General features: G+C 42.5%; 2 protein-coding genes across 2 annotated transcripts in view; one reads left to right on the forward strand and one right to left on the reverse strand.

Annotated features, from left to right (window-relative positions):
- Positions 1-1427: 1427 nt before the first annotated feature.
- Positions 1428-29641, forward strand: VAPB (VAMP associated protein B and C). Its single transcript, XM_057378142.1, has 7 exons — positions 1428-1447; positions 3315-3424; positions 15048-15200; positions 22583-22686; positions 24894-24974; positions 26125-26301; positions 28432-29641. Exons 1-7 carry the CDS (start codon positions 1428-1430, stop codon positions 28588-28590), a joined length of 804 nt encoding a protein of 267 aa, XP_057234125.1. The 3' UTR covers positions 28591-29641.
- A 7666-nt stretch (positions 29642-37307) lies between these two features.
- The window catches only part of APCDD1L (APC down-regulated 1 like), a 16836-nt gene continuing 1144 nt past the window's right edge, over positions 37308-52999 (reverse strand). The window contains exons 2-4 of the mRNA XM_057378143.1: positions 43388-43499; positions 41833-42391; positions 37308-39440 (exon numbers count right to left, since the gene is read on the reverse strand). Of these exons, the coding sequence (XP_057234126.1) occupies positions 38676-39440; positions 41833-42391; positions 43388-43499 (1436 nt within the window). The 3' untranslated portion in view covers positions 37308-38675. The remainder of the gene's footprint in view (positions 39441-41832; positions 42392-43387; positions 43500-52999) is intronic.

Raw genomic sequence — 52999 nt, forward strand, 5'->3', positions numbered from 1 at the left:
GGATTGCTGACTGTGGTGCTGTTGAAGTGGTCTGCGTGGCTCTTCGGTGTTAAAATCTAGAGGGAGGAAGGATGTTGGGAATTAGATGAAGAATAAGGGTTTCTTCTATAACGTGTCCCAGGCACTGTGGGCTTGYAATGTCTTTGGCTAAAAATACGAGGCCCCTGGCCAGGTGCTGGGCAGGGCTTCCTGGCTTTTCCTGCTTATTATGATAATTTAGTAAAGCAATTAGTTGATTAAGTCACGAATGGTCTGCCCGTGCAAAAATCCATCCTTTAAATAAAAGTCTTGAATGGGTTTGGGCTTCCACTGGTGCTGAAATTCCTGTCTTGCAGCCTGACAGCACAGCTGTAATACAATATTCTGGCATTACAAATAAGCAATCAGCAAGTTTATTTATGCGACCAGAGTCAGGGGTGTTTTATAGCTTCGCTTGATTATCTGGCAAATGTACTTTTGCAAAAAGAAAAAAAAATACTAGCCGCTGATAAAATTAATACTCCTTTAAAAAAAAGCTATCATGTATGTTTTCAAATACAGGAGAGGTCTTTACCCGKTTTTATTAGTAAATGTATTTGAGCTAATAATATGGAGTGGGTTTTGTCAAACAGCCTGTTAATAAACACTGGGTGGAATGAATATATCTTTGTTGTAAGCTGAAGTTGTTATGGCAGCAGTATCAAACATGCTTGAGAAGGAAACTATTGTTGTTTTGACATTCTTTGTGTTAAGTATGATTAGATGAAAATCAGCTCTTGTTCTGGATAAAATTGCTTTCAGCAAACAAGCAAATCCAAGCTCAGGTGGGCAAAAAGTGGGGCCTTAATTGGCACTGATTTGCTAATGAGACAKAATTGTGGTTCAGGGTTTGTTTTTCTTTCTTCATTTCATCACAGGTAGATATAAACCTTGCCAGAGTCTGTTTTTYCTTGAAATAATTATGATTTGCCAGGCTGTCTCTTACTCAAATGAGGTTCTGAGCTAAATAAACCAATAGCCATCAAAGTTAAATCAACTAACCATAGCAATTTGGGTTGCCAGATCTTTAGCCAGCAGCGCATACTCCTTATAACATAAAATGCTACTTGACTAACTGCAGCTATTAAATGGCTTAGTTTCAAAGTACACTTAAATATTAATGTTCAAACAGACTTAACGCTGTGGGCAGCGTTCAAATGCTTTGGCAATGCTCTGCCTTACAGTCCTTTCTAGCAAGCAGTGCTGACCGCTGTCCTTCATTCAGGAAACACCAGTTTGAAGTATTCACAAAGGAAATTTCTGCTCTAAGCATTTCTTGCCCTACTGATCTTGTGATGACATACTGCCTGGTGATAGGGCTGAAATGATATTGTCACCTTTGTAAATAGTTGCATTTATTTCCAGAGTGTTCCTTGGTCCATACAAGTAGATCCAGACTGACAGAGGTCATGGATGGATCTSCTGCCTGGTACAGGCATCCTCATGRTGTGTGCTGAAAGACATGGTGCTTTATGTAGGAAAATGAGATTGGAGTGTAAACCAAACACTGGAAATGGTGAAGGGCTTAATCCAAATGCAGACAGGTAGAAAAAGCGGAAAATTGTTCACTCTGATGCTATTTAAAGGCTCTGCGTAGCTCTTCGTTATAAAATTTAGAGGGAGTTTGGATGTTGGGAATAATACATTGATTGAGGATTTCTTCTGTAATGTGTCCCAGTCACTTTGGGGTTGCAACTGTGGCTTGCACTTGCACTTCTAAAGGGTTGAAGACCATTTTAAAGGAGCTTTTGCAGCCCCTTGGTTTTGCAGTGAATCTCATAAATTCGTTTGGTGCTCTGTTTCAAAATACYGTGCTTGTGTCTCGTTTGAAAAAGATATCAAAGGAGTTTTTCATGCTGGAATTTTTTTTTCACAGCATGTGAACATGAGCAGGGGTTGTCTTTCCTCCCGCCTCGCATCTCCTACAGCAGAGCACACATGCTCCAAAATAGCATCAGCGTGTGCTGTGCTGAAATGCAGCTGTGAGTCGTGGGAGGCTGGACACCATTAGGTGGCTGAAGGTGCCCATTTCCTTGCCTTGGTCTTTGATGCCACGTGAAGTAGGAGCTTCAGTGTCTTGCCAGTGACTTCTTCCKCTTCTTGATTGTCATAGGCTTGCAAAAAAATTATCCTGCTAAAGGTTTACAGCCCAGCCTTTATTGGTAACAAATGGAGAAGAAGAGCATTGATGTTGTTACATGTGACAGCATTTATATTTATGTTCCCCTTTTTTTTTTTTTTTTTTTTTTTTTTTTTAAATCTGAGAGATTACATCAATCTGCCAAAAAWTTATTGTAATATTCAGGGCTCTGACTTTAGGATTTACTAGATTTAAGTGGGGACAAGGATGTGGAATTGTGCTGCAGGATGCCTCCTGCACCTCACAGGATCGCTACCCACCGAGGCTGATCTGTCTTTTCACCATATGTGCCCACCAGGAGTAGAGATCAGCTGTTTAATGTCAGCAAGTAAAATTTTGTTAAAATASAGCATATTTTAGAACTTGCCTGGGTAATGTTTGAGATGCTGCTGCATGTTTGCAGACATAGGGTGCTGGGGCAGTGCTGCTCAGGAGGAATCGCACAGATGGGAGGTGGCGGAGGCTGAGGGACATTTTGGTAGCRTTTCTGGAGATTTGTTCCAGGTTAGGCTGGACTTGTGACTCAGCACTCTGTCCATGCTCCCCAAGTGGCTCCCGGCAGTACTGCCAAACAGGGATTAGTGTCTTGCTAAACTCTGCAAGTCGTGCCAGTTGGAAATGCAGGTTGCTGTCCCCAATATGTGATTCTGTACCTATGCARTATGTCACTGTGTGGCTTTGCTTTCTGCAAAGGACTCAACCATAAACCAGAAGAGCCAATCCTCTGCAGTCCTAACAGAGCAGATTCAGCCCTGGCCTGGGGCTGTCACCTGTCCCTGGCTCAGGTACATCCCATGGGTACATCAGAGCTGCAGCCCAAAGGTCTTTCCTCAGCCTTTATCAATGTGCTCAGTCCAGCAGTGCATCCACAGCCCTGAAAGTGTTCAGTATTTAGTGTTCAGCCACAATCCTGTGCAGTTTGTGTAACCTGCATTTCCGTGGTTGGGTATCTGCCACTCCCCACTGAGTCGCTTTGAGTTGCTCCAGGTCAATATAAATAATATGAATAAACTCCRGGCAGATCTGTTCAGTGCAGTGCGGGTGTGCAAAGCCTCTGTGTCCGACAGGAATATCCCGTTCCTACCAGATACCAGGCTAAGGCTCTTCAGTCCAACAGTCCAGTAACATTTGGGATTGAGATTAGTGCTTGTTGAAGCTGCAGYTGCCAAGTTTCACAAGAGAGGTTAAGGGCATGTGGGTTATATGCTTACATCTCTGTCCCYGTCCTGATCCACTGGAAATGGTTGAATCACTCCTGCACTGAAGGTACTGGGAGGAATTTKTGCTCATTGTCTTCTGTATTGGATAAATAGGGATTTCTAGTCACAAGCTGTGTGTAAGAATGTAAAATAGTGACAATATTGTGAGAAGTTGCCTGTTTAGGATAATTAATATGCCTCTTTTAAGCTGAACGTTTATATGCTCTTTTCTTTAAACTCTTAGAGCCCTCCTGGTATTCACAGCAGAATGGCAGCCAGTACTAGGATTTCTTTACTCTTTGAAGGCTGCTGTGCCAATGGCTGTCTGCTTTTCTGCTGAAAAATGTAGCAGCCCTTGCTTCCCTTTGTCTGGCTTGATTCCAAGTCAAGTCATTGTTACTGCATTAAATAYGAGTAAACCTTTACATCTCTCTACATATTCTAATTTCATTATCAAATTAYAGGTTTTAAAAGAGGACGTAGTATTTAAACAACAGGCGGGCTTTCAAAATCTAAACAAATTTAGCCTAAAGTATATCCCAATTACCAAACAAAATCAGTCCTTTTCTGATACAGTTCATGTTACACTCACTTTTCTTGCAGCTTAGCTTAAATCAATAACTTATYCTATTAAGTGTTTGTTTAGGTGTGCAGACCTGCTGCATCTCAYTGAATTATTCTGATTTCACGTGCTCCATTGGTTTTATAATTAATTCATCACTTTGCGTAGTCTTTTCACTTTGAAAGAGAGGTGTTAGGAGGGAAAAAACTGGAGGTGAAAGAGAGTAGCAATGCATTGTGAATGTCTTACARCACATCTCATTTTTTTGAAAGGTAGAATAAGTTGAAGTGCTACTCCTGAGCTTCCTTAATCTGTTGGTGTCCTGTGCATTGGAGRCACAACACTCACAGCTCCACTGGGAAAGGAGAGAGGAATTGTACATGTAGGGACTCACAGAAATTTGAAACTCTGAATAGGATGGTTAGAGCACCAAAGAACAATTGAGATGTGTGAARCAGTCAGGGAGGTTTAACTGCATCTTCTGTTAAATTTAATTAATGTATTTAGGTCTCCCAAGACTATTTCCAAAAATACCACAATCTGCTTGAAGGCTTTGGCCAATGTGATTTATGGGTTAAGGACTTTTGAATAATTTTGTACTGCACAGATTTTAAGAATTCCAGTTGAAGTTATAAGCATTAATAGGATCAAAGTATTAGTATTTGAGGGAAAGACCTATTGCAGTGATAAAATTTGTTACTTGGCTATTGCTTCTCTTAGTGTTGTGGGATTTTGTGTTTTAAATGTGATCAGCTCCTTGCCTTTACTGTCCAGAATGGGAGACATGGATTCACAGCTTCCTGTTTCTTGGGAATCCCATGTTTGTCCATGGATTTTCAGCTCACTTTGAGCTATGGAACCATTGCAATGATACGTGAAWAAGTTTTTCAAGTTTGTTATTTAAAGCCCATCAGGATGGCAGCCTGCCACTCTGATTTGGTTGATGGGTTGTGACCTCTATTCATCACTTCAGAAGATATATCTGAAAACAGATTATATTGAAAATACAGATGGAAGGGGTGGCTCTCTCAAGTCCTAGGAGCACAGCTATCATGGCAAAATAAAGACACAGTTAATGTGTCAGAGTRGATGCAGGTTCACACTGGTGCTTAGCAGTAAATTGTATTTACCAGCTGCTGCCCTGCATGCCATGTGCAGTGTCCTGTCACCCGTGAAAAGAATATGGAGTAGAAATTTATACAGCAGTCCCTGATAGTGCCCTCTCATTGGAAAATAAATTATTACCTATTTTTCCTCACTGCACAGGTTTTATAAATTAAAAACTTATCACTAGTAATGTAATGCTTTGTTTCTTTTAAAATATRTTAGCTACTGTTAAATACAAGAGTGAATTCTGTTTAATTGGTCYCTAATTCAGAATTAGGATTGTAAAAATTCAAGTACAAACCTTTAAATAGATTGTCAGATCTGTTTTGAAACTCARCTGGAAAAAAGGCATCATCACCATAGCAAATGATCCAACTTCATGAGCTCAGGTCAGCTTACATCTATGAACAAATACCCAATTTTAAAAGCAGCCTTATTTGTTCTATGCAGCCAGTTCTGGAAGGTATCGATTGCATCAAATGAGTTTTGGATCAAATGAGCAACTTCTACATATGTTGCAATGCAATTTTTGTCGGAAACTGGGCGAGTGAGGGTTTGTCTTGTTTCTGAGTGGTCTGAGCAGAGCTTTCTGCCCAGCTGAGGCAGCGCAGGAATCAAATGACCCTTGCTAATTCTGCCCACATCTTGCAGTCACACTCATTTTCTACTATCTTGTTACCATATTGGTCTTATGTTTGCTGCCTGCTGGGAACAGCTAATAACTACTGAATGCATTTCATAGTTGGTACAATAACAGCCTCTTTGCTTTCCCTGTCAGTGTGGCTGCTTGGCTTTGAAAGCCTTATTGATGGCGTTTGCAACAGTTCTGTTTGTGGTGACAGCTGTTGTTTCAGACTTAAATTTCATCTTTGTATTTGTAAGGAACGTGATCTTTAACATTATCATCTTGCTGCTGCAATTGTTGTTTTGTTGGGTTTTTTTCTTCAAGTAAATCCTCACTGATTAGGTCAGGGACTTCCCAGTTAGAGCCCTCTCCTCTCTGGTGAGGGACTGGCACTGGTGTGATAATTCCTACCACAAGTAACATTTTGAAGGTCCTTTTGTCTTCCTGTGTGATTACCAGAGGCAGAAAGRAAGCCTATTTTACATACATACATGAATATTTAAGTACCAGTTTGTCTGAAGCTAGGGGTCACACTCATGCTAAGTCTCTTCCTCTGGCATTTGGCACAGATTTTTTTTCAATATATAAACCCTTTCAGACCAGCTTTGTAGGCAGAAATGTCTTTAGGGCCATATAGGATATTTTCTGAGATGCCTGGGATGTTGTTGAGTTTAAAACTTGGCCTGCTAGGCAACCTTTTGTGAAGAGGGATTTGTACCATGGGTCTGGAACAGCTGTCCCAGTCTTGCTGTCATTGGAAATGTATGCAAAGCAAATCACCATTGCCCTGCTTAATTCAGGGCAGGGTAGAGGTGCACACGGATCAAAGTGATTGTGTGTTCACACCAGCAAGACCAGCCAGATTGAAGGTTGAGTGAGTCTGTCCTTTCTGTATTACAGTTGTTCTGAAAATTGCTCAAATCAGCTGTAATTGTCGTGGCCTCAAAAACATTTGTACAGATTGGGTACTGCTGCTGCCTGCAGTACTTACCCCACGTTATTATAAATACTTCATGAAAATAATCTCTTTACTAAACTACTTTAGTGTCTAGTTCTCTGAGCTGTAAACGAAGTCCCTCATACCATGGTGCATGGATTAAAGATTTTATCATTCTAAATTTAATCCTGTTTTCTTGGTTGGTTTCCACGAGGGGATGAAAAATAGAGAAGGGGGGGCTTGCCTGGTGATCCAGTTACTTAGGATGCAGATTATAAAATCATGTAGGTGTGGGGATCACTATGGAGCCAAATCTTATGTTTTTGCAAGCAATTTTAAAGACAAATTAGTTGTGCTTGTACAAGGCATGTCAAATGACTTTGTAATTCTTTTAAGAAAAAAAATGCACTTCATTGTTTTTCCCAAGACTGCTCCTTTTTTCATCACACCAGTTACTTCATCCTTACTGGTGCTTCTGATGTTGCTCCCAGCAGTTCAGCCTCTCCCTTGTGCAATTTCATGTTTGTTGTCTGTTGATATTTGCAATTAGTGCTTCTTGTGGTGTGTGCATTAACAATACATCTGGCATGGTCTCAAAATATTTGCATTTCCTCTGGTTTGTGATGTCTCTCCTGGCCTTCCTACAGTTTTAGCTGACTGGGAGCAAAGATCTAAGACCAGTAACATTCTTTTTTTCTCCTTAATTTTAATATAGCTGGTTTTACACTGTACTTACTGTTGTCATACAATGGTGCAGATGATCACAGAAGCATRGAATTGTTTARGTTGGAAAAGACAGAAGTTTAGGCTTGAAGAACACAACTTGACATTTGTGTCTTGTTCTATGCCACACATATAAACTGTCAGATTTGTTTTTTCTGGTTAAGTTTTCTTACTGCTTTTGGATAAATTTCTGATTTTATTTTGTTTTTTTTTTCCCCTTTGGTCCTTAAAGTACATTTAATAGGCTGGTTTTCAAGTGGCTCTCCTGAAATATATTGTGCTAAACTCAGGATTCCTTATTTGTAGCCATAAATAGTATCCCACTGCCTATTTCGTGTGGCTTGAGTTTTTTTAAAACTTATTAGAAAAGCAGATATTCTTTGTACATCCCCAGAATCTCTAATTTTGTTTGTTTCTTCTGGTATTTTCAACTTATGCACAGTTTTGCACTTAAAATATTTGCTCATTTGCTATTTAAGTTGCACATCAAATTTCTCTATTTGAGGAGTATATGTGAGCATAAAATTAGAGTAGTTAAGTTGCTCCTTCCCTAACATTTTAATGTGCATTTGAAATGGAGATTAGTGATGAAATTAGACCAGGAAAAAATCACTTTACAAGAAAAAGTATAGCTTGGATTGGTGATTAAAATCAGGATGGTTCTTCCAGGGAAACGTTTTACATTGATTTCAGTCTTWAGCAGTGTTTTTGTGGGGGAGGTTTGCCCATCAAGGCTTCATTGCTGCATCCTCACCTCTCCTGGGAGCCTGTGCTTTGTTTATGTCCTTCCCCTATTCCATGGATGTGGCTCCAGGCCATGGGCAATGAGGATCTGTCTTTCTCTAAGTGGATATGGCTCCATCATGGTTATTGAAAGAGATGCAGCTGCTGTGCCACTGTTTTCTGAGCTGTTTTCATACCTGGAGAGAGTTGGTTCATGTGATATTTGTGTGCAGAAGGAGCAAAGTAATACAATATGTTTGGCACTCRGTTCTAAAAGGATCTGAAAGCACAGCTGAAATGGAGATACACCTCTGAAAGCTCACCATGGCTGCTCTCCATGTCTTGTTTATGCAATTGTGTGCRGAAATCTTGTTTTAACTTCATGATGCAGAGGAAATACTTCGTGTTGTGCAATTTTGTTGCTGAAGTTTGGTGTAGGTAATGTTTGGGTGTAAGAAAACTCTGAAGAGATYTGTTGGGAAAAAAACAAATGACACTGGTACCAAATTTATATGAAGGACATATTCTTGTATTTCTCTTGGCAAGCTTATGTGTGGCCTCTCAGTTCTTACGACTGTGAAGTCAGACTGTTAATGATCCTCTGAGGGATAAAAGGTAACAAAAATTACATAATTATAGATACTCTGAAAATAGTCTTCAGTCTCATATTTGTTTGGGTTTTCGGTATTTTTTCCCAATTAAGCACAAGGCACGCACTGAGAAAAATAGTTTATGCCAGAATAGGCCAGGGAAGGACACTGATTAATCCATCTAAATGGAATAACTTACTGCCAACCTCACTTCAGCTTTGGTGTCTGGATCATGTAGCTTTGTTTGGTTTTTCTACATTTATTTTTTTCTCTCTCTCTTAGGCCACTTTATTGATTGCATACTTCTTAAAAAAATTGCTCTACTGCATCAGCTATTGCATAGGGAGTGATGTGGATGTTGCTTCTATTTTTGTAATATTCTTTCATCCAGACATTCACTGCTTGACACAGCTGAAGTGGAAGGGACCACTCCCCTCCTGTCACTTTGCTTCAAGGGCTCTTTTGGGTGAGGAGGTGGGAGCTGGGTGTAAAGGTATTGATTCCACAGGGGTGGGGATTGTAGCTAATTCCCTTTAAAATCTGAGCTGAGGTCAAAAGGTTACAAGTGGTTTACAAAAGAATTTTTCTTTAATTACCAAATTTGGAGGGTTTGGATCCTCTGAGTGAGTTACTTGTGAAATCAGATATTTATGCAACACAGGCTCTTCTTGCTTCTGATTTTTTGACTTCTTTGATTKCAAAAGTTGCGGATGCTCACTTAATTATGAAAGTCTCCAGAGCCAGATGATGATGATGATTAAACCTTGGCACATGGTACTATTTAAAACACTAATCTTCACAAGATTCTGTGTAATTAGGTAAGTATTCTCCTTACTTGACAGAGAGGGAAACTATGAGGCTCCGAACCTGCTTCTGTTTTGGAGTTGCTGTCAACTCTTAAGGCTCTTAATAGCAGACGATCAAGCCCTTAAGTGATTTGTCTAAAGACAAGTAAGGTGGTGGGAGAGTTTGATTGGATCTTGGGTGTTCTTGATTCTCAGGCACCTGGCTGATAGCTCAAGATGTCTTGCTTGACATTTCAGCTCTTTTCATTTTAGTGTTTATCTTCAAAGGTCATCAGCTTTATATATGCCTTTAAAAAAAGCGTGCTGTAAGTCAARTTCTTCACCTGCTGTTGAGCCCTCTTGCACATCACTACTGGTTTTATTTTGCCTGTCGCTCTAATGCTGATAGACATCCACAAAAATAAAATTGAAGAGCCYATAGAAATAAAATGAAATCACTTGGTGCTGTCAGAAGTGGTAAAGGAACTGAGAAACCACTCAGATGTGAAGATGAAAAAAGTTGCAGGTAAAAAGACTGAAATAATCAGATGGAGAGGGGTGTGGTGAGTTTTTGATGGTGCTGACACSTCTGTCTAGAGCAGGGCAAGGGACATTCTCAGTTTGAAGGCTTGCAGAGGTGGGGGGAGGCACCTCATGCCATTGGAGCAGGAGCCAGAGTGGGATGTGGATCACATTCAGCCCCCATCCTCTCCCTTCACACACAGGGTCAGTGTGGCTCTTCCTCTGGATGAATTACTGCTCCATGTAGACATCTGCCAGYCCCATCTACCAGATCTGGGCTCTTGAGAATAGTCACAGAACAATTTAGGTTTCCCCTCTACTGCTTTCCACCATCTCCCTTTTTAAAGATTCTTTGGTTGCCTTTCTGTGGCTGATTAATSTGTCAGGTGATTAATGACTTTCATCTGACACATCAGTGGGATTAAACCATGGTGAAATACATCCTTCCCCTCCTATTATTGCATTCCACTGCTTTCCACAAAGGAAGTACAAGGGAGGTTATCTCATGAGAAGCTCTGCCTGTATTTCTGGCCGTTTCCAATTACCTTGCTGTTGGATACATGTCTGTGGTGAGCTGGAGTTGCAAAAGTTGTTTAGGGGAAGATGCTGAAAGTGCATCTAAAACACTCTGGGAATAACATGGGCATCTTGATGAGAATTTATTCTTAGTCTTRTGGATCARTGGTTGCCAGTTGARCWTGACTATGAYTGTATCAAGWATTCCTGCAGTGCTTTTCTTTGAAAAGTTCACTACATTTTTTAGGGGTGCCTAGCTTTTAGCAGATGATAATTTGCATTGAATTTAAGTACAGAAAAAAATGATGCATGTGCCTTAATTACTTTCAGCAGCTATGCCAACACTACAAATGTGACTGCAGCACATATGCCCAGATGTTGCAACTGTGAGACCTTAATTTGGCAGAATGCTGTGCAGGAAGGTGCAGTTTYCCTGATGCCAGGTCTGAGTGCTGCTTGATCTGGCTGAAAACTGATTCTCCTTTTTCTCTTTCYCACTGCCCCCTCCCTCTCTCCCTGCCTGGTATAAGTGTATTAATTTCCAGCCCTGGCAGTTCCTGGCTCTGCTCTTGGCCCATTGCAACTTGCACAGGCAGCTGGTGGAGATGAGAGACCATTCCAGCTCCCATTCCAGCAGTGAGATGGRCTCCTGCAGGAATTAAGCTACACTGTGGCCCACCTGATGTGTGTGGTTATTTATAAAGGTGTAGTGATAATTGCAGGTACAGATCTGCAGAGKGCTGTCCCTGCTGGGTTTGAATGTTGCTGCCCAAACCTACCCATGAAAGCTTTCCCTCTTCTGGTACTTGTGCCAACTCCTTTCACATGCCAAACAGCATAAGGACTGATTAYTTGCCATGCCAAAGCATTGAATTTTGGTTAAGATGAGAATGGTTGTATTAAGATACAGTACAAATGGTGTAGCTGTGTAATGTGGTTTCTTTGAGCAGTGAGTGGCAGGAAACTCACAGTGAGTACTGTGCTCATCAAAAAGTTATCAGCATGGATTTGCTGGTACAATTATAGGCAATTTTTATTGCAGTGAGAGTTATTTAAAATTTAAATAGAGTTGACATCATTTTCTTTTGACCTAATTCCCTGACTTTTGTATTATTACTAAAATGGTATGGGTTATTACAATGCCATACRCTGCAGAATGGCTCTCTTAGGAAAGATTGATACAGCACTGGTGTTTGAACAGGAAATGGAGTGTGGAAAATTTTGAGATAACATTGTGATCTTCAAATGTGAAGGGTTGGATGTGTAGTGCCTGGGTGAAAAGCYACAGTTCAGAAACAACCCTGGTGAAAAGCAGTCCATGAAAAAACTTAAAATTCGTTGTTCCATGAGTACAGGAGGTACTGTTTCCTTTTCTTTCAGTAATACTACTGGATTGTGTATCACCAGATGCCCACTTTACATTAACACAAGTTGACTTTGTTTTGGCAGGAGAAAGTCACCGAGCCCTTGTGGAATATTTCAGACTTGTAACACCAAATTCAATTTACTACATTCTTCCTTCTAGGCAGTKTGCTCCCATGACAACCCCATATCAGATGATGCATGTCCACACCCTGTTTCCCATAAYGTTGTCCTTGGGATGACAYGAGTGGCATTTTTTTCATGATCTTYAGAAAACATGTGAGATAAACAGTTGGGATGATTTTAAATTGCAAATTGTCGTTTGGAAAGCACCCTGCCTTAGTATGAGTTCCACTCATAGGAATACTATGAGCAGTTGAAAARACATTCAAAACAAAATAGTGTGATGAAGTAAGAGTTGTGGGTTTTAAGAGTCAGTCTCCACTTGCTGCTTTTWCCCAGGTACCATCCAGGTGCACCAGTCTGGCTGAACTGTGCTCTCAGCCCTCCTTGGGAGGACAAGCATTGTCCAGGTGTTGCATAAACTTGTATAAATAGTCCATCCATTTTTAATGAGGACAAAGTTAGCAGAAAGAGCTGCACAGTGTTTTCTCTTGCTGTATCTGGGTATGATTCTAGAAGTCCTAATGCCTTGCTTTGGAAAACAAAGCTCCAAGGTAGATGCATCTCATATGACTGTTAATACCCAGCCTTATCTGCAGTGCTCAGATCCAGTTGTTGCAAGCAAAGGTGTATCTCCAGTGCAGAATTAGCTTGTGTCTRTCCTGAGATAGATTCTCCCACGTACCCCAAACTCCCCAAAAACCTGTAACCTTGGCTATAATAATGCAACAACAGGCTACCAAGGTTTTGTTTCAGCAGGAGCTGGCAGTCCATGGGCCTTGCTCTTAAATGGCAGGTCAGCCAAGTGATAATATTTCACTGCCATGCCCCAATTACTCCTGAGTAATACCCTGTGGTCTGTTTATTTTTTTACACACTTCAGGCCACCTTAATGGCACGTTAATCCTGCATTTGTCTGCTGTGTTTTGCTTTGCTGTCGTGTTTAAACAGCAGTGCCATAAGGAGTGTGCCTGCACACAGGTTTGCTGGAAGCAGATGTCAACCTTCTAGTACAGTTGTGGTGGCTGTAAAACCTGTAATTTGGGGGAAATGTAGCTAAAGAAACTKTTAAAGGTTTAGTGGACAGAACAGAAGAGGAAACACCAAGCAGACAGAAATGAGTTCCGTCTGCCTAAAGGTTTTGCTGCCAAAAATTTTGGTATGATCTATGTTAGCAATAAGTAACTCCATTTGGAAATTATTTTCCACACAGAATTGTTGTCGTATTACAATTTCAAACAGCAGCTCTGTGCTGGGGCACACAAATCCTGCACACATTCATGGATCAGCCAAGTAAAAACATGGTATTTTCCCCAGGAAATCTATCCCAGCACGCAGACCAGTAAAGCACTACTGAGGATGCAGCTGCATATGTAGGGCTTTGTACAGCCAACCCTCCCTCTGTGCTGGAGCAGCTCAAGCTGTAATTTTTTAGTAAAGACACATTCTTTTTTGCTTAGGCATCCTATAATTTCTTCTGAAATGTTAGATTTTTCACAGTTAGGGCAATTTTGAAGATCTGCTACTGTCCTTACACACCTAAATGTTTGCTGGWTTTTTCTGATGGTTTGGTTTAACTTCTTTAACAACTTGAGGCTGCTTCTGCCCAGTTATTTTCCATCAGCTTAAAGTCTCTCCTTGCATGCAGAACGCAGAGAAAATTTGACAGCTGTATTTCATTCTCTTTCAAATCAGTGAAACCTTTACCATGGGATCTGAAAATTTCTTTGCTTCAATTTTTTTTTTGCTCCCATGTTGCACTGTAAAATGCAAAGCTGGTTTTCTCTAGGTGCAGACAGAAATGGTGCTACCTTGTTGTCTGGTTGGGGTTTTTATATGTGTGATTGTTTTGAGGCTTCTCCCCTTCTAATTACTTTAAACAAATTAGATCAAGGATAGAGGTTGCAGGACTGTAGTACTTTTACAGCTGGATTAAATATTGTCTTAGGAGACAAAKTTGCGTAGAAAAAGAAGCAAATTTAAATTATATCAAGCCATCCATGCTGTGAGAGGAGGATGTAGAATGCTGCCTGCCAGTATTTTTATTGTCATCATCATTCACCCTTTTTCAATTTTAGGGCTGCTGTTTCTGCAAGGAAAAGTTTGATGCTTTTTTTGACCAATTTGCTTTTACTCCTGAGGACAGATGAAGGTGTTTTATTCAGACATCAAATTAATCACTTCTATGGAGAAGACAGTTGATCAAAGTGTGGTTATATTTCTTTTAATTTTACTTCTTTACCATCTGTAAAGCACTGTAGTTGTGTGCTACCTGTCTGATTTATCAGTGTCTTGTAGGAAATCAGCGTTTCTTCTACCTGAGGGATTTGGGAATTTCAATTAGATAGTGAGCCTGGGAGAAATGGATTTGCCTGCACTTGGTGTTACAGAACTTGACAGTGGYTTGATTTTGGCTTTGCTAATACGGAAATCTTTGCCAGTGCTTTCAGTGTCTAAACATTTTTCAATTTCCACATGGTTATTTCCTGTCCTGGGTGGGGTGGGCTACTTTATTTCTTCTGTTTTATAATTTCTAGTTGCCAAGAGAGTTTATTTAAAAAAATAATAAACCTTGTAGATGAAAGGAGATGTAACCTGAATGCTTGTCTGGCTGGTTTGATTTTGGGTTTGGGTATGGCATTCCTGAATACCTGGTGGAATCCTGGTTCTGTGGAGGTCCAGCTTTATGTGCAGATGGACCTGTGGTAGTCCCTGGCTACCATTCCCTGCCTGGTTAACAAACTGTCCTGTATTTACTGCTTACCATCTCCAACACGGGTGTGTGTGGTGTCTCTGCTAGCCTGGGTTTGCTGGGATTTGGAGACGAGAATGGAGCAACTGTGACACAGCAGGGAGTTTGGCATCCTTTGAATGCCATGTTGTGGTGTTGGCACAGCGTGGAAATGATTTCCCCCTTTTGTTTTGCTGTTAATGATGAGCTCTTGGGCTGGGGCCTGGCTGCAGCCTCAGCTTTGCGTGCACGATTATCTGTATGTGCCRCAGATGGAAATTGAACATCTAATTACTTTATAAGATTTGTGAACAGAGATTTAGAGCCTGCTTAGCCTCTGCTGGAAAAGTGTGATTTCAAGTCTGCTTTTGTTCTCCTCCTCAGGTCCTTTCACAGATGTGGTCACTACAAACCTGAAGCTCGGCAACCCCACGGACAGAAATGTGTGCTTCAAAGTTAAGACCACAGCACCACGTAGATACTGTGTAAGGCCCAACAGTGGAATTATCGATGCAGGAACATCAATTAATGTTTCTGGTAAGCCATTCATGCAGTTCTTTGGTGATTGACAGTTTCTTCTTCTAATCAATTGTTTCTTGGAATGCCTTGCAGCCTTGAAAGTATTTTGGTGAATCCATGAGGTTGTGTTTTCATGGGGAAGCAGCCATTTAATATATCCTTGCTTCCTTTACTCCTGGTCTAGCAGGAATGGGTTTGGTCTTACATCTTGTTTTGGAGAGGAAGAGGGYGGAAATACATAAATGATTGATATGGTTCATTAACAGCCTCAACCAGCGTATCCAAACCAGTCCTGCRGCAGCCCTGCCCTCCCTGTGGGATTATTTTTGTACAGTTAGTTTTTTGCCAGCTTAACTTCCTGAACCAGCTCACCACGGGGTCAAACAAGTGCTTGGATGAGCACATCGAGGGAAGAATAAAACTGGGTGGATTGTGGCCACTGGTTTAGACTGGTGGGGGCTGATGCCAAACTGCCTTTGATTTAACCAGCAATGAAAACATTTACTTTCAAACCATCTTTGTTCTGAATCCTTGAAGATTCAGTATCCTTTGTTGTTAAAAACGTCAAATGACTAAATCCTTGCTGTTGCATAGGAAAAGYTAATTATTTTCTCTAATGAGTCAGTAGCTCTTGACTTGCCTAAGTTTGGTAATGGAAAAGCAAAGGAGTGGCTTACTTTGAAAGCATAAAGAGCTGAGTATTCCCACAAAATAGAATGTCTGTATATTATTAACTTGCTGATGATGTATCTTCTCAATGGCTTCTCTGATCCATGATCTTAAAAAAGAATTCTATCAGAGCATGTAGTAGTGGCATATTGGATGAATGAGGTCAGACTTTTTAGTTAAGAAAATGATTTCTCTAAACATGCAGATTTGCTATGTTATTTCTAAAAAAAAATTAATATTAGCATGATAATAAAAATTAGTGATAGGTTATACAGTTTTATATTAGTCTCTTAACAACCTTTTTTAGCCTGGAATAAGAAATTTGGGAAGGTAAAAAACCTAAAAAGCTAAAACCACTGCTTTTACTTGAAAAAGAATCAACATGTAAAAATCAAGAGTTCAGTTTCTAACTTAATAAAATGTAAAATATTTAAACACTCCCTATTGAAAAGCTTGCTTCAACAAAATGAAAAATTGATCCTAAAAACACTTTGCACTGTAAAATTAAGCAACTCTAATCTTGTATAAGTCTTCTTATACATGCCCATATTTGCACACTCATTGATCTGTTGCCTTTGGGATTTCTGTGGTGTCAAATTGAGTGTGCAAAGGGCTGCAGGATTGTGCCTCCCTTGCAGTTAATCCCAGGGGAATGTCACAGTGAGGAGGTRACCAGGGAACTGTGGGAGCTGCAGGTGGGGCAGGCAAAGCACTTCTGCTTCAGGAGAGGGCCAGCACGTACCCAGTGAGCTCTGAAATGACTGATATGTAAATGGAAAAGCTCTCTGGAGAGAAATGGAGATTTTTAAAAGTCGGGACAATTCCCAAGTAAAGCTGTCTGTCATCTATAGTAGCTGCAGGCAAGCATATCAAATGCATTGAAATCAATGAAATGATAATGAAAATTAGCATGGTTTCTAGCTACAAATTATCTTCATGCTATAAAGATGTGGATGCTTTTCATCTTGMAGATGAACTTTGAAAATTAAAAGCCTGCTTCCTTTGCAGGCTTTTTGAAATGTTGTCTTGATCTCAGTGTTGAGTGGTTTCTTAAAGTTCYGCTCACAAGTGCCCCTTTGCTCTGCCTTGAGCAAATACAGTGCAGGCAAATGTTGTAGGAACCTTCTCTTGTTCTGCTACCAGCAGCTCGTTTTTCCAGCCTGACTCTTCCCAGTGGCACGCCAGGTAGAGCATGGATCTCATCCAAGGCTTCAAGTATCCCCTTATGAGACTGCTGTGCTAACCCTGAGCTGTGCTTTGCTCCTGCTTACGTAGCTTTAAGCATTTCCCTTTCCTGATAACCTTGTTTGTAGTGATTTATGATTTGGTTAGTTTAGAAAATGGCTGTGGTGTATTTTATCACAGGCTCACGTGTGTGTTCTGATATTTTCATGCTGATAGTAGGAGTAGGAATAAATAATGATCTTAAGTTGCCAGTCCWTACATTAACTTTATATTTTAAAGTTCAAGTAGCACACTTTGGTTGTTCCTTAGGTAATATATTAAGCTCCTTTAAACCATGCATRGGACTTAATACTGGACTTGAGATGGCAGGGTCTTTGGTTCTGATCAGSAGATGGGATCCTTTGGATGGGAGGGATCAAAGAGCAGACTTCCACTAACTTGCAGAACAGAATTGTTTTCAGATTCACACAAAGATGTGTTTAACCTTTGCTTTGGAGTAATGTTGCTTGAGAACAGAGGACTGATTTTGGAGTTAATGAAGTGAAAAATAAATAGAATTTGTTTCTTTGCCTCTGAATCAGTTACCTTTTAAGTCATGTAATTTAAATCTTGCACAGGGCATAAAAATAGAACTTGAATTCTTCCGACCTCGTGAAAATTCTGTTGGTGAGAAATTATTAAAATACAGTTAATTTGGTAACTTCTGAACACTCAGACTAATTGGGCTGCATTTACCATATGCAATCTGTCCCTTTCACAATTGCTGACTGCTTTACTACAGCCACTGATAGCACTGCACTGGTGCTGCTCCTTGTCTCCAAAATATCAGTCTCAGAGAATGTTGCCTACTAAAGCTGAATTTGGGACAACCTCTTCCTTCTTGCTCTGTAGTAACCAGATGCCTTTGTTATACTCTTGTGAAACTGTGTCTGTGCTATTTTGCTGTAAGTATATGAGAAGATATTCTGCTTTAAGAGGCAGCAGTTCCACTTTATTTCACACTAATATGATGGCTCATTTWAAAATGTACAAAATGCTAGGAAAATAAAGCTTCCTTTAATCTAGTGGAGTCTCAAATGCTGCCTTCTTATGCCATRTCACAGCTTTTGCTAAATACCAGCATTTGAGGCCCTGTCAGCATGTGCTGCCTGCTGGGATGTCAGGTTTGGAGCCCGTGTTTTCACCTGTTATATAATGGCATGTAATTTTAACAGCTGAGTTTATGTAACTGTCGGGAAGCGTATGTGTGCACTGTCATCTGATTCCGTTGCACTGGGGCTGCAATCCTTGGGAAAGGAGTATTTGCACACATTCCACTGCTGTTAAGCACGTCTGATCTCAGCAAAGATAGCTGATTTTGTGGATTTGAAATCTAAATAAAAGGCATGAATGGATTACAGAGGAAAAGTGAAGGAATACCTAGCAGATGCTGGTGAGCCTGCAATAGGTGTGTAAGGGGAAGGGAGAAATTGCAGATGGTGCCATCTGTGCACATTGTCCCACTGAAGAGAGCAGTCTGAACATGCCTCCTAAAAATGGGGGGAAGCTGACGTTATCCTTGGGTTGCTCTCGAATATCCAGGGGGAGGAATTTTTAGTCTTTTGTGAGTTTGCTTGGCTTAGAAAAGGCAATGCCTGCTGCAGGGATGGAGCTCAGCCATGTKCTCTGCAGTCACAGTGGGTCTGCCCCATTCCCTGAGGCACTGATTGTGTCCCATCCASTGCTGCATTCCCAGACTTTCCTTGGCAGTGTCACTCCTATGTCCTGTTCCCATGGACCTCCCAGGACTCTGCAGAAGCTACCAAGTTTTGTGTTGTTCTTGCCCGCCTGCTTTAAAATTCTATCTTGGTCTTCACAGATTCAACACTTGCTAGTATTACTGAAATATTTATAGAAATTTTATGTGTGTTTATGTAAACACAAAACAGAGGTGGAATGGTGCAATGGATTCTGCCTCTTTCTGTAGATGTGAATGTCCTTTGCTTACCTCTGGCAGAGCTGAATGGAATTCCACAAGGATCTTGAGGCTTTCCCCTGTTTCTGGTTGGGGTATTTTATGGCAAGGTGACCCAAGTGTGGTAGATTTGATCCATCCAGGCCATGAAGAATTCCATTCAGCACCATTTGGAAAAATGATTGATAAAGCTAGAAAAGAAAAATAGATGCACAGTCTATTGAATGAGCTGCTTAAGAATGAGCAGTGATGTGGTAGATGGAAATGTGATAGAAGGGAGCTACTAGTGATGTTTCCTGAGAGTGATTCTTGGTACTAATCTTGTTTAGTGCTTGTACAAGTGATTCTGGATCAAAGAGTACATCAAAATCCTGATGATGTTGTAAAGTTGGGAGATTGAAGATATGCAGCAGAATTAKGTGTCTTTGAAGGCTACAGTAAGTGAAATAGAATGAGTTTCGCTGGAAAAACTGCAAAATTCTATATTTGGACAACAAAATATTCYTGCTATAATTGCAAACTTGTTAAATGAAGGGCCCTGATTGGGGTGAGCAAGATGCTGACATAATGTGACTGTGAATAAGGCAAATATAGCATCGTATATCTGGCTAAGGAAAGAGGTGAGAGGSTGTAAGTGCAAGTTCAAGGCACTAGTAAAGTTCCTGCATGTAAAATTAGAGGAGCTCAAACCCAAACAGGTGCAGAGGATGAATGGGGAGCCTGGCCCAGAGAGGACCCACCAAGTTTGGCTTCAGTTTGCCAGGAGGCCAAGAGTTGCTGTGATTGATGTCTTGGAGGGCACCASAAGTAAATGACTCTTCCCCTTCTCTGATATTTCAGCATAAGGGCAGTGTTGGTCCAGGACCAAGTAAACAGGCCATTAATAAATTTAGATGGAAATTAGAGGAAGGTTGCTGACTATCTGAGCTGGGAGACTTTTCTGTTCCTTCTGCTCTCAGAAAGKACAGCTAGATCCTAGCAGGTATTAAAGGTGCTCCCTGCTTCAGATTGCCTCTGTTCCTTGAGAAAGCTGGTTTATTCTAGGAAAACCAGATGAGTTTAATGCCTCTGTCATTGTACCTAATTTTGCCAGTAAACTGGAAAAGCAGGAGCATACTGGGTGGTCAGTGCCTCTCCTTGGCTCTCTAAAGAGATTAAATTGCTGGGGATGGTGCAGGAATGTATGAGAAAACCGATGTCCATTGATCTCTCAGTGACTCTGCAGTTTTGGCTTGTGGTGAAACAGTGCTGGTGCTTCAGCTGTGGGGTGAGCAGCTTAGGAAGTGKTTGAGATATTTCTCTGCTGCTGACAGTAAACTTGAATAACATRTTAATAATTTTGTTTCCTAAAACTCTGATTTCTGATGAAAGCTGAAACTTCRGACCAGATGGGACAACTGATATGATAAGGCATTTTGTAGGAACACACTTTTCACATAATTTTTGCATAAGGWTTGTGATTTCTGTTCAGAACAAAGRAGCCACATTCCCAGTAGCAATTTCTCCAGCAATTAGGGCAGTTTTATGGAACTGATCTTTCACAGAAACCCCAATYGTATGTGGATAAATATTAAAATGGTTTGGTTTCCTCTTGAAAAAAGTACATATTTTTGAGCTTCCCATCTGGCTTACAAGACATTTGCTGAATAATTTGTGTCAATGTGGCTTTCATGTATTGATCTAAAAATACAAGTGCTAACAACGTCTGTGCTGTCAAGCCCGCTCYGGCTCTTGTGGTTCAGTGAATGGAGCTCAGAGCAGCAATCATTTGGCATTCCAGGATGGGTTCAGCACTGTCCCTTGGGAAATGAGGATTTTCAAATGAGCTGRTAGTTGCACTCAGCAAAGCGAGCTGAAAAAGCCACAATCTGTAGAAATTCCGTAAATGGTGGATAGTTCTGACTGTCCAGTTGGATCTTACACATTATGTAGATTTGAAATTATTCAAGTGTCTACTACAGGGGAGAAAAAATGATGYTACTGCTTTTCAGTGATGTGCCAGGCGGTGTTGAAATAGATGTGCTTTCACAGTGCAGCCATTTCTGTTTGGAAAATAGTTTCAAAGGTAGCCTGTTAATTTGCAAACACTTATTTTGGAATTTTATCCGAGTACTGACAGGTGAGTACAGTAATTTTTGAAGCACCTCATCTGAGAGAATTTTTTGCCTTCCTTCTTCTTTGGGCTTTAAATGGCATGTGGTTGTTGATGGCCACAGATTGTGTGCACAATAAAGATGGCACAGCCATAACATACTCTGCTCATTAAGGGAGGCAAATTGGTTTCACTTGGCCTTCATTTGTAACAAATGGGATCTTTGGGTGTTGCTTTTGTATGACAAACCCCTGCAATTAGTGCATATGAATTTGGGCACATAATGTTGATAGCACCAGTACTTGAAAATGATCCTAATTCTTGAACTGCTTCTCTTCTTGATTGAATTGAGGGGCTGTAGTAAGACCCGCCAGAAAATGTGGGTTTTTAAACCTTGCACCATTTATTTCTRTTAGCAGTGATGACAGTATTTTCAAGCTTCATTTTCACTTTGAGGGAGTTGGGGCTTTTTGCAATGTCTAATAATATGTTTGTGTAAACTGTGTTGCTTAGTTTCACATGTTCTATCTCAAGAGGAAGCCAAACTTAAGTTTGTTAATGTCCCAATAGCTGAATTTCCAGGTGTTGTTTACAAATAGGGGGTTCCAAGTGCCCAGTGTGATTAAAGAATATTCCACTTAAATCAAATACTCAACTGTCCCTCTTCAGGTTGCTTTAACCCAAAAGCAGACATGGTAATTTCTAATATTGCATAAAAAAATAAATAAAAGCACACACACTCCCTAAACCCGCTGTTCCTTCTTCTCTGCCCCCTGAACGCAGTCATTTTCTGCATAAGTAAGTTTTGGAATGCTTTTAATTTTTGAATGACRAGAAATACATTCCTTGGATACCTTTCATAGGCAAAGTTTGTATCACATTTGCTATAAACTTGCAGCTATAAATTGGTAACAAACTTTCAGTAACTTATTTGTAGAAGCAAAATACTTGTACTTGATAAAACAAATATCGTGGGACTCCTAAACTTTGTAGAGGAAATTTCCATCCCAAGACTTGAACCTCAGGGTTTACAATGTTTGACTTTGCCTCTGTAGATTTTCTTGGGCACCATCAGCAGTACTGTGTGTACAGCTCATCAAAATGCTTGTTACTTCTGCCCCAAGGATGAAAGAAAACAAAAAGGTGCTGTCTTGGAAAATTTTTCTCTCTGTCCCAGAAGATATGTAAATTACTCTATTTACTATAAATTACTATTGTTATCTTGCCATAGCTGTGTGAAGAATATTGTAGAGCGATCAGCATTTCCAGAATTCTCAAACAAAAGTCTAGACAGACTGAGGAAATCTTTTTTTCCTACATCCTCTCAAAATTCTGATGTGAAGTGAGGTTCCTGATCTCAGTTGTTGCTTTAGTCGTAACAACAGACAACTTGAAACTATTTTAATGTTTGTTTTTCTGGAATCTGGTACTGTGTCATGAGTGCATGACTCTGCACCAGAGCAATGTTAATGTAATGTGTTCTGGGYTTTTTTCTTTCAGTGATGCTACAGCCTTTTGACTATGACCCTAATGAGAAAAGTAAACACAAGTTTATGGTCCAGTCTATGTTTGCTCCAGCTGATACTTCAGATATGGAAGCAGTAGTAAGTATTGAAATTAATTTAAATGGATTGCTTTCTAATTGTATAATTTTGTAAGKCCTTTTACTGAGTTGTTTAAGGGTTGTTGTCAAGCCATGCTGGAATGGTCCTTGAAAGCTTTTCCAGATTTCCATCTCTGCATGGCAGGGAGTTTTCTGTTRTTTTGAGCCCCAGGAATCTTACACTGAAGGTTGGTGTCTCTGGTTCCTTCTTTAGGAAGCTGCTGTCAGTAATGGGATGCCAAGCCATGAAACAAGTAGTTGTAGTTTTTTGCAATAAATCCTTCTTTAGAAAGGCCAGCTTGAACCATATATTCTAAGGATATACAGAATATATTCTGAGTCTGTGCTATCTTTTATGTTTTATGCATCTGCTCTCAGTCTTGAGTCTTCTCTTGAGCTGCTCCTTTTGCAAGATGATGCAARAGGATGATTTACAAGTGTTGTATTTTTCTTTATCCCTACATGTGTCTGCTGTGGCTTTGGTAAATGAAAGGCCCTCAYGGAACCTGTCCTGTGGATTACAAATGAGAGCAGTAGAAATACGTAGGTGCTGGAGCAGAAAAGGACAAAAGACATAGAAATAAGATGTCAGGCCACAGTAAARCAGCCTGGAAAGGAGTAAACTATTTGTCAACTGGTGGCTTTCCTTTGACAGCAGGATTTGCCCCCAGAAGGCACAAGGAAGCTTTCTCTAGCCCAGCTTGAGAGAATATTCAGTGGCTGTTGAGGACACAATGTGCAAAGGAAAAAGATCATTACTCTGAAAGTCTGTGGCTTGTGTGTGCTACTTAAAAACAAAAAAGCCAACCCAAAAGAAACTCTACTGTATAGTCCTTGCAATATGTCTCTTCTTYTGAATAGCTTCTTAAAGCTGGGGTACTCTGCAGGTTAATAATTTCCCTTCTGAAACTGATTTATGGAACTATATTTGTTTAATGGGCTCAAAATAAGATCCAGTGGGAGAAACAGCAATAGTAATAAAATGTCTGCATCACTGGAAAGATAMGCCAGTCTGCCTTTCTTTCGAGCTCTTTAATTTTTATGAGTTACTTTATACCATGACAAATGTTATTCTGCTAGCAGAGAATATATTTTAGTACCTAGATGGGCCTTTCAGTTTTCCAAAGCTCTCCAGACCGATAGGATTCCTTTTCCTGTAACACTTTGATCAGTTCTCAGTTTTGTTACCACTCTCCAGATCTCTTCCTATTCTGGATGAACAGGTGAGACCAGTTATGGGAGTACTATAAAGYTTTCAACACCTCACAGGCAGCCAAGGAGCTCGAAATAGAGCTCTGACTTCAGCCCCAGAAGAGCTGAACTACGATTCAGCTATTTAGGATGAGTTAAATAGTACTCCAGGTTGCATGGGCTTAGCCATAATTTGTCACCTACTTGAGATGTGCTGAGGAATACCAAGAGACCAGGAGGATGGTCAGAGTGAAGAGGAGCATGTGAGAGCTCCAGGATATAAGTGTGGGCACTTCTTGCTGTTTGTTACCACTAAGAATAAATCTTTTCACTTCAGGGTTACAGCTGATASTGAGCAAAGATTTATTATTGCTGATCCCTGTTAAAAAGATTGCAAGGAATCTTGTTTATGGCAGCCTCCCCAGCTGAAGGGGAGAGAAGGWGTGAGGGGAAGTTACCCCTCTGTATGTGGCACATCTGGTGCTGTTCAAATGTTGATCCTGAAAAATAAGGATGTGGAAAACGAGGAGAGGGAGTAACAGCCCTGGAGTTCATTCCTGTTGGGAAGAAGAGCTCATGTGAAATCTGAAATGTTTGAATAGGAATTCCACTGGGCAAAGAGTTGAGAACTCACACTGTGATTGATTTGGGGGCTTGTTACCTTTCCCTTTCCTTGAATTCACCCCTCCTTTTTCTTCTTTTTTAAGCAGGCCCATAACTCCCCCATCTCTGCTAATTACTCTGTCRCAGCTCCCAATTCTCTCATAATTACCCGTGGAAGTTTCAGACTATTTAGAATGATTTGCTTCATAGTATCTGGTCTGTCTCCATGATACCACTCAGTTACGTATTTGATCTCATTTTTCATCCTGTATGTGGTTAATGGTACTGTGATAAACACCTGTGGGTTTTTTTCCTGAGTGAAATKATGTGATTTGTTTGCATAATACTCTGCATTTCCAATCTGTCTGATTATACTAATATGTTTCATATTAAATTAATATTAACTTATTCCAGTGGAAAGAAGCAAAACCRGAAGAACTCATGGATTCGAAACTTAGGTGTGTGTTTGAGCTACCAGCAGAAAATGATAAGCCTGTGAGTATTTTCAGATGCATATTGAGTGATTTAACTTAATACTACAGTAAATCTTGTAAAATGGCATGTTTATTCAGACAGCTGTATAAGCAAAAGACAGAACCCTCTGTTTCACTGCCTGGATGGCATCACCCTTTAAAAACACAATATTAACTATTTAAAATCTTGGTGATCCTTGGTGTAACTAGCAGCCAGTGTGGCCAATATAAGTGCAACAATAGCACAAAGCAATTTTTGAATTGATCTGTTTTCATTTAGTGAAAGGTCACAGGATAAAGAATATTTTAAAAAGAATTAAARATGCTGATTGCTGGTCGAGAAGCTCAGTTTTTACTGAAGCAGTTACAACCATCAGCAATATAAATTTGCCTGTCCAACACTCCCCTTTGCTTCCTTGGTTTTGAGGGATGGGAAATGTTCTTTCTTTTGATTTTGGCAAATAAAGTGATAGAAAGCTGGCGAGGAAGGCACAAAAGCAGTTAGGAATTACATTGCAATCCTGATATTGTAGGATCCTTTCTTAGGGTAATGGACATAGTAATTTCTAATGGARGTATGTAGTGTGCCATGCTGATAATGGAGTGAATAAACTGAAAAGTGCTTTGTAGTGTGCAGGTATTAAAGGCRCAGTGGTTCTACCTTGCCCTGGACAGTTTGTAATTAGGATTATGGAGTTGTTTGGGTATGGAGGGTTTTGTTTCCATGAAAGACCCTTTATAAAGTGCAGAGCATGGAGAGGATCCAAAGGCAAGAGAGGGAGCAGGGTTTGGAGGTCTGAATTTTGTTTCCCAACATGGGTTGCAAGTTCTTCAATCCCCCCAGAAACATAGAAAGGAGGGAGAGGGGAGTGAAAGCTGAGTGAAAGTGAAATCAGTGAAAAGTGGGACCTGGTCTAGGGATATGGGGATATATCTTTCTGTATATGCAGGGTCTGAAAAGTCGAGGTCATTCTAAATTCACACACTGCTGCTGATCTGGTGTTTTCTGGGAAAAGCAGTAAAGTTACAGAAAGCAAAATGTTGTTYATTTCTTTTGCTACAGGCACGTGTCAGGTGTGCACAGACAATTTTACCTGATTGTCCTCCTATGTATCAGGTGTGTGGTGTGGTGTTAATAACTAACCAAAAATCACTCTATCCTTTTTTAACAGCATGACATAGAAATAAATAAAATTGTATCCACAACTGCAACAAAGACAGATTCCTCTGTAATGTCTAAATCAATAAGTTCTTCTTTGGATGACACTGAAGTTAAGAAAGTAATGGAAGACTATAAGAGGCTTCAAATAGAAGTTCAGAGGTTACGGGAGGAGAATAAACAGTTTAAGGTAAAGATCGCTGTTGTTTTCTTTTCAGATTTACTCCTTTCCTGAAAAAGAAGCTTSCATCTTAAAGGTTTGGTTACCTGACCAAAGCACAATATTTTAATATTGTCTATAAAGTAAAAGATAATTGAGGTTTCTCTCTGTAAACTGTGAGAAGGTGCTGAAATCAATGGTTCCTTTGAAAGGAGGCACAAGTCATGCAGTCACAGAAGGTGATTGGGTAGCAACCCAGAGGAGTGCATTCCCTCTCTTTTTTTCTTTTCCCACCTCATTTCTCAGTCTGAATTAAGCATTCAGTGTTGGACTTGGCCCAGTTCTCCCAAACCAGTGGGAGCTTGAGGGCAGTGTTGTGCAAATACTGTTTCAGTAATTGCACCTGTAATGTGCTGCTGAAACGGCCAAATTAAGACAGATGGGTGGGAAATGTGCTTCCTGTCATATCCAGCACATGGCTGGGAAATCCACTGATTGAGAAGCCTTTATCACTGCTGYCAAATCCCTTTTTACAGTGGTTTGATTTGCTCTGAGTGGCTGCTTCCATAGATATCAGCACCCAGGAAAGTGTGGATGTTGTGATTTTTGCAGCCCAGTGAAAGGAGCTCTGTTCTTTCAGCTCTGCTGCTGCTTGGCTGGCTGGTGCATGAAGGAATTCTTGAAACCAGTTTTGTTTTGCACAGAAATAATAAGTGTACATAACAGACATGACCCTAACTTCTCCTTGTGTTCTTGTTTTGCCAGCGACTCAATACTCTTAAGTTCTGTATGGTTTTATTTAATTTTTTTGCAAATCAGTCTTGAATAAACACTCTACAGGAGCTATCTAGAGTTGAGCTGATGTCTTACAGTAACGTCCTTGATCGGTGAGCTCTTTGTTCCCTTTGTGGAGTGTTAAAAACATCTGTAAAACATCAGAAAGCAATGCTAAATCACTGCCTGCTGTCAGTGTCAGGCTGGAGTCACTGTCAGAAGGAAGTTAAAATATTTAAAATGAAAATGTGTTGTTTCTGTACAAAATTTGTTGTTTGTAAACAACATTTGATTCTTTACAAAAGTCAGTTTTCCCCATTCAGACTCAGAGCAGCAGTGAGGTATCGGGTAGCCTGTGGCTTTCAATGAGTAAATGAATTAACTAATTAATAAATAAGTTCACCTCTAGATCATGTAGGTGTCCCTTTTAAATTCAAAAGTGAGAAACACTGACATACCCTAAGCCCCTTCAACTTCACTGGTAATTTTTAAGGCTGCAGTAACTTTTATTAGAATTTTATTTATTTTTTTGAGTATAGACTGGAGACTTTTGCTCTGGTACCTTATACCTTCACTATAATACTGTACCACATTAAAAAATCTAACTCTGTTGCTTCAGCTGGACACACATTAGGTCACAAAAGACTCATTTGCTGCTCTCCTGAAGTGCTCTGAGTGTGTTGTGTGTGACTGGAGTGTGCTAACACACAGCTGTGCTGCACAACAGCTCARGGAGAGCTGAGGGGAGCTTCATCTCCATTTGAAAGGAGAATTTCTGCTGGTGTTCCACTGTTTTATCTGTTGTCTCATCTTTTAATCAGGTGAGCTGCCACAGCCATACCAAGAAAATAACCTAATTATTGCCATTAGTTTCATGTCAGAATGTCAGCGTTAATATGGTGGGGAAAACAGATTTCCCTTCAAGGGCTGGCAAGATTTGCTTGTGACATCTGACTTGGGGAATGATGAGTGCAGTTGCCTTGGGTTGTGAAAAATACACGACTTCATCTTGGTTATTTTGAGAAACATTTTCCCTGACAGCATYTTRCTTGCTTACARAGCRAGAAAAGCTCCTTCCTGCCATTCCYTCCATCGTTTCTCTGAAGTTCTGGAGCTCTCTCCAGACTCTGGATAAGAGTTCTTGTAGGGTCCTCATTGCTTCCCCATTCCTTTAGCAGGAGAAAACTTCCAAGAGTGTGGCTTTTGCTGTGGATGCAGAATTCCTCTCCTGCCTCACAACCCTTCAGGATTATTCAGCAAACAGAGCTCTAACTTAGCTGGAAATTAACTTTCACCTATTCTRTAACACCCACCTAAATAAATATTATAAGGGTGAATATTTAAAGCTTTTTTTTTGGTAGAAATAATCAATATCTCCTCCTTTAGGAAGAAGATGGACTGCGGATGAGGAAGGTACCCCAGACAAACAACCCAATATCTCCTTCTGCAGCTGYTGTCAAGGACGAAGGGCTCAGCTCCAGACTACTTGCTTTGGTGGTTTTGTTCTTTGTCTTTGGTGTAATTATAGGAAAAATAGCCTTGTAGAGGCAGCATGCTGGAAATTGTAAATTGGTTTGATGGTTCTGCCATATCATTGGATTAAATTTATTCATAACAATGTTTAAAAAAAAAAAATTAATGTATGACATCTCACAGGTCTTGCCTTTAAATTACCCCTGCACAAATACTATGTAACATAATCTAGAAAGTTCAAAATGTACGGTGAGGGAATGAATGAAAGAGAATATGCTTCAGTGATGAAGGGGGGGAGAAAATCCTGATTTAACACTACAATGGAATATTGTATATGTCATTTTAAACATTCTTAGACCCTGGTACATGTTGCTGGATTACCTCTTTTTWAAAAAAAAAAAGAAAAAAAAAAGGAAAACTAGAAAAAACTCTTCCTCCACTGCTGGAGCTGGCCCTAGGGATGTTTGGAGCTGGGTTAGGCAGGAGGTGTTGATAACTTCTGTAAAATACGTTAATCCACCATTCTGCTCATCAATTTAACAGTTTCTGTCAGTGTCTTCAACTCTGTGCAAGTTACCAATTTCTTGGCACTTACATGAGTAGTRAGAAGCTGCAAAGATTTGTCTGTGGCAACACTGAGGGAGCTGAGCAGCACCAGGGGCTCGTTCAGAATAAAGGTCAGCGCCTTGTTCTCACCAAGGGACCAAGCTACATTGCTGTTGGTTCATTTAGTTGAATTMAAATGTTATTCAGAGATGTTTAATGCATATTTGACTTATTTAATGTATTTCATCTCATGTTTCCTTATTGTCACAAAATTGACTAATACTTTGTGGTATGAAAAGGCACCTGTTCAAAGCCAGTGACTAGAACTAAAAATTTGCTGCTGTAGTGGTGCAAGATTCCTCTGCCTCCTGATGTTTTGGGCACTACACAATTGTTGAGAGTTTTGATCATCTGAGCATTGGGGAAACAGTGGTCAGGAAACTGCTTTTGTATGTAAATAAATCTATCTAGGGGAGAAACAAAAATATTAGTAGTAAATTAGTCCTATGCCGTAAAAGACCAATCCTGTTTGACTATGTAGCATCTTAAAAAAGAAAAAAAAAAAAGAAAAGAAAAATCAAATAAAGCCCCCAAATTAATGTTTTCTTTGTTACTTTTGTCCTGTTCTCACAGTTTTAGAGGTGGGGAGGAAACAGTGTTCTCTTGTCATCTCTGTTTATGGCATAAGGAAATTTGCAGTCTTATTTCAGGGTAAATTTCTTTTTTTTCCAGACTAATTTAAAATCAAACCACACCACCCCATCATGAGCCTGACACGCAAAATTTGTTCAGAATTATCGTGTTGGCTGCTGAGGTATAAGGTAACATCCACTTTCCAGGTTAGTTGGGTTCAGGAGTTCAGKAACTTGACAGCACCTTCAGAGTGAGATAATAAAAGTGGTTTTGTTTCTAAGCTTCCTTTTACCACAAGGTGCACAAATAAATAAACTCAGTGTGCTTTAACATGATGGGTTCAGTAAATTAAACAGTTTTTGAGCAGGTAAATTCACATCTGTTTTCCAATGGTAAACCCAAAAACCTTCAGTGACAAAATTTTTTGTGGATTTCATTACAAGATGAAGCTGAGTCTTTTAAAAATGACTCGTGTCATTCCTTCCATATTGCTGGGATTTTGTGAAGAATCTGTTGGAGCTGCAGTTTGTCTGCTGCACTCCTTGACCTTTGTGTTTGTCCCACTCGTGTCTCAAGGGCTTCCTCCTCTGCAAGTGCAAATAAGTTAAATTTTATGTGAGGCTTAATAAGAAAATAGGTGGAAAAAAGCCCCGTAATTGGTGTGTTCAGCTTGTGAACACGAGTCTGGAATTATTTTGAGGAGATTCAGTAGAAAGGGAAGGTGTATTTTTTAGCATTTTAAAGTTTTGGTGCCTTGTCTGCTCAGAGGGAAGGGACAGAGCCACGGCAGCCTGGCTGCAAAGGGCAGGAAAGGTGRGAGATGAGCTGGAAAGGACAAAGCAGGGAGTGTATGGACAAATTGGGCAGAATTGATCAAGGAAAAGAGAATTCCCAGGCAGTAGAAGCTGAAGAAAACTTTCTAATGAAGCTTTCTTTTCAGAAAGAGAGGGTTGTGAGTGATACTGCAAAGTTTGTTTTCATGGCTTTGAAGAATATATTTAAAAAAACYTTTGCTGAAGGGAGACTGAGATGTGAAGTAGATTTTTTTTAAGAAGCTGTAAATATCTTGTTTTCTTGTCAAAATTCCTGATTTACTTTAAAAAAATAAGTTTCTTTGAGAGTCCTTTTTCCTGCTTAAAAACAGCCTAAAAAGAGTTGGTTTAAAAAAAGGAAAAAGAAGGCTGTCTTTGCAGGATAAAGGGGAGGATTGAAGCTTTGGAATGGTCTCCTGTGAGTATCTGTAGTGATGTTCCAGGCAGGTTCCAGCTTGGAACTGGAAATGGTTCACGAGCAAAGCTGTTCCTTGTGTTTGCACTCTGGGATCATAAAGAAAACCCAGAAAACCCTCTCGTGCTTTTCCAGATTCAAACACATGAGCAAGGAGACCAGGGGAGGATTGCAGTGTTGGTAACATCTGCTGCTGGGCTGACCCACACAATCAATGCTAAACAAGACTCTAAAATTTACTGCTTGTATTTTTGGAATTTAACAAAATCCTGAGGTCTTCCCTCACCATTTTTGACAAGAGCCTGAACAGAGTAACCCAGAATTGTCTGGGTAATGCTTCGCTTTGCTGAGCTTAAAATAAAGTGACTGATAGGGGAATCCTCACTCCCTGTTTGACCAAACCCTTCTTTCATAGGCAGTAGRGAGAAATCTTAAGGATATTTTTTCTTCCAAGGTTCCTAAAAGGCCAGTCTGTAGATACAGTACAAATATAGATTGGATGGATATTCTTATGCCACCTGGATCTTTTTGTAAATTGTTCCTTCCATGACAAGAGCAAATGTTCTCATGAAGTATTCACACAAAGTGAATTATTCTGAAGGACATTGTACATCTTAGGAAGTTGTGCACAAACCATAGAGTTGCTAAGTAAGATTTTTGTCTGGGGTGCTCACACAACATCCGATATTAGAAACCTGTGATTGATTCATGGTAGTAGAAATCAAGTTATTACTAATTAATTATTGTCCTTGCTGTTTAAGATGACCACTTGCACATTTATTGTTAATTTTTGTAACACCCAGTAGAGGCTGTTTGGTGCACTCTTTGGGCRAATTTGGGATAAACAGATACCTGCAATGTCTTGAAGCCTAGTGCTGGGAAATGAATGGAAAAAGGTTTCTTCTATTTTTATGTAGTTTCCACATCTTAAAGCAAATACTCCGTGCATGAATGATCATAACTTTTGCTGTGCATGGGCTGGGAATGCACAGCTGGAACAGCTGCAAGCCAGGACCAGCTCAGGTTACTGGGGAGTAGCCTGGGGGCTGAAGAGCAAGATCATGTCATGTGTGTTATGTCGAGGGGGATTGATGTACCATAATGTCATTTTCTAAAAATACAGGATTGTAATAGCTCRATGGTGGTTCTTCCATGTTACCTTTTCCTCCTGAAATGCTGTTAGTGGGATAAAGTTGGAACTTCACTTTGCAATTCACTAGAATTTCTTTTCATCAATAAACTATGAAGGGTTTGTATCTGCTGCACATGTGAACTTGCAATTCTTGTCAGCAATTTTMCAGCGTGGTGTGCACAAGGAATGGATCATTTATGTGTTGGTGTACTTGATGTTGYATTGCCCAGTGGAAGAAAACTCATTCCTTTTCTTCAGAAAGTGGCAATTCTCTCAAGTGGAATGTCCTTAATTCTCAGGCACAATAGTGGCTTCACTGTAGTGCTCTTAAGTTTAAAACTTTATTTCTCTTGTGCTGTGTGATGTCCTGACATGCCACATCATGAGTTTTCTATATAAAGTAACTGAGGAAAAAAGCCCCGCCAAAGATCCCTATTTGAAATTAAAACCCGTGTGAAACATCACTGAAGTTACTGTTTGTTGTGGCTGGGTTGCAGCTGCCCTGGTGCTGCATTGGTGCTGCATTGGTGCTGCTCTGGTGCTGCTCTGGTGCTGCATTGGTGCTGCTGTGCCATGGTTTGGGAATGGGGAACCATCCATTGCCCAGTCCTGGGTGAGCAGGTTGAGAAGGGACGGGGTGAGTGAGTTTCTGTGGATGTGTTTGGGGTTTGGAGAAGATCAGCTGCAGAGAACAAAGTAATTGTGTTTCTGCTGCTCAAAGCTGCTTAACTGTAAAAGCTATTTGTGTTATTAATGGATTGGGTTTTTTTTTTACTGGATAAATGAATTTTTTAAAAAAAACACCCAAGTGGGAGGCAGCCAGGAATCTCTTGCACGTGATATTCTAATGACCAAGCACCTGCACACTTCCAAAGTGATGCTGTGCCTGTCATTCACTGCCATTTCCTGTGGCTTCAGTTCCTGTTAAAGAACTAATTTCACACGCTTCAAGAACAGTAAAACTTTGAAACCTTTACTAAACTTCCCCATAGATCTCTTTGCCTCCCARTCCAGGCCCAAGTTTGTCCTGAAGCCTCTGTGAGAGTGGAAAGTGCAAAAGGGACGTGGAGTCTGAGAGCACAGAAATGAGGCTGCTTTTCCTTGGAGTAAATTTGAACTTTGGATCTTTCCTCCCRTGATCTGTCATTAGAAAATGGCCTTTTCCAGAGAGCAAAACAAAAGAAGTTAAGGAAACAAATGAATTAAGAAGAATTAATTGAAGCTGTGTATTACAAGTTGACATTATACATCTGGCATTTCTRTTTATGTTTCTGCATTGGTACATTTCATTCTGATTTAATAAGTTCCTAATTTTGTGGGGGTTTTTTTCWAGATTTCGAAGTGCCTATGAAGAACAGCCCCTAGTAAAGTATTGTTCCCAGTTTAGCTGTACTTCATTTTTTTAATCAAATCTTTTTCTTTAGTGGATAAACTCACAAGATTAGAAAAGCCTCTTGAACTCCCTCATGTTTGGGTTGGCAAATTTCCCACACACAATTACCCACAGAGAGCTACTTTTAAAAGACCTTTATTAAGGCTGCACAAAGTCAAGCACTCAGGAGTTAGGAAATGGCAGAACCAGGTTTGTGCACTGTGAGTTTAGGGAGTACATTGCTATGTCTGATCATTTCAGTATCTGGTCAAAAAGKAGGCAGAGGCACCTCAGAAATTGCCCAAAACTGCCCAGCTTTGTGTGCCTGGATTGGAGAATGCTAAATTCTCTTAAGTTTGATGTAAATGTGTTTTTAAAAGTGGAACTTGCGGTGTGGCAGTGGGTGCTGGGTGTAACCCTGGTGTGTGTTGGGGGAGTTCTTTGTGTTCTGTGTTTGATCCCCGTTTTTGATTCGAGCTCCCAATGTAGTGGGAGGAACTGGGAGCTGAAGCAGCAATTTCAGTTTCCACATTTCAGTGGGAGGCCACACACGAGTGTGACTGGAGCCAGGAATCTGCCTCGGTGCTGAGCCCAGAGCGGTGTTTCTGTGCTGCCCCATCTCCTTCCTGGGCTCTTCTGCCTGAGCTGTCAAATCTCTCACTGTTCCTCCCTCAGTGCTTCAGTCCAGCCTGAGTCTTCCTTGGCAGAGAGCCCCATGTTCAACTGAGCATCTTTACAGCTTTTCTTCCCTCTGCCTGTTTCCATCTGGGCTCTTTCTCCCCATCACCATTCCCTGCCCATCCCAGACTCGTGTCCCATGGCTGTCCCGGGCTCCTGCCGGGCTCTCCTTTGCAGGGGATGTTTGGCTGCTCCTCGATGCCTTTTCCCCTCCCACACAAACACTCACCTTCTGCTTCTCTGCGAGCAGGTTTGTCTTTTCTTCCTTTTCACTCTTGGGAGTTTGGAGCAACAAGTCTTGTCAGCCATCCCCTTTCTGTCTCCAGCTTCACCCTGTGGTTCCAGTGCAGTGGATTTACAGTGTGGGACAGACTTWTATATTCCATGGGGATTGTTTCCCAAACAAAGGAGTAGCACAGCGCTGTTAGTGTATCCAAAAGTGTTTCCGATTTTTTTTGCTTCATTTTATTTGGAAAATAAATGCAAAAATGCTTTCTGAGGTATTTTAAAYAGGGAGGCATGAAGGTGATTAATTGGAAAAGTAAGTTATTGTTAATTGAGCTGTGTGTCAGACCCAGGACTGCTTGTTTGCAGACTTGGCTCATGCTTTTAACTTCTGCACCTGCTAAAGAAGCAGAAAATTGGAAAGTCCGAGGAGTTTGTCAGAAGGTACTGACAACTCAGACTCAGTGTGGGACCCCAGAAAATTATTTAAGACTTTGGAAATTATTTTATTTTTGCTTTTTGGAGTGGTTAAAAAAAGATTATCTTTTTAAAAGTATTAGAAGTGAGTTTCCTAAAACACTGTGCCTGTTACCATCAGCCTCCTGCATACATTGGCTTGGGTTTTCTTCACAGGGGCAGTAAAAAGGTATTTATTTGTGTTGCAGTACAAAGGAACCCTGTAGTCAGCATTAAAGCTCCTGGTCTTTGTCCCAGACCTGTTTTTCTAATGCAGTGTTAGACATGAAAGATGAAGTTATTTGGGTTTGTCTTGTTTATGCCAGGTAGAGATAAATGAATGGCAGAACTGAGGCTGGGATCCTGATTGCAGTGGAGCTCAGCATTCAGCCGTGTGAGCTGCTAATAAATGTAATTGGTGCTTCAGAAGGGCAGAGCTGAGCAAATTTCATATCAGATCTGCGAGTGGGGAGGAAATTGGATGAAAAACTGAAGTAGAATTGACAGTTTTCTAAGTGAAAGGTATTAAATGGCCAAAAAAACAATAATTGTGCAATTGAGAAGGGAGACAACTTTGGCTAACTGCCCATCCTGCTTCAGTGATGAAATGAGGGGRAAAATTAAATGGAAAATAATATAAAACAAATAAGAAAAAGGGAGGCATACAGCAATCCATTCAAAATGGGAGCTAGGAAGTGTGGAAAATAAGGAAAGCACAAGCCAAAGGAAAAGGAAAACATGGGTTAGAGTGCTTGGAGAGGGTGATGAGCTGAAGYTCAGAGGAAATCTGCAGAGGATTAAGTGCTTTTAATGAATAAATGCAGGAGGTAAAACCTGGTGATGATGTAAGAACTGGAAAGGTGATGTCATTCCTTAGCAATGCTCAGTKTTAAAAATTAAGTTTTTTATCCAGTAGGCCCAGAAACCTTGATCAGTGTTTGCAAGRGAGGAGCCTGAGCAGCTGCTGGGGATGGGCAGTGCTCAGGACAGTGCTCAGCCCATGGGACACCCAGAAAGGGATGGAAAAGGAGAAGGATGTTCCTGATGGAGCTCTGTGCAACTCTTTTCATTCTGCCTTTTGGGTTTCAGTTCTSTTGGGGGTCAGAGTGAGCTGGGGCTCTCAGGGCCTCACAATCACACAATTCCCTGACAATCACACCCTGCTGGAGTTCAGAGAGAGCCACAATGAAATGGGGATGCCCAGAGAAAGGTTCTGYAGGGACCTGGCAGATCCAGCGGTTCCACATCACTGAGGGGAACAGATAAAAAAATCACTGCTGATAAAACRTAACAAAAATATCCACAGCCAGAACCAGAATGAGTAACAGCTCCRTGTACATTCCCAGTGCAGTCCCAGGGTAAAAGCCTAATGAATACGAATGTGTTCTTGTTTTAATTACTGTTAGCTGTAAGTGATTATCCTTCTGTATGTCTCAGCTGGGAGAGTTGGGAATTTTGGATGCAATTTGGATATTTACATTCTACAAGAGAAGCTGAGTAATTGGAATGGATGCAAAAAAAAATGATTCAGAAATTACTGGTGGAGTGTGAAAATGCCTTAGAGAGGGTGAGGGAAAACTCAGTTGGCTGAGTTTTTCTACCAGAATCGAGACTTGATTACAGTGCACAAGTACCTTCACAGGCAGAAAATACTGCACACTGCAGCTCTCTGATCTTAAAAAGCAACACAAGAATCACCAACTGGCACTCAAAGCCAGGCAAATTCAAATTGGAAAAAGGCACAAATTCTTAAGAGAGAATAACTGTGTAATTTAGGAATGTGTCTTCAAAAACTGTGAACAGAACAATAAAAGTTATGATATTTATGCAAATAGCTCTTTCATGGCTTTTTTTTCCTCTCAGAGGCATTCTTAGAGGGGGGAAAGAGGACAAGGAGGCTCCTGATGAGGTTTTCTCAGGGAAGTTGAGCCAGCAGAGCAGTGGGGCTCCAGTGCTGCCGCAGGGCAGAGCTTTCCCAAGGGCTCGTTGCTAACGTTGTGTAAGTGTTTGATGGGGTTGCACATCATGTTAATCCCATCCCCACCTGGAAAGGATCTGTGGCCTTGTAAGAGCTTTTACACCGGGGAGGACCTGAATACTTGTTMAGTTTAATCCTTTTCCATGCCATGTAAATGAAAAAAAAATATCTGCACACAAGTCTCGTTGGTGGGGGTAAATGTAGGGCAGGAATTGCCTTCCCCCTCCTCCACCCACATTCCAAAAGCAGCACAAGGCTGTTCCCCATTCCTGCCCGGTTCACAGTGTCCTAATGGGAAGATCCCAAAGGAGGCACCACCTTCTCTGAGATCACATCCAGTTCCTCGAATGTTTGCCCATGGATCTTGGTGCAGCAGTGAGAACAAAGCACAGCCACCCTTGGAAACAAGATTTGCCTGCTGAACTAACCCCTGGAGAAATCTCCATGGATTGGGGAAGCAACCCAAGGCAAGGCAGCCAAGCCCAGCCCTTTTGTGAACCACCTTCAGAGCAGAACTGTTTGTGTATTATGTATTATGCATGACTAATGTTGGATCATGCCTGGAACATGTGAACATGCTGACAACATTTATGTCACAAGTGTAATGCATTTAATAAGCATTTCATTTGAATTATTAATGTACAGATCCCCCCAAAGTATTTTTRTGTTATAAACCCCATAATTTATCTAAGTACAAGCTGCAAGTTCGTAAATACAGCATTAAGAAGGTGGCTATTGCATAGCTGCTTTAACAAAATACCCTTTGTGGGTAAGATATATAGGCTTATTTGGAGAGGATTTAGCTGCTGGAAAAGGGCTTCTCGAGGAAGTTATATGATGCTTAGCTGCAGCAGACAGTGAATATAATTTCTTAGTTTGTCCTTCYTGTCAGTAGGAATCAGTTTGACCTGACTGTGCTGTCTGATCTGAGCATCTCTTCAGCTCGTTGTTCACCAGAGGCAGATTTATAAAACATCTGTACAGGRATGAGGCTGGAAGTGACACTTTGAGAGGAGAGCTGGATTAACAACTGCTGTGCCAGTAACTGAAAAGGAGACAKGGAAAATGCATGGCCTGAGAAGGCTGGAGAGGGTTCTGTCCCTTCCCACGGTGCCTGTGCCCGACACGGGGACACTGCTGATGTCCCAGAGCCAGGCCAGCCCTGGAGAGCAGAGAGAACACAGCAGGGATGCAGTGCTGCAGTCAGGGAATGCTGAGCCTTGGAGCTGTCGTGCACAGAAATGTTTTCCAGTTTCTGTAATCTGTGCCCAGGGCCAGGTGGAACAGTCGAGCCCTCTGTGAGCGCTGTCCTGGGCATCTCCAAGTGCAAGGATTGTTTGTGGGTYCCTGTGCATGACATACACAGGCAAAGTGCAGAAAATATCTGTAAACTGCAGGAGGCACATGAACCGYGCCCTTCTCAAGAACACTTGCTGACTGTTTATTGCTGACTGACTCTGCAGATTAAATTTGCATGAACAGCAAAAAGGAGTACGATGGGAAGGAACTTAACCTCAAAGAAACTCAGCAGCCAACGCTTTGGATGTTTGAATTACATCTGAATCAAGCTCTTGATTAAATCTTAGCAATGTCAAAAGCTCAAAGCAGCAATTTTAATTGATGTCACTTTTTTCCCCCCTCATGTTGCTAAATTATCTGTTGCAATGTGGAGCRCATCCGTGTCACTACATTAAATTTGCACGCAAAGAGGGGAGATTAGGCAATAAAGCCACAGGACAAACAGTGTGGAGTCAGGCATATCTCCTTGGCTTCGTTCACTATTGGGTGTTTTTTTAAAAAGTGTTTCCAAATCTGAGTAGAACTGATTCCAGATGTGYTCATTTGAAGGATATAAAAATCACGCTAGCACCAAGATTTATCTGAATTCTGCACTGTACCTGAATAGATAACTAGTCCCATCTTAAAAACAGAAGTGCTATAAACAATAAAAAGGCCACAGGCAAAGGTTTTAGTGCTTGGTTCCCATTAGCATCCTTTCTTCCCACGTATTTTAGACTAATGTAGTTGGAGAATTCCTCTGAGGCTGCAGCACACTGGACCAGAGGGGCCTGGTAGGACGTGGGTCTCTTGTCGGGGCTGTCGGGACTGGAGCCGTCCGTGGGCCGCTCCCCGATGTAGAGGAGGCTGCGCTCCTGCGTGTCCTGCTCCGTTTTGAACAGTTCGTACTCGGTGTGGGGCAGCTTGATGCCCAGAGCCAAACATCCGTTGGTGGGTGTTATATCCTGCTCCACGCCGGCGCTCCAGGAGCCTGCCAGCCCGCAGCTTCCAGCCTGCGAGGAGTTGAGCATCATCACCGTCAGCTGGTCCATGGGTGTCACCCGAGCCTGGGTGACTTTGAACGCCAGCTCGGTGCCGCCGCGCACYTTGGAGGAGGGGATGCCCTGGGTGTAGTGCCCGGAGGCGTAGATGGTGAACGTGGGCTGCCTGCAGAGCGGGTCGGAGTAGTGATAGTAATGCCCTTCCCACGTGTGGTTGCCGCCGTGGAAGGTGAAGTACCTGGTGAGGAAGAGCACGGCCGGGCGCACCTCGCAGTGGGTGCTGACCCAGCTGCCGCTGAGCTGCATGGGCAGCGCGGCTCTGGCGGGCAGGATCGGCGGGTGGTGCTCATCCGCCCTGGAGATAATCCCACACGCCGGGCAAGGGTGCACATGGTGCTGCAGGAGACAGAAAATAACAGTTCTGCGAACCAGGAAGCAAAAAATAAAAAAAAACACCAAAAAAAAAACCCTCCCAGAATATTTCCAAAGCTGCGACTCCGCCCGTGCACAGCGGGGTGCGGAGCTGCGGGGAGCTTGGCACGGGGCAGCCGAGCAGATTAAGGGAGATCAAGCTCTGCCCTGCTCTTTGCTATTCTGGTAGCTGAAGGACACCGGGCTGTGCCCTGCGTTCGCCCCGAGCTGGGGCTGCTGAGGACAGGCAGGGAGGAGAGCAGGGCACGGGCAGAGCCGCAGCCGGGGCAGGGAGCGCTCCCTCGGGCTTCCAGCAGCTTTCCACGGCGAGCTGGGTGAGGATCAGGGTGCTGGAGATGTCAGAACAGAGCTCCGCGGTGTTCGGGGGGTGAAGGAGGCTGTGACACCCGGCCGTGGGGAGCCCAAGGTGTTCTGCTTCCCCTCGCCCATTCCCGCCCGTGTTCCCACATCCAGGGATGCAGCGAGGAGCCGGGACGGGAGGCAGCAAACGTGCGGCTTTCCCAGCAGCCAGAACGGGACAAGGAAAAGGGAGCCCTGACCTTCCCTTCCCGCCCTGGGCAGAGCTCTGAGTCAAACCAGCCCTGCCCCTGATCCCGTGCCAGCAGCGGTTTYGTGTAGCTTGGAAATTTTTCTTATACTTCATATATCACAACTGATTTATTTTTAAATAAGCAGGGTTGGAACATTATATAATTTTCTAGAACACGAGCTAATCTTTACTGAACTGTCACAGGCAAGAAGGTTAAATAACTCAGTAGTTAACTGTAGGGTGGGTAATTTACATGCGAGTTGATTGGAGTCTACTGTAATTTAGCCATTTTCAGCTTGCTTTACTGCTACTGTCACGGTAATGAGTGCTGACAGTACACAGTACATTATGGCTAAATAATCCCAGAAGTTGGCAAATATATATGCTCTCCTTAGGCAGGAAATTCTTTGATAATGAAAGGTAATTTGGGGAGAATGGGTTTCTTTAAAACAGATATAATATTTAAGGGAAAAAGAGTGATATTTTCATAAAGAGAGTTAAAAAATAATTCCTGGCATRGCTATGTAACTCACCAGCACAGGCAAATGGATGTCAGTTCACAGAAAATAAAATTTATATTTTAAAAGAAAAAAAAAAGAAAAATCCTGTGCCCAATAAAATTATCACTGTGGACATGGAGCCAAAACTCTTACTTGCTTAAACCAGTCGTGTGAAGTTAGTTCTAAAGTATGGCAGCTTCTAATTATCGCCAAGTGRTGACATCATGTGCGGGTCCATTGGAGAGCTGTTGGCTGATTAATTACAGGGCTGCATTCAGAGAGTGAATTTCAGTATCTTTASGTTTGGTTTTAAATTAACTTTTAAAAGTGTTTATGTTTACCATCTGGTTTTGCTCATATATATGGTTTTGGCCCAAGATAACASAAGTTTAACCAGTTTGAGAATGTTYCTTTTGAGAGGGAGAGGGGTGTTACTCTGTATTTTTCAGAGTTCAATTGGTGTAGTTTGAGGTGTGGGGAAATGTTGTCCCAAAATATTTTTTTTTCATTTATTTCCTTTCTATCTGGCAAAGTTCAGAGAGGTTTATTCACCCCATCTCACTGCTCCATCATTTCTGATTTGATCAGCTTTGATTTGAATGGAAAGGTGCTTTCCTGGGAATAAACTAACCTGCTATAAAACATAAAATAAAATACAGTAAAAGACAACTAAGACTGTGCTGAGTTTTATGTATGTCAAAATGGAAGTTTGATTTCTGTGTAAAAACATTATGGTATTGGGGGCAAGTTCCTGTGCCACTGGCATTACACCAAGCACTGGTGAGTTAATGGCAGATCCTTTGTTGCCCTCAGCCTGGAGCACACCCCAAGGAGCAGGGASAGGGCAGGCAGACGAAGGACAGAGCAGATGAAGGACAGAGCACACAGGCTCTAACAGTGTGCAGCCTGAAGCCTTCACTGACTGTGGTGTGGAAAACAAGGAAACTGCATTTCCTGGGAAAACACAACCAAACCAAAGCCATTAACTCCAGGCTCCTGTAAATGCAGATGTATTTTCCATGTTGGTTTTGCTGAATTTTCACCCACCCCAGTCCCTCTGTCTCAGGAAGACAGAGGGTGAGCTCCACATGCCACAGGGCTGGTAGTGCCTCTCCACGCGCACCAGGCTCAGCTCGTGCATGGCAAAGCCCAGCGYGGCCGTGCAGTCGCGCTCYGTYTTGGCRCTCAGGCTCCCACCCCAGCCTTGCACCACCTCACCCGCATGTCCTGAGGACAGAGGGGGCTGCAAGGTGCTACTTGACCAGTCAGRAAATTGCTGGCCAAGCCGTGAAGCAACCAGGGAACCCTGCAAGGGCCTCATCCTTACCAGGGCGCTCTGCATGGGGCGCTGGTAGCCGGTGGGGCGRTAGTGCAGCCTCTCCCCCCAGTCGGTGTGGATGTCCCCCAGGTAGAGCTCCTCCACCAGCTGGCTCCCGCTCTGCTGTGGCTGCAGCAGGGGCTGGTAGTGCCTCTCCACACGCACCAGGCTCAGCTCGTGCATGGCRAAGCCCAGCGCGGCCGTGCAGTCGCGCTCCGTTTTGGCGCTCAGCACCTCGTACAGGGCTCCAGGTGCCCAGGTGCGCCCCGGGGGCAGGAACCCGCTGCAGCCCTCGCCAGATGTCTGGTTGATCCAGGAGGCCACCTCCCGCATGGCCTTGGGGCTGTGGAACACGATGCCCACTTTGTGCAGGTGGTAGTCGGCCTCGGTGGCCCCGCGGGTGATCCAGGAGGCCTGGCGCAGCCGCAGCTTGCCCTTGATGACCAGCGAGTAGGAGGGGTCGCGGCACGACGGGTCCCAGTAGTAGAACTGGAAGGCYTTGAAGAGCCGGTTGGCGTAGAAGAGGTAGGATCGGGTCAGGAACTCGGGTCCCGGCCGCACCTCACACCTGCAGGGAAGGCAATGCTGAGCGGCCCGCAGAACGGGGAGAAATCCCTCCCCACACATGGTGACCACCCCTGGGTGATTCTATAGTCTGGACATCTGATACCAAAATACGAGTGATGGACAGATGACCTTACACTTCATGCACGTCCAAAGGGAATGGGAACAGCGGGATTCAGGGCTGCTCTGCCCGTTCCAGCTGCATCCTGATGGGGCAGAGGCAGGAGGCTCTAGGGACACCCGGGAATGGGGTCTGGGAGGGGGAGAAGGGAACGCCTTTGTTCCTCGGCCGTTTTCTGTGTCCTGGTAACACCGAGATCGGGCCGGAGTCGTGCTGAGGGGCTGGGGCAGGAGCTGCTCCCGGGGTCAGGGGATGGGGGTGCCTTCGCAGGAGAACGGGGTGCCTTGCCTGAGGTGTTAGGGGCGCGTTCCCGAGGGTCTGGGCCAAGGATGGATGTGCCCTCCCGGGATCTGAGGCCAAGGATGGATGTGCCCTCCCCGGGTTTGGTGCGCGTTGTCAAGGATGGATGTGCCCTGCTGGGGTTTGGGGCGCTTTCCCAAGGATGGATGTGCCCTGCCGGGATTTGGGGCGCTTTCCCAAGGATGGATGTTCCCTCCCAGGATCTGGGGCGCGTTGTCAAGGATGGATGTGCCCTCCCGAGTTTGGGGCGCGTTTCCAAGGATGGATATCCCCTGCCGGGGTCTGGGGCCAAGGATGGATGTGCCCTCACGGGGTTTGGGGCGTTTTCCCAAGGATGGATGTGCCCTCACGGGGTTTGGGGCGTTTTCCCAAGGATGGATGTGCCCTGTCGGGATTTGGGGTGCATTGCCAAGGATGGATGTGCCCTCCCGAGTTTGGGGCGCGTTTCCAAGGATGGATGTGCGTTCCCAGGATCTGGGGCCAAGGATGGATGTGCCCTCCCGGGGTTTGGGGCGTTTTCCCAAGGATGGATGTGCCCTCCGGGATTTGGGGCGATGCCGGGCTCTGGGGGTGCCTTACCCGGTGGAGACCCATCGCCCGTCCAGGCGGGGCGGCAGCCGCGCGGCGATCCCGGCGCTGTCCTGCAGGTGGCGGAGCTGCTGGCGGCAGAGCGGCTCCGCGGCCGCGCAGGCTGCGGGACAGAGCGGGGTCAGCAACGCGGGGCAGCCCGGAGAGGGAGCCCCGACCGCCGACCCTCCCGACCGCCCCACAGTGAACGGAGCCCAGGCGGGCTTGCTCTGCAGCAAACCCTTAGCTAAGGACACCGGTTTTGTTATTTCACTCAAGTTTTCCGACTTGAGTTTCATCTGAATCCAACTGGTTTTTAGATGAAATCTTCAAATGAAAGCGAGCACGCTTTGTTCGTGTTCTCCCCCCCCTCAGGCTATTGTTGAGGCAGTGACTGGAACAGGGCATTACAGCATGGGAACGCTGGCCTCGCCTGTCGCCYGCCATAAGGACAGTAATTCTGTCACTTACCTCATTTCCCATAACAACGGATGTTATTGGCTTAGGGAATGTGTGAACACTCAGCTAAATCCTGAAGACCTTTGCATGCACACACACATATGTATATATATTCCTATACATTATTCACTCTTTACTCAAGCAAATCTCTGTGGCACTCACTGCGGGCTTCTGCTCTAAGAAACCGGGATTTCCCTCTTCATGGCACCATGGAATGGGCTGTCAGTGAAGCTCCTGAAACCCCACAGATTCTCTGTGGTACAACTGTCCCTGGTCCCGTGGGGCTCAGCCCAGTCGGGRCTTTATGAGCCCAGATGGGGTTTGCTTGCTCTGGCTGCACTTTGCATTTCACCCAGGAGTGTGCTGGGCATTTTGAAGCCAACTTTCATTCACTCCATACCAATGTTAGGACACAGGCTGCTTTCCAGCCTGACTATCATCTGGAGCCCAAGATCCAACATCYATGTGCCTATTTAGCAGAGCCATTAGGAGCTGGGGACCTGCATCCTCATCCCAGCTCTGCCGTGACTTTGCTCTGTGGTCCTGCGTGCTCCCTGCTCCCAGGGCCTTTTTTAAACTCACATGCAGAACAYGCCAAAATTCATTTGACTGCCTTAAGAGGCCTAAATACTGGAGAGTCATCAGAACAAAGGCAGTCCAAACTGAACCACACTTCAAACAATCACAAAATTATTATCCTACAGAATACAATAAACTGAAAAATAACTGTATTTTCGTTAGAGGTAATAATGGGCATAAAGGTCAGATTTGCTCTTGCCCATAACCACAGAAAGACTCCAGAGGTATCAGTGCAGTCTGTAGAATACAGCTATAAAATATACACAATATAACCCCAGTCCTAACTCACAAACTCCGCTCTGCGTGTGTTTATTGCAGCAGAAGTGTCAATATCTCACTGAACCCTTAGTGCTACTCTTGGCAAAAACAATAAAAGTCTACATTGTTTGGGAGCAAAGACACTTTGGCAACACAATCACTGCATTTTGACACATTCAATAGAAACGGGAATTTTTATAATAGGGGTCAAACTCCATGGGGAAGGAAAAAAAAGAAAAAGAAAAAAAACTTTGGAATGTAAATATTTGACATGATGGGAATTCCTAGGGATTTTGTCTTACTTAATTGTGCACAAGACTCCAAGCTGGATGCATCCTCAAACCAAAAAACTATTGGCTTGTGTCCAAATTTTGTGGCTGCTTTTTTCTCTCAAATACGCCAGTCCCACCAGATCCAAACATCCTTTCAAGCTGGAAAAGTTCAGTCCCAGACCTAAAATCTGTAGTTAGAGCACTTCTCTATTCCAAGAGCAGCATAAAGCAGCTGTCACTCATGTGTCATTCTGTTACTCAGCCCCTGGTAAAGCACATCAGAGCAGCTCCTCTGTCTTAAGAGAGACACAAATTGATGCTCTRTAGAGTTCTTGGGCAGGAGGAAGGAATTATTCACAAGTCATCTTCAAGACAAAAATCCTCATTCATAGGAAAATCTAAAAAAAATGCCTAACTGTGATCTCTTCCCCTCGCTCACTCTGCTGTCCATCCGTATCAATTAACCACAGGCGTTTCCAGAGAGCTCCTCAGCACAGCACTTAGACAAAACAGGGGCTTTTTCCAGCTTTCTGGTGCGTGCTGCATCCTAAAAACCGGCCCAAAGTCTCAGAGCAAGGGGTCTGCTCAAGCACTCAGGCAGTCAGGGGTGGCAGAGACGGGAACTGCTCGTCACTGCAATCAGCACAAACTGGATCAGGCCTCGAGTAAAAAGCACCAGCAGCAAATGCTGAGCAACTATTCCAACCCGAATCTGTATAAATAACTTTCAGGAAAATCAGACCCACAGCATCAAATGATAAGAAAGGCAGAACTGGAAATTCTCAAATTCTCCACATAGTAAATTGTTGGTAAAATTAAGGTGAAAGATTCCGAGGCAACGGCCAAGCCTGGAAATGAGAGCTTTGTGCTACACGAGTGCTGTGTGCTCCACATGCAGAGCCACTTCTCACTTCTAAAGGAAAAAACCATCAACCAAGAGAGAAATACTGTCATATTCCTCCTTGGAAACAAATCTTGTTTGTGCTCCCCCAAGCAGATTGACTTYGGAAAAAAGCAAAGTTGAGTCACACATCTGTTTCTTCATAAATGGAGGAGAAAATGCACGTATTACGGTTTGCACCAAATTACTTACTGCTCTTCTCCAGAGCCAGATTGTTTAATCTGTTACATGTTATTGCCTCCTATGGCCTGAATTTATCATTCCATTTATAATTCTAATGTTTCAGTTAGTCACCCATTCACAGGGATAAGATCAGGGCCTGAAGTCATGGAGCATTACACATTTCTTCATTTAGAGATGACATAAAACCTTTGATATTTTCTGAGGAATGTTCAGACTGGAAAAAATGGACGATAAGAAATATATCAATATATTTTGCATAAGTGAATTATACTTTTCCACACAGACTTCATTAACAGAGCAAAACAGTGTTTCTTTAGCATTTTTCTCTCCTGAGAGCACACAGAATGAATTTGGGTTAGMCACTAAAGGAATAAGCATTCTTTCAAAAGCAAACAAAACGTTTGTATTTAGCAAATCAATTTTTCTTGCATTTGTGTGGAGATTAAGTTAGTCGTGCTTTTAATTCACTCAGAAAAAGGCATTCCCAAGAGAACAGCTCTGTGGGAAGAAATAAATTTTATATTAGAATATTATAAAGTTACAAAATTTAAATATAACCCACTGGGGATGAAAAACTGTATCACAGCAGAACCTTGCATTTTGTCTATCTGCAAACTGAACACAGCTCAGAACAGGACTTAAGCACATGCTTAAGTCTAATTGGTTTCAGTGAAACTTAAGCATGTGCTTGAAATTAAGCCAGTGCATGAGCATTTTTCCTGATTAGTAATGCCTCCCTGAACTGAAGCCAGAATGTGGTCAAGTGGTTGAGGGAGGATGCCAGTGCTTTCACTGGAGCACTGTTTGGCTTCTGGAAAAGTATTTCTATTATTCACCCCTTCTCTYATTTGTCTGTAAAATGGGTATATTCACATTTAGCTGCTTCACCAGCCTGGTGCTCAGTTCATGCTATTTGTAAAATGCTTTGAATTCACTAAATGTTTCTCAGTTACGCCTTCAGGGCTGGCACAGTAACAGTATTACCCATTAACTGTCATTGCAGAGCATCACCTTGAGTTTCCTGTGCAAAGCTGAGCATAATCAGACATGAAATCCTGCAGATCCTAAGAGGAAACTCAGTCAGCTCAAAATTCCCAAGTAGCTCAGGATTTTAGAGAAGTTTTCAAAACATACTTTCACCACATACTTTTAGCACAATGGCAAACAAGTTCAGACATCATATTCTATGGTTTTAGCCTGGCTTTGTTCTAAGGCYGTGATCACTGCCTGATTTGTCTCATATCCACTACTAAAATAGTRAAGGACTTGTGGTGAGTTGCCTGACAGTTTTTAACGCACTAGAGAAGAAAATATTTTGCTCTTGGAATCATGCAATCATGTATTTTTCTTGTTAAGTGTCATGTCCAGAGACAGATGACAAGACAAATGGGATTTGTGGTAGGGAAGGGGAGGAAGGAGAAGTACCTCAAAGATCTTCTTCAGCATGAACTACATTTAAATGAAATGGCTTCTTAAAACTGCTTCTCTGGCTGTTTGCCTCGAATAAAACCAAGCCTAACACTGTAAATGGGATTCAAGAGGGCTGAGAACAGGGTCCTGCAGTGAGCCAATATTTGAGAACTCGCAGGGCTAACATATAGTGACTTGTGTTAAACTCTGATCAGTATTGCCATGTAAGTTTGGCACAGGTAAATATATAACCAAAACCCAAAAGAAAACAAAGGAAAGAAATGCGATGTTAGAGGTTTTTTTGCTTGACAACTATTGAAAGTTTGAATTTCAGTTTGGTGAGATAGGTGAGACCATAGCAAGGTAATCTCCAACCCCCTGGGCACCTAAACAGCAAGAGGCTGGGGAGAACAAAAAATGAAAAGCAAAACCACTCAGTCCAAAGCTGAACAATACCCCAGGGGTGCTATCATGACTCAGTTAAATTCTAACTGGAATTCMCATTCTTACCAAATGGCAAATATTATACCTATCTTCCTTAATTCTGATGAGTTGGAAACCCAACAGAAAAAGCAGTACRTGGATGTGAAATTAATGCCACACCATCGTTTTGAGTGGACAGAGCACCCATGCAGGTTTTGGCAATGCCCCTGAACCCCTGCACAGACACTTTATTAGTGGCTATCGTGGCCATTTTTAATAGTGATGGCTAAGCATATTTTTTCCTGGAGTGCTTTGAAGAGTGGAACCAGTAATCAGCCATGGCTTGGCTATAAAATGTCAACCTCATTTCAAACGTCTAAATCACTCACATGGACCAAGAGTGCAGAGAGGACCACCCACCACATAATATTAACATAAATACAGCATTTACCCAAAGCAAAACGAGCAACTGGAACTGGCGGGAGTTGGGAGTAGAACAACAAAAAATGATGAGGGGGTGGGAAGGATTGAGTTACGAAGCAAGAGTAAAAGAGCAGAGTCCATATAGCCTGGCTGAGCAAGATGGATATGATAACAGCCTATAAATATTCACAAAGCACAAACACCAAGGAAGGGAAGGAATTCCTCGCAGTGAATAAAGGGATTCTGTTGGGAGTGAATGAAGAGAGGAAAAACATGTGGCTTGTATGGCAGGGTGAACTTCTYGAGGCACAATGTAGTAGGCAATGCAAGTCCACTAGCTTGGCAGGATTTTGAGGGATTGAGCAAAGCATTAGTTCAGCAGBGAACAACCCGCTCTTGGCAGGGAGTTGGTGGGATAATCTGAGCGGCCTTTCAGTCTCCCACAGCCATGGAGCYGTCCCAGCTCCCTGCTCCCACGGGAGACAGCTGCTCTCCTGTGTAAGCACATTGTTCACTGCCCTGCTCTTCAGAATCCCAGCCCGGACTCCGTGGGACTAGAAACAAGGGCTGGATGCACAATGGCATTTAGGGATGTAGAGACCTAAGCAACCTCAATAGGTACTAAACTGCTGGACACAGCTGGGAATCCCAGCAGGTCCCTGCCATGTCAAGTACTCACTGTTGAAAATCTAAGTCCAGGAAATTGGGTTATAAACCCACTAATGCAAGAACAATCCTTTTGTTCTCTCCTTATTTAGCACCTAACACAACAGGACTCTTGGCGCTGCTGCAAGGATACTGTTTATAGTAATAAAAATAGGATCTAATAGGATCTAATATTCTGAGGCTACTTGGCTCCTGCAAAGCCAAGGATGAGAAGGGCATTCAGAAGCAGTCACAGCAGCAGGCATCCTCAGGAAAAAGCTCTGCAGAAAGGTGGGAAACTGATCCAGAGCCCACACCAGCAATACACACATGTTTAACTTAGAGTCACAGTGACCACAGAAAAAGGTTACTTGTTCAACTGAAGCACAGAATTAAAGTTACTTCTAACATGTGTTTTGGGGTCTGGGTGTGGTTTCTAGATAGCCTRAAATTTCAGTCTACTGTTTTGCTTGTCCACATTAGCCAAGTTTTGATGTGTTCCAGTTCTCCTAAGCTCTGCCGACAGATGCTAAAATCAAAGCCGACATTCAACCTATGAGCTGCATAATCTAATAACGGGACTTGTGCTACTCAAAACTAACAAACTCTGYGAGCTTTTCTGCAGCCAAACCTTGCTGTCATTTATATTTTCATCTRTCTTTCCCAGGCAGCCTAACTGGGAAAAGTGATTTTTTTTTTCCTCTGAGAAGCATTAAAAATAACATGTCATTGTGTTTTTGTATCAACAGGGGAGAGCCAAGCCATAACCTGCCATGTCCAGCACTTGTGGATTTAGTGAAAGTGTGAACAAGGTGAATCCAATTGTCTCAGTGGGGAGCTTGGTGTGTACATTGATCCCAGAGTGCCTGGAGAAAGCGGCTTCCAAAGACCACAGTCTTGGAGTTAGACAAGGCCAAAATGTCACACATTTGTCAGTGTTTCTTATTAACCCAGGARAAACCATGGGGGACTTTTCCAGTGCTCAATATACACTCAAGTTTAAAGCATTATTTTAAAATCTAAACTCAAGCAAATCTCTTCAAGCACTCTGTGGTGAGAYTTCTCCTGTTGATTTATGTCCCCTCACCCCAGCTCTAAGTAGAGAGCTGTTGTTGCACCAACCCAAATGTCTAACAGTGCCACAGGAGCTGAGCTTCTCCGAGCATTCCGTTTCAGCTGAATTCAAACCGTGATGATTTAATAAGCTATTCACTGAAAATGAGAAAACACCAGTGTGAAAGACACAATTATCACACCATCACCCAGCTAAAACTCAAAAATAATGATGGATTTCAACCCTCTTATCACTTAACACTCTGAAGCTCTGGCAAACAGTCATCAGAGTTTCTTTTCTAAGACACAGAAACAGAACTTTTCTAATTTTGCATTTTAAACTACGACACCTTTTAACTCCTTAAAGAAGAAAACCCCACAGATTGCAGCTTACTAACCCCTCAGATCTTACACAATTTAAAATGGGAAGAAAAGGAGCTGTTCTATGAATCATATTTTCAGTTTCTGGCAGCACTCAGCCTTCAGAAGAAGRGTTACACATTGAAATTCTCACGTTCTCACTGTCAGTTTCTTGGGATTATTATGTCTGAGATACACCATCTTAAAATCAGGAARCTTCTCTTCTTTCATACCTTTATCTTCCTCAACAAATGAGTAAGAAAACCAAAGCACTTGTGTAAGAGCATTGTATAGGTGCTTCCTAATTTTGAGGTTGATTATAGCAGTGATTTTATCTCACCCATGAAAGCGTTGTCTTTATAGATGACATATGCTGTGGGGAAAYACAGGATCCCACTGAAAGCAAAATCTCTTTCCAAACTTTGTTCTGCCAGATGCAGCCTCCCCTAGCACTGGATTCCAGCTTTGGTTTTCTTCACAGCAATTTCTGGCTTTTGAAAATCTCCTTACTCAACAATTTGTGCTTGTGGGGAAAATATAGAAACCACACGATTTTTTTTTCACTTGTGCTTTTTTTACATCTCAGCCCTGTTTTTATCTATATCCATATACTTTGAAACGTGGCTAACCTATAATTATTGAAAGAACAAATAGAGTCATATCACACGATCCAGCATAGCACATTAGTTGTTGATTTTTTTTGGCCAGCTTTAGAAATGAAGAATAAAACCCACTCGCTTTGTAAAAAAAAATAGCTAAGTAGACATTATCCAAATAAATATTTGAACCAAAGACAATGCTGTTGGTTTAATAGCAAGTACAGATATATACACGTGTAAATAGTGACATGTCTATGCTGAATATTGTCCTATAACTTGTGGGATTGTCTTGCTAATCTCATAACAGAATGCAACTGGGGATATTATCACTGTCATTTTCAAACTTTAAAATAGACACTGAAAGCAAGAATAGATCATTTATGCTAAAAGCATGTAGGAGAAGCTACAAATGAAAAATATCAGTGCAGTGTTATTGGAATGTAAAGACTTTAATAAAAGCTTAGGTAAAACTCAGCAAGTCTCTGGGGACCTTTCCAGGAATGAGTGATTCTTTTCTAGAGGAGACTCAAAAGTCAGMTCCAGTTACCTAACTAAAGTGGTTTTTCAGCTAATTATGCACTGGTGTCATGCTCATGCTGGTGTTCAGCCTTATGTAAAATGCAGAATGCCAGTCTTGCACACAGTGAAGTCACTGGCAAAGCTTACTTTGATTTTAATGATTCTGGGTCTGACTTAGGTATTTAAACAGTAGTTTTAAGGTTCATTTTCTGTTCCTACTGAAATCAATGGAAATCCTCTCACTGACATCAGATACAAGAAGTAGAGGGTTTAAGTTAGACTGGACTAAGATAAACTGTATGAGGATTTAAGAAGAATTATTCTAATTTGACTTCAGTGAGTAAACTTACATAATGAAGCGTAACAGATCCCTGAGCAATCTGAGCTAATAAAATACATAGAGAATTCATATTTCTCAACCTCCTAATATTTTGCTGATCAACACACATCAAAGATCTAACATAAGGAGAACAGAAAAGTAATTATAGAAGTGCCCTGCTCAGAGAGTTTTTCTGTAGTCTGGTCCTTTGCAGTTAATGCAAGTAACATCCAATAGCTGTCACTATACAATTCTTTTGCCTTGATCACTAAGTCCCGAGCTGGAGAGGCGAGTCAGTGTGGTACTTTGCTGCCCAAAACCTTAGATGAGTGAACTAAGGGGTAGAAAGAGCAGCAGGAACCTGGTACCTGAATATTCAGTGCCCAAACTGCACTGGGCCCTCAGGGACATCCTCCCACCCTTGCTTTCACCTGTCCCTTCTGTTCAGGAGTGCCAAGCCTCAGCCAAAGGTCTCCTTTGCATTTCCTAGGAAAATACTATCTGAGGATGCAGGAGTCTCCCTCAGACTCTGCTCCTTGTCATAAACAGAAATAATTTTGTGKTTTTTTCACAGCACAGTTGCCTTTGTTCTCCCATATGGTCTCTTAAGCCAGAACCTTTTCTTCTGAAACTGCTCCAAGAACTGTGGGGTTGAAAGATGTCTTTCTGAAAGGGAGCCGCAAAGATGCAGCTTGCACTGCTCCGAGGGTCTGTCTGCACAGCTGGGGCTCAGTGTCACATCCCCGCAGCAGGAGGCTTCTTGTGAGGTTGTCCCTTGCCAGGACAGGTGCTGGATTCTCCCAGAGATAACTCCTGACTCCAGTAAGAATCACTTCTAAGCCCTTTCTGCAGCTAAACTCTGCTCAATGCTCACCGTGCACCACAGTCAGGACAGGAGCGAGCAGCGGTGRYACGGGGGATGCCCAGGGTTTCTGGRGAGGGGGCARCGACCCYCRGSACTCCGGGAGCCTGGGGTGGGAGACAAAARCTGAGCCCCAGCCCAGCACCTCCCTGGGCAGCTCAGCACCGCACCGCCAGCCCTTCTGGCAYCCCCGCACGGCGCTCACTCGGAGCGGGACACGGGAAAGGCTTCAGGGGTCCCGTCCCCGCTCCCGGCCCCACAGCTCGGGGACAGCATCCCGGGRCTCCGGGATCCCTCCGGGAGACTCCCCGCCCGTCCCTGCCCCGGCGAAAGGCGGTGCTGCTGCGGAGCTCCCGGAA

Source organism: Malurus melanocephalus, unplaced genomic scaffold (assembly GCF_030028575.1).
Source record: "Malurus melanocephalus ecotype Western Australia unplaced genomic scaffold, MMel_1.1 scaffold_341, whole genome shotgun sequence".
Classification (NCBI taxonomy): domain Eukaryota; kingdom Metazoa; phylum Chordata; class Aves; order Passeriformes; family Maluridae; genus Malurus; species Malurus melanocephalus.